The sequence below is a fragment of the Cyprinodon tularosa genome, unplaced genomic scaffold (assembly GCF_016077235.1).
Source record: "Cyprinodon tularosa strain WSP-4 unplaced genomic scaffold, ASM1607723v1 ctg296, whole genome shotgun sequence".
In the NCBI taxonomy this organism is placed as follows: domain Eukaryota; kingdom Metazoa; phylum Chordata; class Actinopteri; order Cyprinodontiformes; family Cyprinodontidae; genus Cyprinodon; species Cyprinodon tularosa.
Window position 1 is genome coordinate 325313 of NW_024039003.1, and position 71542 is coordinate 396854.

General features: G+C 39.0%; 4 protein-coding genes and 1 long non-coding RNA gene across 6 annotated transcripts in view; 2 read left to right on the forward strand and 3 right to left on the reverse strand.

Annotated features, from left to right (window-relative positions):
* Positions 1-993: 993 nt before the first annotated feature.
* Positions 994-16176, reverse strand: parp16 (poly (ADP-ribose) polymerase family, member 16). Its single transcript, XM_038291162.1, has 7 exons — positions 16023-16176; positions 13756-13952; positions 5054-5191; positions 4755-4961; positions 2809-2980; positions 2579-2723; positions 994-1362 (listed from the first exon to the last, which is right to left on the reverse strand). Exons 2-7 carry the CDS (start codon positions 13942-13944, stop codon positions 1227-1229), a joined length of 987 nt encoding a protein of 328 aa, XP_038147090.1. The 5' UTR covers positions 13945-13952; positions 16023-16176; the 3' UTR covers positions 994-1226.
* Positions 16177-18200: 2024 nt separating this feature from the next.
* scamp5a (secretory carrier membrane protein 5a) lies at positions 18201-30810 on the forward strand. Its single transcript, XM_038291201.1, has 7 exons — positions 18201-18410; positions 21787-21870; positions 21975-22094; positions 28730-28886; positions 28973-29074; positions 29218-29335; positions 30583-30810. The coding sequence occupies exons 2-7, from the start codon at positions 21864-21866 to the stop codon at positions 30769-30771; spliced, it is 693 nt and encodes a 230-aa protein (XP_038147129.1). The 5' UTR covers positions 18201-18410; positions 21787-21863; the 3' UTR covers positions 30772-30810.
* Positions 30811-40103: 9293 nt separating this feature from the next.
* Positions 40104-59631, reverse strand: LOC119787367 (ubiquitin-conjugating enzyme E2 Q2-like). Of its 2 annotated transcripts, none has more exons than XM_038291189.1 (13): positions 59388-59631; positions 52137-52241; positions 48366-48488; positions 48219-48275; positions 47982-48131; positions 45948-46032; positions 43240-43300; positions 43081-43171; positions 42914-42972; positions 42704-42752; positions 42518-42613; positions 40369-40435; positions 40104-40294 (listed from the first exon to the last, which is right to left on the reverse strand). In XM_038291189.1, exons 1-13 carry the CDS (start codon positions 59544-59546, stop codon positions 40263-40265), a joined length of 1134 nt encoding a protein of 377 aa, XP_038147117.1. In that variant the 5' UTR covers positions 59547-59631; the 3' UTR covers positions 40104-40262. The 2 variants fall into 2 exon arrangements, with proteins under 2 accessions (XP_038147117.1, XP_038147116.1); XM_038291188.1 differs by having other exon boundaries at positions 47982-48134; positions 59388-59629.
* A 2706-nt stretch (positions 59632-62337) lies between these two features.
* On the forward strand, positions 62338-66455 carry LOC119787365 (UDP-glucuronosyltransferase 2C1-like). Its single transcript, XM_038291187.1, has 2 exons — positions 62338-62469; positions 64808-66455. The coding sequence occupies exon 2, from the start codon at positions 64824-64826 to the stop codon at positions 66423-66425; it is 1602 nt and encodes a 533-aa protein (XP_038147115.1). The 5' UTR covers positions 62338-62469; positions 64808-64823; the 3' UTR covers positions 66426-66455.
* Positions 66456-70229: 3774 nt separating this feature from the next.
* Positions 70230-71542, reverse strand: part of LOC119787355 — a 1841-nt gene continuing 528 nt past the window's right edge. Inside the window, exons 2-3 of the long non-coding RNA XR_005281313.1 lie at positions 70689-71152; positions 70230-70576 (exon numbers count right to left, since the gene is read on the reverse strand). This is a non-coding gene — a long non-coding RNA (uncharacterized LOC119787355). The remainder of the gene's footprint in view (positions 70577-70688; positions 71153-71542) is intronic.

Here is a 71542-nt window from a genome sequence, read left to right on the forward strand (position 1 = left end):
TTAAAAAACAAACATAAAAGATATGAAATTTGCAGACTGAAACTACAATCCAGTTAAATAAAAACTACCAATCTACAGCGTTCCGGCGTCTCTCCTTGATGTAGCGTTCACATTTCTTTTTTTCTGCTGTTTTCTTTCCGTTCAATAACAAGTCCCCTCTACCCTGGCTGCCCCCCTCACAGCCAGTAGTTACTGAATAACAGACGGTTTATGAGGCAGCAATAATGAGGAAAGGGACGGAAGCGTGGACCAACAATGGGTATTTGTTCTCTGGCCTTCAAAAGTGAGCAGCTTCTGTTTATCTTAAGGATTTCGCAAGAAGGAACAAGTTTTAAAGCCAAAAAAAAAAGCCTGCATTTGCTTTCATCTTTTTTTAACTGGGCACTCATCTGCAAACCACTTATGTCGGGATATTCTTTAGTGTTTAATAGGGATAAACAGACATGCTTTAAGAAAAATAAGCTGAGATCATGAAAAGTCTGTCTTTATGGTTCATGCTAATTTAATCAGAGTTTAGAGCAAATATGTTTACATGCAGGTTAAAATGGCTGCATCCAGCTTCTGGTTTTATCAGCAATTAGGACGAGGAGACCCGCCACCAAAGCAGACCGCCTGTTATCAATCCGTCGGACTTTTCCACCAACACCAAACGCCTGATAGCAGAGGACTGTGAATGTGCCAGCAGTAATAAATGTCTCTGTCAGAGGTGAGCCATGAATGCAACACAAAAAGCTGTCCATGTTTTTCACTCTTTAATGTCACTGAAACCCACTTTTGTTTAACAAATTTATGTAGTTTTTAATTAAGTAAAAATAAAATAAAACTTCAATTGAACAAAAATATGATTATCAAATTGCTTTAGAATTTGTCGCCAGTCTTAATGAATCTGGAAGCAAGATCATCTAAACTTTGTCTTTGCAATGTTTTTTTATTGATGTTAAATGCTTTATCAGGCTTTTTAAAGCTTCAAATATCAGCAATAAACCACAGAAATTACACATGGAGGATTACAGATCTTTATTAAAACACAGAGCAGCCTTATCTGAACAGGATTAATACAGAACAGGGTCCTATAACCGCTGTTTAAAGGATCTGTTATCCATAACAGCAAACAAGAGTTTTTACAATATTAGAGCAGAGTTAAAGGTGCATAAAGCATAATCGTGTGTCTGATCAGAAAAGGCACCACAGATGATAACGTCTGGGTCGTCGCTCCTGCTGGCCCGTCACCTGAACAGTCTGTTCCAGAAGGAGACGAACGACGAGGAGTTCAAGGCACCGATGAATATGAGCAGCAGAAGGTAGAGGCTCATCATGATGGCGAAATGGTGTCTAAGAATCCACGACCTGCTGCGGGAATGCCTGATGGAACAAAGGGAATACAGATCATCAACAGCGCTATCTAAATACGTGACTTAATTATAACCAATGCACATTTTAATATTTTACACTGCTCTATATCCTTTGATCCAAACTGGATTACTTCAGATGTGTTACAGGAACTTTCTTTATATAAAGATCATTGCAGAAGAATTCATAAAACCTTGAACTTTCTGCATTAAGCTGGGGACACACACCTTTTTCAGGCGGATTCTCCGGTCATGCCAGAATTTTTTTGGACGTTCTGAGTTTCAGCCTCATAAAAAGGGGTGATTAGCTTCTCACGTTGGAAATTCAGTCGGCTGTGAAAGGTGTTCGTGAGCAAATCGTGGCGTTGAAGCAGAAATACGAGCCGATTTAGCAGAACCTGACGCTCACTGCTCATGTGCAAACAAGGGAGTTCTTCTTCTTCCAGATTGACCAGCGCCATCTCTTGGCGCTCAGTCCGACGTGCGGTTTTTGGGCGTACAGTGTGAGCAGGTAGATCGCATTAGACGAGCAGAGGCAGCAGGAGCAGCTGGTTTACAGAGTCGATGGTTGATGCGCATCAAGGCGCAGCAAAAGGTCCTGCAGCGCGTTTTGAGCAGCTGAAGCAGCGCCTCACGAGGTTCTGAGCAACTGAGGCGTGCAAAGCGCTTCAGAAGCAGCAGCTGCTGGAGTTCTAAAAATTAAACTTTAGCTGCTGGACGCGCCACATCAACCAATCAGAGAAGCTGATCTGGGAGCTGGCAGGGAGTCAGACGCAGCACTGCTGATGCAGAGCGCTATGATCACTCCTCTGAAACAGTTTATTAACGCCTAAATTAACTTCAAATGGGAAAATATGTTCACTTTTATTATTCTGATGCCTGCAATTTGGATTATGTACGCGAAAAACGCTAACATCTACTTCCAGGTGCCGCGAACACTAGCAGCAAACCACAAAGAGGCGAGCGGGCCTGAGGCAGCTGCTGCTGGGGATTCCCAGTGACAGCGCAGCGCCGGTATGTGGGGGTCTGAGCGACTCCCACAGAGAAATAATCTTTGAAGGCAGGATGGTAATCTGGATGAACTGACTGCACAGACCATGTTTTCAGGAGGACTTTCTCACTTCAAACATTAAAACTACTTTTTACCCGCTGATCAAACGTAGCATAAGGCCTGGTCAGAATCCCAGCACCAAAACTTTCTTTTTTCTTGTGCTCCTGTAGACTCTTACCTGCTCAGGTGTTTCCCCTGAGAGTAGACAAACAGGTATTTGACTCGTAAAAGCTGATTGTTGGTAACTATGAAGTATTTCTGCGGAACGTCGCCCCCTTCGCTGTTCTTGGCTCTGGAGCGCTGCCGGTCTATGGTATCAGAATCTGAAACGGCCAACCAACAGCAGCCTTTAACACACAAAAGAAGTTGAGCAGCAGCGCTTCGTGTGCTTCCTGTGGCAGAACACACCTTTTTTCTTCACCTGGCATTTAACGTCTGGATGGTCGATAATTTGACACAGGGCGACACAGCTGAGCTGAGGACCCAGGATGCTTTCTCTCCAGCCACTGCTGTGGGGGCTGTAGAGGACGGCCATGCTGAGGTCACTAGTTAGGTAGGTCCCTTCTCCGAATACAGAGTTCTACACAAACACACATCACACCAGGTTGACAAGGTTCCTACAGCATAAGGCAAGTTTTTAAGACTTTTTAATGCCACTTGAAATAAAAATTTAAGACCAAATTCACAAGAAACACCAGAAAAACCTGATTGCGACAACTTAACCCAAAGGTTTATTTTAACATAAACCGTTGCACTAATGTTTCAAATGTTGAAAAGCTTCCCATACAGGAAGAAAGCTAAAAACACACAAATGACAGATATATTTGAACAATTATTTAACTGAATTCACAAACTTTGTTTTAGCAGGGAACAAAACAAATCAGCTTTAAAGCCCCAACATAACCAGTGCTAAGTCTTTTTTGCAGCTATTTTTCTTTCTATGGTTTTCTTAGTATGTTTGATTTGGTGATAAGTGGAGGCGTTGCAGAGACAAGGGTGGAACTAAACTGAGAAATACCGGCTGTTTCTCTCTAACTCCATTTTGACGCTTTGTGTTTCGTGCTTCGCATGTGCGACTCCACTGCCTTAATTCCCATCGTTCTGAGCTTGAATGACTTCTTGCACTAAATCCACTGAGCCTCATGTATGTTCCCTGGTTTTAGCCATGGAGGAAACTCTTGGCTGGAGACAATTTCGGTTACATTTACACTTGCTCAAATTTTCCAGACAAAAAGTTAATGGTGCATGTCCCAAATGTCCCGGCCGCAACAACGCTTTATTGGTTCCGCTATCGGGACGGAACCAGTAATGGGAGAGCCATTATTTCTTTTAAATACCGGTAAATAAAAAAAGGTCAATTTTAATGTTTTATTTAGATTACAAAAATAAATCATAATAAAAATAACCCTATTTATGATGTTTTAAAAATTAAGACCTACGAAAGACTGATTTAAGTCATTTTAATACAAATTAAGGCCTTAGTTTTATTTTGAAGAATTCAACGCCTGTTAAGACTTTTTAAGGACCCGCGGGAACCCTGAATTGAACAGAAATATGTTTACACATCAGAAAGAAGGTGGATTCTTCTAAATTTTTCTGCCTAAAGCTCCTGTCACACCTTGACGATTTAGACCAGCGTATGCCTGGCCTACGGAAAATCTGGCAAAAACGCTGGCCTACGTTGGATAAGTTAAGGGTACACTGAAGTACGCTGAAAAATAATTGCACACGTCGGCATACGGCCAGTACGACGTATGCCAGCGTATGCCGTACTGATCGTTGACATACGTCAGGGTGACCAGATTTGGAGTTTCTGCTGGGCCGCTGACTGGACCTGACCAGGCTAATCGAAGGGAGCCCGGTCCGGTCCGGAACCTGCTGGGGACGAAGCGACCGAACCCAACGGTATGCTTCCCACCGCACGGTAAGGCAAAAATATACAAAGGCTTGAAATGGAATAAAAATGAGTGTCTTCATCAGGCTAATGTAGTAAAACTAGTTCACATAGTCTCCAGTCCATCGCAGGGAAACACAGAGACAAACAGGACAGACAACCGTTCACACCTAAGGAGAATTTAGAGAAGCCAATTATTTAACAGTTTTTTTAGTCTGTGGGAGGAAGCCAGAGTACCCGGAGAGAACCCACGCATCCTCAGGGAGAACGTGCAGAAAAACCCCGGGCCGGGAATCAAACCCAGAACCTCTTTCTGGAAGGCAGCAGTGCTACACACTGCTCCACTGTGCAGCCCGCAAAGTGCCCGGCATACGCTGGCTAAATCGGCAGGGTGTGACGGGCCCCCCAAGTCAAAACGACTTCATAAGAAACATAGGATTTATTTTTTTATGGCAGAGACCTTGTTGAGGTGGCAGTGGAGCCCGTTGTGAATGATTGAATGAAAGTTCTCCAGGCGGCTCCCGTGGAATGCGTAGAAGACATCTCTTCCTTCCCTCGTCTTCTCAAACCTGGAGTTTAAGTGATCAGAGTACTCCAGCTCAAACAGGAAGTCAGGAACAGGTGCAGAAATCCCTTCATTTTCTGTCAGCTTACAGAGTTTGGCGTACTAGAGAAAACCAAACAAACACACCCACCGTTAATTTAAAGTGCTAATCGGCCGTTATTGTTGCTAATGCATGTGTAAATATCGGTCTGCACCTCATCCTTTGGTAGAGTCTTCACAGCCAAGCTCTTTGAGGAGAGAATCCAGTGAATGAGGGCCAGATGGTGCTCTCCTTCATTTGGACGTAACCTCACCAAATCTCTCACACCAGGAAGGGAGTTTACATCAGCCAACTAAAGATTAAAGCACATTTTATTTGGTCATTAACATAAAAGCTGAATGTAAGCTATGAGCATCTCATTAGATGAAGATCAAACATACTGCAGACAAACTAAGAAATTTGTTGGGGAATTAGGAATTTAAATTAAATATTTAACATAAAAAGCAATCTCTATAACGCCTCCCTCAAGTGTTTCAGACCCCGCCCCCCGTAATTGACATTTATGCCCTATTTTTGCACGCCACGTATCACTTTACTTGGATTGATCACTTTACTTGGATTATCACTTTACTTGGATTATCACTTTACTTGGATTTATCACTTTACTTGGATTATCACTTTACTTGGATTTATCATTTTACTTGGATTATCACTTTACTTGGATTTATCACTTTACTTGGATTATCACTTTACTTGGATTTATCACTTTACTCTTGGATTTAGTTTTACATATGCATATATATACATACATATATATATATATATATATATATATTCAGAAGAGCTATATGTGTATATATTTTATCTTTTTTATTTTTATCTTTATTATCTTGTGTAGTTGGATGTATGTATGTATGTATATATATATATACATATATACATATACATATATATACATATATATATATATATACATATATATATATATACATATATATATATATATACATATACATATACATACACTATATTGCCAAAAGTATTTGCTCACCCATCCAAATTATTGGAATCAGGTGTTCCAATCACTTCCATGGCCACAGGTGTATAAATTCAAGCACCTAGGCATGCAGACTGTTTTTACAAACATTTGTGAAAGAATGGGTCGCTCTCAGGAGCTCAGTGAATTCCAGCGTGGAACTGTGATAGGATGCCACCTGTGCAACAAATCCAGTCGTGAAATTTCCTCGCTCCTAAATATTCCACAGTCAACTGTCAGCTGTATTATAAGAAAATGGAAGTGTTTGAGAACGACAGCAACTCAGCCACGAAGTGGTAGGCCACGTAAACTGACGGAGCGGGGTCAGCGGATGCTGACGCGCATAGTGCGAAGAGGTCGCCAACTTTCTGCAGAGTCAATCACTACAGACCTCCAAACTTCATGTGGCCTTCAGATTAGCTCAAGAACAGTGCGCAGAGAGCTTCATGGAATGGGTTTCCATGGTCGAGCAGCTGCATCCAAGCCATACATCACCAAGTGCAATGCAAAGCGTCGGATGCGGTGGTGTAAAGCACGCCGCCACTGGACTCTAGAGCAGTGGAGACGCGTTCTCTGGAGTGACGAATCGCGCTTCTCCATCTGGCAATCTGATGGACGGGTCTGGGTTTGGCGGTTGCCAGGAGAACGGTACTTGTCTGACTGCATTGTGCCAAGTGTAAAGTTTGGTGGAGGGGGGATTATGGTGTGGGGTTGTTTTTCAGGAGCTGGGCTTGGCCCCTTTGTTCCAGTGAAAGGAACTCTGAATGCTTCAGCATACCAAGACATTTTGGACAATTCCATGCTCCCAACTTTGTGGGAACAGTTTGGAGCTGGCCCCTTCCTCTTCCAACATGACTGTGCACCAGTGCACAAAGCAAGGTCCATAAAGACATGGATGACAGAGTCTGGTGTGGATGAACTTGACTGGCCTGCACAGAGTCCTGACCTCAACCCGATAGAACACCTTTGGGATGAATTAGAGCGGAGACTGAGAGCCAGGCCTTCTCGTCCAACATCAGTGTGCGACCTCACAAATGCGCTTCTGGAAGAATGGTCAAAAATTCCCATAAACACACTCCTAAACCTTGTGGACAGCCTTCCCAGAAGAGTTGAAGCTGTTCTAGCTGCAAAGGGTGGACCGACGTCATATTGAACCCTATGGATTAGGAACGGGATGTCACTTAAGCTCATATGTGAGTCAAGGCAGGTGAGCAAATACTTTTGGAAATATAGTGTATATATATACACTATATTGCCAAAAGTATTTGCTCACCCATCCAAATTATTGGAATCAGGTGTTCCAATCACTTCCATGGCCACAGGTGTATAAATTCAAGCACCTAGGCATGCAGACTGTTTTTACAAACATTTGTGAAAGAATGGGTCGCTCTCAGGAGCTCAGTGAATTCCAGCGTGGAACTGTGATAGGATGCCACCTGTGCAACAAATCCAGTCGTGAAATTTCCTCGCTCCTAAATATTCCACAGTCAACTGTCAGCTGTATTATAAGAAAATGGAAGTGTTTGGGAACGACAGCAACTCAGCCACGAAGAGGTAGGCCACGTAAACTGACGGAGCGGGGTCAGCGGATGCTGACGCGCATAGTGCGAAGAGGTCGCCAACTTTCTGCAGAGTCAATCACTACAGACCTCCAAACTTCATGTGGCCTTCAGATTAGCTCAAGAACAGTGCGCAGAGAGCTTCATGGAATGGGTTTCCATGGTCGAGCAGCTGCATCCAAGCCATACATCACCAAGTGCAATGCAAAGCGTCGGATGCGGTGGTGTAAAGCACGCCGCCACTGGACTCTAGAGCAGTGGAGACGCGTTCTCTGGAGTGACGAATCGCGCTTCTCCATCTGGCAATCTGATGGACGGGTCTGGGTTTGGCGGTTGCCAGGAGAACGGTACTTGTCTGACTGCATTGTGCCAAGTGTAAAGTTTGGTGGAGGGGGGATTATGGTGTGAGGTTGTTTTTCAGGAGCTGGGCTTGGCCCCTTAGTTCCAGTGAAAGGAACTCTGAATGCTTCAGCATACCAAGACATTTTGGACAATTCCATGCTCCCAACTTTGTGGGAACAGTTTGGAGCTGGCCCCTTCCTCTTCCAACATGACTGTGCACCAGTGCACAAAGCAAGGTCCATAAAGACATGGATGACAGAGTCTGGTGTGGATGAACTTGACTGGCCTGCACAGAGTCCTGACCTCAACCCGATAGAACACCTTTGGGATGAATTAGAGCGGAGACTGAGAGCCAGGCCTTCTCGTCCAACATCAGTGTGCGACCTCACAAATGCGCTTCTGGAAGAATGGTCAAAAATTCCCATAAACACACTCCTAAACCTTGTGGACAGCCTTCCCAGAAGAGTTGAAGCTGTTCTAGCTGCAAAGGGTGGACCGACGTCATATTGAACCCTATGGATTAGGAACGGGATGTCACTTAAGCTCATATGTGAGTCAAGGCAGGTGAGCAAATACTTTTGGCAATATAGTGTATATACATATATATATATATATATATATATATACATATACATATATATATATACATATATATATATATATACATATATATATATATATACATATACATATATATATACATATACATATATATATACATATACATATATATATACATATATATATACATATACATATATATACATATACATATATATACATATACATATATATACATATACATATATATACATATACATATATATACATATACATATATATACATATACATATATATACATATATATATATATATATATATATATATATATATATATATATATATATATAAAACTGTAACTGGAGCGTGTAACAAAAGTTATTTCCCTATGGGATTATTAAAGTATTTCTGATTCAGGGTTAAATTTCTGATGGTAACAGTTTGTTTCAAATGGACTTCAACCTAAAATGATCTCATAACTCTGCAGTAATTCTCAGTGACAGTATTTGACCTGTTTTCATCTGAATGTTTATTTAGTGGCACCTGAGGAATGAGTGTTGGGCAGAAAAGGAGGATCCTGAGTTTTCATAAGGGGTCCGATGAAATTTGACACTGCGAATATTAGTAAAATAGATATGACGTATTTACTGATCCTAAGTTATAATGGCTACATTTTTGTGAAATGCATCCTACTAAATCCATGCATGGAATATTAGTAACAGGATTTGTAAGATTTGACAACTTTGAAAAGAGAAGCTAAAAACTAAGCTGAAACAACCTGAGAAAATAGGAAAGAGCATCATCATCGACCTCTTTTAGATCCTCATCTTTTCTGTAATTAGTATACACAAATCAGTTATTAATAAGAGTTGCAACTAACAATTATTTTGCAAATTGATTTATCTGTTGATTATCTTTTTATTAATCGATTGTTAAATCGAATAACCAATGGTTCCTTAAAGAAGATTTTTTTATTAATTTAAACAGGCTGTAACTAAAACTTTTTCACTTGAGGAGTTCTGGATAGAGCAGAATGACAAACAGAAAATTATATTTTTTATTTATTTATTTTTATTTATTTTGATATTATTACTGCTGTAAGTGGGCCAAACTGTCATGCATATTTTAGAGTCTCTATACTCCAGTTAACGATTAATCTATTATTAAATTAGTCAACGATTATTTCAATAATCAATTATTCATGATTAATCTGATTAATTGTTTTAATATTGAGTAAAACTGTACCGTGGGTTAATTAATTTTGTTAAAAAACCATGTAACACGTTAGAAACAGGTATTATGGTTTATTGCCTTTTTATACAGCATCTTTAAACAAACTCTGTGTTCACAATCAGCACAGAACATATGGAAGAGAAGACTTATTACCAACTAGATGTTTTATATGCTTCCAGTTTATTTAGCGACATTTTGTTTAGTCAACATGTAGAAATGGACTGTTGAAACAATGTTCTGATCTGAAGGACCCTGTAAGGTGTTTATCCAATCCAATCCAATCCAATCCACTTTATTTATATAGCACGGTTTAAATAAACACAAGGTTTCCAAAGTGCTGCACAAAAAGATAAAATAACTAAAATAAATAAAAGTAATAAAATAAAATAAAATAAAAGCACTGCCCGCACAGGATAAAAAAATGCATGTGTATACATAAAATCAACATGTGTACATAAAATCAACACTCTACATGGTGTTAAAAGCCAAAGAAAAGAGGTGGGTTTTAAGAAGAGTTTTAAAATGAGACAGAGAGGTGGCCTGTCTAATGTGCAGCGGCAATGCATTCCAGAGTTTTGGAGCTGCAACAGAAAACGCTCGATCCCCTCTGAGCTTAAGCCTTGCTTTAGGCACTGTCAGGAGCAGCTGATCAGCTGACCTGAGAGATCGGCTGGGAGTGTAGGGGTGCAGAAGCTCAGAGAGGTAAATTGGGGCAAGGCCATTCAAGGCTTTAAAAGTAAATAAAAGAATTTTAAAATGAATCCTAAAATGGATGGGCAGCCAGTGGAGTGAAGCTAAAACAGGTGAAATGTGCTCGTACTTGCGTGTGCCAGTTAAAAGACGTGCAGCAGCATTTTGAACAAGTTGAAGACGAGCAATTGAGGACCCAGCAATCCCCACATAAAGTGCATTACAGTAATCCAGCCGAGTGGTCACAAAGGCGTGGATTACTGTCTCAAAGTGCTTTCTCTGAAGGACTGGTTTGATCTTTGCCAGCTGCCTTAGCTGGAAAAAGCTAGATTTCATTACAGCTTTTATCTGGCTGTCAAATTTAAGGTCTGAGTCCACTTTTACCCCGAGGTTTCTTACAGTTGGTTTACTGTATTGCGATAGAGAACCTAGATCAACTAGGGAGGGGGTCACAGATGTGCCACCAAAGACCATGACTTCTGTCTTTTCTTCATTAAAATTCAGAAAATTTAAAGACATCCAAGCTTTAAGGTCATGTAAACACCTTAACAGTGGTTCAACAGAGTAGGAATCAGCCTTTTTGAGGGGGACATAAATCTGGCTGTCATCAGCATAACAGTGAAAGGAAATGCCATGTTTCCTGAGAATGGAGCCAAGTGGGAGTAGATAGAGAGAAAATAAAAGAGGGCCAAGCACGGAGCCCTGTGGGACCCCACATGAGAGAGGAGCAGTGGAGGACACAGAGTCATCAAGGCTGACACAGAAAGTCCGATGTGACAGGTAGGACATGAACCATTCCAGTGCTAAGCCCCTGATGCCCACCCACTGTTCCAAACGAGCAATCAGGATTTCATGGTTCACTGTATCAAATGCTGCAGTCAAATCTAAAAGTACAAGGACAACACAGTGTCCAGAGTCAGTAGCTAAAAAGATGTCATTAAAAACTCTTAAAAGCGCTGATTCTGTGCTGTGCAATGTTTTAAAACTAGATTGGAAAATCTCAAGAACATTTTGTTCATTTAAAAAGTCCACGAGCTGAGAATAAACAATCTTCTCTAAGATTTTTGAGAAGAAAGGCAACTTAGAGATAGGCCTAAAATTCGACAGAACAGTAGGATCCAGCCCAGGTTTTTTTAATAAAGGCTGCACGACTGCATGTTTAAGATTTAAAGGGACTACTCCAGAGGACAGACTGCTATTAATAATTGTGAGACACGATGGCCCGATAGTGGGAAAGACCTCCTTAAAAAATCGGGGTGGGACAGTATCATCTGGAGACCCTGAAGGCTTCAAGTGACCCACAATCTCCTGCACAAAAGGCAGGGTCACAGGTTCAAACATGTCAAACACAGCAGAGCAGGGGACAAACACCGAAGGATCAGAAGCAGGAGGTGAAATAAGTGCTCTGGTAGAAGTGACTTTATCAATAAAGTAGTGAAGAAAGTTCTCACACACAGCAGGGGAGGCCTCAATTACAGTCTGAGGTGCATTCAGAGCAGAGTTGATAACTTTAAACAACACATAAGGGTTACCACAGTTTAAAAGAACAATATCGGAAAAATATCTTCTTTTAGCCTCTTTCACAGTGGATTGGTAATGACGCCAACACTCTCTCAGTAATTGAAAAGATATTTGCAATTTGTCCTTTTTCCACTTTCGCTCAGCTCTTCGACAATTCTGTCTGGCAGTCCTGGTTGTTTCATTCAACCAAGGCTGATTTAGCTTTCTGCTGCCTGATCTTTAATGGAGCTGCAATGTCTATGGCAGTTTGACAGGTGTCGAGAAACCATGAGTTAAGAGCCTCTGTATCCTCATACAAAGACTCAGGAATAACGCAGTTCTGACTGTACACTGCGGAGAAGTGAGCAGCAGTGGAAGGGTTAATCACTCTGCATCTGTGAGCAGCAGCGTGAGATTTAACTATGTGACAGCAAACAGGAGCTTCAAAAAGTACAGGCATATGATCTGAGAAAAAAGCGTCACAGACCTCCAGGTTAAGAACAGGCAAACCATAAGATAAAACAAGATCAAGTGTGTGACCACGTTCATGTGTAGGCCCGAGTACAGACTGAACAAGATTAAAAGAATCAATGATATTTAAAAATTCCCGCACTAAAGGGCTTTCAGGGCAACACACATGAATATTACAATCTCCAACAATAAGGACCCGGTCATATTTGGGCATGATATCAGCCAAGAACACAGAAAAGTCTGTTAAAAAGTCTCTGTTATATTTTGGAGGCCGGTAGACCACAGCACACAGTACCCTGTGAGAATGCCCCAGCTCAAACAAACTGAGTTCAAAGCTGGTAAAGGAGGTTAAGAGCGATATCTGTTTACAATCAAAGTTACTCTTAAAAACAGTCGCAATTCCTCCTCCTCGGCCAGACGTCCGAGGAGAGTTAAAAAAGGCGCACTCATCAGGTAGAAGATCGGTGAAAACACTGGACTCACCAACCTTCAGCCAGGTCTCAGAGATGAAGAGGAAATCCAAATTCCGGGATATGAAGAAATCCTTAAGAATAAATGATTTATTCACAAGCGATCTGGCGTTTACCAGGCCAAATCTAGCATGAGCTGGCGGGTCAGGGCGATCAGCTGACCGGGAGGCCCGACACAGAGGCCGCAGGTTCCCCAGATTTACTCCGCGCCAGCGGGGACGAAGAGAGCATTAGCGTTAGCATTAGCATTAGCGTTTAGCTACATTAAATGTTTTGTGTTTTTTTTCCTTTTAAACTTCCACATATTCCTCTTATATGTTTAGGGCAGTAGGCATGTTTAAAAATAATATATAATTCACATCAACTAAATAGGATTTGGTACCTTTGATTCTGTAATCATGTGTAATAATTATTTTACAGTGTAGTCATCATTTTAATGTAGCACTGAGCTATTCTAATTATTAAATACAGACAGGGGTGCCGATTACAAATTTTTATCCAGTTAGTATATATAAGAACTTTATACACCCAAAAAAAGGTGCATTCATAACCCAGGCATTCTGTGTGATGGAGAAAAAACATCACAACACTGCCACCTAAATTGTTTTTCTTTTCCAATCTTTATCAAAATATTTTAAATAGAGTCCCATAAACTATGTACTTCAACATCTACAGCAAACGTCTGCAACCTTTGGCATCATAAAAGGCATTTAGTCCAGGTAAAGAATATTAATTAAAACCAAAGTTGTTAAATTATATTTATGGTAAAAAGAAAATTGAGAATTATAACTAAATATCTAGTGGCCGCTCCCACTCAGTGATCGCGGTGAAAATAAATTTATTTTTAACAGATTAACGCTAAATTCATTAAATCACCGCAAAAGTATTAGTTTTACGTACAACTAATGATCCATGCATTATTCCTTTCTGACCGGACTTCTTATTTAAAGCTATTAGCTGAGTCTTTATTTTTGTTGCTAAAAATATTAAGAGCCATTGTGGAAGGGCATACCAGCAACAATATAAGTATTTATTTGTCAGTGGAGCTCTTACCAGTTCCTCAAAGTCCTTAATGTCGCCACTGATGTAGCGAGGAGGGAAGGGTCTGAGCAGAGAGTCCCTCTTGTAGCTCTGAGCTGCAGCCACAAACAGGCTGCAGCGTAGATCTGCAGCTGCAGGGTCTCTGTGCAGACAGGAGCTCACCAGCTCTCTGACAGCCTCAGGTGGCAAAGGTGGCTGCATTCCCAGCACTAAACACACACAGGCGATAAGACAGCAAACATCAGAGTTAGAATAACACAAAAAAGGCTGTTTATTTAAAGGCACACTATGCAACATTTTTCAGTTAATTAATGTGTTCCATAACGTTTTGGATGACTAAATGAGTCATTTCAGGTTGAACAAAGGTATTCTCGGCCGCCCTGGTGGTCTGTGGGGGAAATACCGCACTTGCAATTGCAGGAGCACCGACCCGCACCCACAGGCTCAGAAGTCTCGCGAGAGTCGGTCTTGCTTTACGGCGAGAACTGCTACACGCCCCCTGTTAAAAGCATGCTCGTTGTTAGCACAGTGGCGATCTTTGTGCAGTGCTGCTTTTCCACCGGACGCAGCAAAAGCAGCAAAATCGCGTCTGCTGCTTCATTTTTACTGCTTGTACCAGTTAGTTCTGATGCGCGGCTGAATCAGCTTTGCTGCTCTGGCTGCGCGGTGCAAAAGTGTGTCTGACGCGCGTTGGGCGGAGCTTCACTATCCTTTCTCTGCCTTGCAGCTATATTTGCTGTGATCAGTGGGAATAAAGTAGTTTTAATATGTTTTTAAGTGAGAAAATACACCTGAAAACGTAATCAGTGCAGTCAGTTCATCCAGATTACCATCCTGCCTTCCAATGTTATTTCTGTCGGAGACGCTCAGACCCCCACATAGCAGCGGTGCGCCGACAGTAGGAATCCCTTCATCAGCAGCCTCTGGCCGGGTCGCCTCTTCGCGGTTCAACGCGGCAGCTGGTAGGTGTTTTTCATCTAAATAATCCAAACTGCAGGCAGGAGGATAATAAAAGCGAACATATTCTGCCGGCAGATTTCTGCATTTTAAGTTAATTTAGGCGTCAATAAAGGAGTGATCATAGCGCTGTGATCATCAGTGCTGTGTCTCTCTCCCTGCCAGCTCCCAGATCAGCTTCTCTGATTGGTTGACGCGGCGCGTCCAGCAGCAAAAATTCTATTTATCCATCTCGAGCAGCAGCGCGTTTGCGGCGCGTCACGCGCGTCAGATGCTTAATCATTCGTTGCGTTCGCCTGTCTGCTAAGCTCAAAACAACCGCGCCTGGCTTGACGGAGAAACCAGGAGAACAGCTGAGCATATTTACGACAGTGCACTTTTACTTTCGCCCTCTGGAGGGAGCCTCGCTGGAAAATCAACACCGGTTGCATAGTATACCTTTAAAGTAAAACTAATGTACAGCCTCAGTGCGGGGCAAGTTACCGTTAAATGGATCTGTTTTACAGTTTTAATGCATTTTGATGCTGAGTTTTTACACCTTTCCGATTGCCAACGTAAAGAGGGAAGATTCGCCATCGAACTTCTGGCCAGAGAAAAAACACGTAATATGTAGCCAACATTTGGAAGAAGAATGTTTTCAAGATGACTTGGATAATAACGCGTTGTGACAAACACCAGATACAGCACTGGGACTTGATCAACAGCCGATACCGCACCGTGACGTCACAAACCAGTAGGTGGCAGTAGTGTTCTTTGACAAACATGGATGCCTCCAATAAAGCACATTCACATGAAAATTACTCTGAATTAAAAACACTGATCATTTATTGAACAGGATGGAATCATTTCACATTTAAAGTACTTTAAGAAGTTTCAGTTCTGAATATGACCGGACTTTTCCTCTAACCAAACCATGCTATATTTGATGTTTCTATCTTTCGACCTGATTTCAGAATTTAAAGTGGAAGTAATTTTCTACAGAAGATATAAAACTTTATACCATATTTACCTGCTGTTGTTTAACTGCAATCTAAACGACCAAAACACATTTTTAAACATAAATGAAAACTCCAAGCGCTAAACACTAATATTTAAATCCTGCCTTTAGTTTTCTGTTTGTTTTTTAACCAGAGGCTGATAGTTATCAGGAAGCTAGCTGGTTAGCATTAGCTGCGACATAAATAACTTCCTGAATTGAATGATATTAATGAGGCATATAAACACACCGAAATCCTGTTATCTGATTTAAATGCATGGAAAAACATCCGCTTTGTGGTAATTATGTTTAAAGGCGACATGGTTTGTGTAATAACTGGCCTTACCTGGCTTAAGTCTTGCTCAACTCATAACACCACAGTAAAGGGAAAAGCTAACAAACGTTAGCTTGATTACTGCTGCGTTCAAGGGCAGTTTGGATTTTCTGGGACACCAATCCAAATCAGAGTTGAGAAGGGAAAATAACCCACGAAATCAAAATATATCTAATCCAGGAAGTAACATGTTTGTTGAAAATTGCATTAGCTATTCTTTAATGAACTGAAGGTTAATGAAGATATTTGTATATTTAAACTCTCTCCATGTTAAAGCATTAGAAAGTGGCAGATCCGAGGGCGCGCAAAGGCAGCGCGCACAGCAGTAAAACATTCTTCCCTCTTCACCTCCGCCAAGGAAGTTATATTTTTAGGGGAGTTATTCTCTATTTGTCTTCCTGTGATAACTTGAACATTTATAACCGGATTTTTTTTTTTTTTTTACTAAAAGTGCACCTTAATCCAAGAAAAAAAAAAAATACAAACAACAAAAAACAACAAACAAGTGACAAAAAGTATTTATTGCAGAAACAATGAATTAACTTTTGGTGTGTTTACAATATCTTTAATTTGGGAAATGTGTTTAACAAATGATTACACACTTGCTTGAACTGTGTTCCATAAAGAGAGGTCAACTGCGGAAACTAAATCAATGATATATGATATAACAGAAATATTACTTTATACATTAATGTGGAACTATTTTATTCTTTTTTTATTCAAACACTAACACCACTCACCCTGTTATTCCTAAATAAATTTAGGTGTTTAAAGGAGAACTTTGGTCACATTCAGAATTCAGACTCCTGAAAGTACGTTAAATATGAAATTATTACATTCTGTTCAATTAAAGATTCAGTTTTTTAATTCAGAGTAATTTTCATGTGAATGTGCTTTACTGGAGGCATCCATTTTTGTCTAGGAACACTACTGCCATCTACTGGTTTGTGACGTCACGGTGCGGTATCGGCTGTTGATCAAGTCCCAGTGCTGTATCTGGTGTTTGTCACAACGCGCTATTATCCAAGTCATCTTGAAAACATTCTTCAAGGTGAAATAACTTTTTTTTTCACTTTTACCAAGTGTATAAAAACATCCAACTCCCATGCATGTGGGCATTTTCAGTTTCACTATAGCTCTGGTAAATTTCAATGGTGAAGTCCTCACCATTGAAATCTTCAATAATTGTTGTTGATTGCAGATGTGTCTAGTAGTTCCCATTGATTGTTGTGGTGATGGCAATGGTTCAATTTATTGTAAGTATCTATAATAATTGTTCATAAAAGGTGAAGGAAGTTTCATTAAAACTCATTCACAACATTTATCCTGCCAAAGACCTTAAAAATTTTTTTTGAATCTTATATTATTGTGAATTGCACTTCTTGTGACCTTTTTCCAGAATCTGTTACACATTTGTTTGGTTATTTCCAAACTCTAAGACTTTCTGGCAATGCTTTTGTAACTATATGGATTCAAATATTTTAAAACATTTTCACCTTCGTTGGGAAAATGTTCTGTTTGGTTTTCAGCTGCAAACGAAAATGTTCCCCAAACCTTTCCTTATCAATGTGGTAATTATCTTGGCTTAATTTAAATGGCATAAATTTACATTTGTAAAAAAAAAAAAAAAAAAAATGTTATTTTCAAGCATATTTCTCGAAAACAGGCCTAGTGTCCAAGAGCAATATTTTGGTACTATTAAACCCTCTTCTCACCAAAAGGCAAAAAAAACAACTACAAAAAAACAACAACAAAAAACATTTCAATCTGTTCCCAAATAAATATTTTTTTGTCTTTCCTCCTGACTGTACTTAATTATTATGAATATATTAATATACCCCCCTGTAATGTTTATTTGTTTATATATATTGTATACGGTATTGTTGACTTTAAGTGAAATGATAATAAATAAATAAAAATCTGTGTTTTTGCCATTGTAATTTTACAAATGGCGTCTCAGGGCTGATAAGGAAGTAGATCCCAAGAGGCAGCCAATCAGGGCGGACTATTGAAATAAGGGATTTGGATGAAATTTGTAAGAGGGCGGGGTTTGGGCAAACATTCCTGCTTTCTGATTGGTCACTTCGGTCTACAGAAAATCCCGCCTCTTTCCCAGCAGGTCCTGGCGCGGGGTCTGTCCGCCGTGTACCACGCAGGAGAGGGAGGGGGGGAGTAGGGGCGTAAAAAAAAAAAAAAAAAAAAGGACCACTTGTCACGTGACCGCCCCTGACTCCCAGCTCCATCATTTAGAGGAAAAACGACACAAAGATAAATCTGTGTTTCTGAGCAGCTTTATATATAATTTCATCTTTTAATCGGTGGATGTTAGCTGAGCGGAAATCATAGGATGAAATTAAACCGAACAGGATTATAGCATCATTCCCGGATTGCAAACAGGAGGTAAGGCCATTTTCATTCATTAGACGCCCAGATCACAGGAAGGAGGGAAACAGATTGACGAGAAAAGGCGGATTCTGGTTGCAGCTTAAAAAATTGCTGTAAACGTGCAGAGAGTTCAGCCCATGGACGTTTGGATGATGATGATGATGATGGTGCGGTGGTGATAAAGAAGCAGCTAAGAGGCACCGTGACTCACAGGCTGAAGGACGCTCCTCCATCGGCTGTGATCACGATGCACCGCGTCCTCCTCCTGCTGCTGCTGCTGCATCACCGCCACCCGCTGAATCAGACCTACATCTTATGGAGAAAAACGATAAATGACATTTTAAAAATCTATCGGGACGATTTGTGACGGATACAGCTGTTTGTGCTTCTGGAAGAAATGCCCTTCATACTAAAACCAACCGGACTGAAGTTAGTTTTAAGTTGGACATTTGACCAACATTTGCTCTGGTTAAAGCTGTTTATTAGCTCCGTTTAAAAACCTTCTTTGCACCGAATAAAATGCAATCGGAGAGTCGCTCCTGTGCTTCAAGTGCACCCGTATTACAGACTTTACAGTAAATAAAGCGGCGGCCGAAAACGGCTACATCGTGGAACGACTTCCTGTTTTCAAAATAAAAGGGTACTTTTTGAAAACGTGAAGCGACATAAAACGTTAATATTTACCTCGTATTTAGATATTTCAAATACCAAATAATAAAAAGGTGAAGTCATCGGAGTCTCATTATCCCAAAAGTGCCTATTTTTTCCATATAAAAATTAAATAAATCCGAAAATAAAACGCGTAACTATTGAAGCCAGTAATGTATTATAATCTCGAACTAGGCTGATATGGGAAATCCAAATTAAGCTATAAAACTCGATTGCTTCTCAGCTTCAAAAACTACACTTTTATTTTGAAAACAGGAAGTCAGTACGCGGTGTAGGCGTTTTCTACCGCCGCTTTGTTACTGTAAAGTATGTAATACGGGTGCACAGGAGCGCAGTTTACCCGGAGCCAGGAAGAGGTTTAAACGGAGCAAATGTCGAATATCCACCTTAAAACCAACTTTGCTGCGGTCTCTAGCAGGTTATTAACAGTCAACTGAAGTAGACGTTTATGATAAGCTATAAACGATGAAATTAAGTTTAATCAGTCAGCTGATATATATGTAGAGCAGTATTTACAATCTGCTCAGTCTATGCCTGAAGGGCAATTGGGCATTTAAAGCTTCTGCATTTGGCCTGAATGAGCCTTACAATGAGATAAAGTTAGCTGTGATTGCATATAGTTTAATGCATATTCAAACAAATATGCTCATTGATGGGCAGGTGCTGTTTAAACTGCAGTAATATTTCCAGTGATTATCACCAGAGGCCAGTACAGGAGCTGAGGTGATGTTAATGTGACCTTTGGTACAGTTTCTGCTATGAGTGAAGAGCCTTAAATGCTCTTTTTTTATCAGATCACTGATACATTTGTAAGAATAACCAGAGGCACTGTTGCAAATTAAATACAGTTTATTGAATTCACAAGTTCCTATGGGACCATCAGTTTATTTTATTGTATAAAAACCACATTGAAAGCAGGAGTCTATGCTGGCCCTGGAAACCTTATAGCTGGAAGACAAAGTTAAAACCCAACTAATTTAGTCTGTTTAGGGGAGGGAAAAAAACAACAACAAAAAAACACAAACTCAACTAAATACACCCAAGTGTCCCCAAAGTAAACACACTTGCACCACAAGCCCTGGTGAATAATACCACAAAGAAAAGAACAAAACTTCCCTTCCACTAGTCTCAATCTAGATGAAATAAAGCTTAGGACCAAGGGACAGCAGGTCAGAGGACTAGACCAAAAAAACTCCCCATTCCTTCAACCAAACCAGCAAAAAAACAAAAGATGTTTGACCAATTTAATTCAATTCAGTTTATTTCTAAATCTTCATCTCAAGGCACTTTCCAGTTCACCAGATCACCCAGTCTGATTCATTCAAAGTTTTCTATCTAAGGAAAAACCAGCTGATTGCATCGACTCATTGACTCTTCAGCAATCCCTCACTCTAAGCATGCTTGTAGCGACAGTGGAGAGGAAAAACTCCCTTTGAACTGGAAGAAACCTCCAGCAGAACCAGGCTCAGTGTGAGCGGCCATCTGCTGAGGCCCACTGGGGTTCAAGGAGACAGAAGCAGACATAGAAAAAGAAGCATAGATACAAAAGGCAACTGTCAACCAGCTCCACAGGCGGCCCCGTCCAGGAAACACACAGCCAGGCAGACGAGCTCCGAGCCAGCTCCCATGTCAGTTAGCTTAACCCTAGCAGCTCTACTACAGCACAGCAGTTACCAAATGATTTTGGCGACAAACACTGCTGTCCTAAGCAGCCTATTCTTCCAGAATTTCCTTTAAGATTGTTTGAAAAGCTTAAACAAGCCTTTTCATGTAATACTGCAACAAATACTGTTGGCTTGAATACTCGGTTTACTCACTTACTTCTTAGGTAATGCTACGTTCACACTTAAAGCAGCAGAGGCAGCAGGAGCAGCTTGTTTACATGAAAGTCAATGGCTGACAAGGTGTGGCAAAAGGTCCCGCAGCGCGTTTTGAGCAGAAGGAGCAGCGCATTATGAGCGTCTGAATGTCTGACGCGTGGAACGCGCTGCAAGCGAAGCAGCTGCTGGAGTTGGAAAAATTTAACTTTAGCTGCTGGACGCGCCACATCAACCAATCAGAGAAGCTGATCTGGGAGCTGGCAGGGAGTCAGACGCAGCACTGCTGATGCAGAGCGCTATGATCACTTCTCTGAAACAGTTTATTAACGCCTAAATTAACTTAAAATGCTGAAATCTGCCGGTAAAAGCGGTTCACTTTTATTATCCTGCTGCCCGCAGTTTGGATTATGTACATGAAAAATTAACTCTGGTTGAACTGACTGGACTGACCATGTTTTCAGGAGGACTTTTTCCCTTCAAAATAGATTCTAACTACTTTTTACCCGCTAATCACAGCAAAAATAGCCGCCCACCGCGCATCAGACCCACCTTTCCAACGAGCAGCTAGAGCAGCAAAGATGCTTCAGCCACGCGTCAGAACTAAACTTATAAAAGCGTCAAAAATGAAGCAGCACACATGATTTTGCTGCTCCTGCTGCTTGCTGTCTGAACGTAGCATTAGTTTAACTGTTGTACTGTTGAAATGATCTAATCACGTGTGCCATCATGCATAATGCTTTTTATGTGTGTGTGTGTGTGTGCACGCCCATTATAGTCAGAGTGTGTTCGTGTGGGAAAAAAAGCTATTTTTGCCGACCCTCCCCCCCCCTTGATGCAAAAGTGAAACTGCACCTGCTTCTGAGACAAAATGCTCAGCCACATCAATATAACTTCTTCTTCAGTTTTCAGTTTTGAACGCAGCTCCGATTGAAGTTTCTGCACCTGTTTGGAAGGTGGAGGCAAACACTGACCAGTGATCATGGCAGGTAAGCTAACCCACTTCTGGTTTATTAAGATCTATAAAGCTGTACCTGTAAAACAAATGTCTGCATGTGATGATTTTCTTTTTTCTTTTCTCTGTGTGGGCTAGAAAACAACTTCCCTCCCCTGCCTAGATTCATCCCCCTAAAGCCATGTTTTTACCAGGACTTCAATGAAATTCCAGACCATCAGCGCACCATGTGCAAGAGGCTCTACTACCTCTGGATCTGTGAGTGAACCTGCATGGGAAAGGCTTGAACAGTATTATCATTTTATTTTTCTCCATACAGCAACATGAATGTAAAGAAAAGGAGTAGGGCCACTGGAAAAGAAAAAGTTAACGGATTTTTACATTTTATTTCAGTATAATATGAGAAAAAAAGTTTTACTCTTTAATCTCAGAATTCTGATTTTTTTCTCAGAATCGGTCTCCGCCAGTCACGTGACATTTGTTGCCAAGACGCCATTTTAGGTGGAAAAGGCGTAGTGTAAACTAGGGGTGTAAATAATAATGGTTTTGTATCGATGCATCGATCCAAAAGCCGACGATCCGATGCATCGATTCGTCCGCAAGATAATCGATTCATGTTTTTTTTTTCCTCCGGTCTATTTTTATCCATTTGCTCCTGGGCGTAATTCTCCTCCCGTGCTGCGGTGGTGCTAAACCTATTTTGCCCTCCTACCTCGCTTCCTGGTTATGCTCTTACAGCAGTGTGTTGCAGTGAGCTTGACACAGACATTTTAAAATTATGCTCAATATTGAAGCGTGGTCTGTGCTACACGCTGTGGGTCTAGATACGGCCGAGGCGGAGAGGAAGTGGGGGCGAGTTTAGTCTGACGACGGAGGGACATGAGGGCCAAAAAGAGCGGAGATCCAGGTGGAAAAAGGGTCCCAGCGTTCTCGCGCACCTCGCTCTTCTAGCGGGTCAAACTTCACGAGTTGTTTTCCGCAATTTCGGTCATAAAAACAAAACAAGCCGGCCTCCTGTCTGCGGCACTGTCTGCGGTCAGCTACAATCTGGGAGAGGAGCAGCGGAGCGTCTGTGGAGGGGGCGGTGACGTCGTCACTTCTTCTTCTTTTTTTTTAATGGCGGTTGGCAAACAACTTATAGGTGCATTACCGCCACCTTCCAGAATGGAGTATGGACCAGACAAACTATTATATTCTCCCTAAAATACCCGTTCTTCTTAGTAGGGTTGTCACGATACTAAACTTTTCAACTCGATACCGATACTACGGAAAATACTCGATACCATTTTCGATACCACAAGGATAAAAACAAAGACTCCAAAATTCTACAGAAATATTTTCATTAATAAATAAAATACAATAAATAAATACAATAAAGGTTGTATGCTGTGCATAATATAAAGCAAGCTTGATAAAAAAACTTATAAAATTAAAATTAAGTGTTCCTTCCTTTGCACACATAACAATGACAAACCCGTTAAGAAATAAAAATAATTCTCAGCAGCTGCACCTCTTACAAAAAAAAGTCTGAAACTGAAAAGTGCGTAGAATTATTCAATCACACAGTGTTCTGAATGTGCATTGTCCTCTATTCTGCACTTTAGATGAATGACTGCTTAGGTGCCACTGGTGACGGCACTGTATCGATACTTTTGAAAATGAGTATTGTATCCGGATACAACGTTTCAGTATCTATACTTTTTTGAGTTTCGATACTTTTGACAACCCTACTTCTTAGAAAATTAAAAATACTACCAAAAACTACATCCCCAGATGACCTTTGAAACAATTCCCTTATATGTAGTTTATTTTTATTCCTGTCTAACTCTCTACACAACATCTCTCTTTCCTGAGTATATTTATTACATTCTAAAAAAAAATGTTGGACAGTTTCTCTGGAGCCGAGGTATTGCATTGAACTCATTGCACTGATTTTTGCAGTATTTTTTGATGCAACTTTTCTACTTCTGTTATTTGCTGTTGTTTCTAAAGAAAATGCATAATGATATTACAGCTTTCATTGATTTATTTCAAACTTGAAACTTTGTTTAGCCTGTAAGGTGTAAAAAAAACAAAAAAAACAATTAATCGATTAATCGAATCGAATCGAATCGTGGTGTATTCTTGAGTATCGAAAATAATCGAATCGTTGGGTCAGGAAATCGATACTGAATCGAATCGCCATGATGGATGTGATTTACACCCCTAGTGTAAACAACCGCAGCATAGCTAAACGAAGGACTAAAGGCCTGCTTACATAGCAGCCTGTCCAAGATAAGTCATTACAGTTAACATAAGCCTGAAAACAGGGGCAGATTTACGAAAATCGGTCTCCGCCAGTCACGTGACATTTGTTGCTAAGACACCATTTTAGGTGGAAAAGGCGTAGTGTACCGCGCCCGAGGTAAACAATTGACGTCACTTGTCGGAGACCGATTCTGACTTTTCCCTCAGAATTCTGACTTTTTTTTCTCAGAATTTAATCTGACTGACTAATCTAGTAACATTATCAGAAAATGGGTAAAGATCTTACATTTTTAGCAGCATAAAATCTATCAACAAAGATATATTAACATTTGGGTCCCTGTTTCGTAGTTTTGTAAAAATCATTGATGAATTACGATATGAGGTATATATTTATGATTTTTAAAGCAAAATGCTGTACAGCTCCCTTTTTACATTTTATTTAATGGTTATTTGACAGATCAAAACACAGTAAAATCAGTTGTTAAGAAAATGATTCATAGTTTGTTTGAATGTTTGACTAAATCAAACCTAAAAACCTTTTTGTGCCTTTTGTATTCAGGCCCCTTTACTTTGATACTCCTAATTACAACCCTGCTTTATTTAAAGCCACTTTATCAGTCAGCAGAGCTTAAAGTTTGTAATTTAAACGTAAATCTGTCTCTAAAGGTTTCACAGGAAGCTGCAGCAGAAAGAAGACCAAAAGAAATCCTTTTTGTGGCCGGTTATGTGTCATGCAGGGGAAAAACAACCCGCAGGCGGCCTAGATTCAAACGCCTGTGCGATTCTTTTAAATGAGTTAACATTAAAAAATAAAAACAAATTAAGACAGGATTTTTTTTTAAATAGAAATTTCTAACTTTTGGGACAATATCATCTGATAAAGACAACATTTATATACATGTTTAAGCCAGAATGATTTGACATTTAAATATGATTTCCCTACGACTTTAAATAGAACAGAAACAAAATTCATTACCAAATGTTTTTGTTTTACTTTGTTTTGTCTTCCAGATATAACAAGAGTTTAGTAACTGTGAGGAGAATTTCTGCTATATAAAAAAATAATAATATAGCATGAAATGTTTGCAACTACAAAATATCTTGTATCTTGATCCCTTCCTGCTATAGATAGGAATAGCGTTTAGTTCCAGGTTTTATCCAGCAGCCCAACAAAGCCTGGTTTTGGTTTAGAAAACATGCAAATAGAAACAGATGAACGGGTCCCCCCCTTCGGAATGGGGGTCGTTTGGCTTCTTTGTTAGCCTGCAATGCCCCATACCTGTCTATGTCTCTGTTCGAAAACCTAGGACGCATCCTTAGAAGACCGGATTCGAAGGACGATTACGTCATAGCGAGGCGCCGAGGTCTGGTCGGATTCCAAGACTCCTCCTCATGCGGCCTTAAAATGCGTCCTTCTTTTTGCCCGATTTGAAGGACGGGTCCGATGTATCCTCGCTATCCTTGGATATCCCAGGATTCATTGCGAGACCAAGCAAGCTGTGATCAGAGGGAAGGTTACTTGGCGCCGAACAGTGGTGAAAATTGGAAGTTCAGTTTAAAATAATACAACTCTGTGAATAGTTCCATCTGAAATTAATGAAAATAGTTGTTTTAATGGTTATAGAGTCAGATATGTGGCGGTAATGTTTGATTTATCTAAAGGTTTTAATTAGTTACTGTGTAAATCGGTTTGGCTGTAATTTAAGGACAGATTCTAATATATCTGCAGGATGGGGACTATAAATCTGATAGGATTTTTATCTTTTTATTGCTGTTTTGCACAATATGCTTAACTAAGTATTTTTTGTTGTTGAATATTAGAGATTTTGCAGATATATTTTTTATAAATACATTGTTTAGATTTACTTATATCTTTCTACCCCTTTTATAGAATAGAATAGAAAATCCCTTTATTGTCCCACAATGGGAAAATTTACAGCAGCAGAAAGATTATTGAAAATGGTCACACAAATGTGGACCTTAGAAAAATGTATAAGAATAACATAATAGGGAAGAGTTAAAATATAAACAATAAAATACTGTAAAGTGTTTTAACAATATAAAACTGGAGAATTAATAACCAATATGCAGCTATGGACATTTTTACAGTAATTTGAAAATAGCAGCAACATCAGAGATGTGCAGAATGACAGCAGCAGGTTATTTAACTGACTAAGGTTTCTATCATTACATTTGATTTGATTTGTTCCTGCTGCCGGTGGTTGGAACCTTTATTCCACTCTGGATTCTTGTTAATGTAGTCTTTGTTCACTTTACAATAAAAAAAAAAAAATAAACAAACAGTTTTTCCTGCTTTGTTGTCTCAACTTTCACGGTTGCTAAGCAACAGAGCTTACAGCGGTAAAACCCGCCGAAGGGTGGACCTGTTCGAATTCACAGCCTAAACTCTTCCGGTCTCCTTATTTTCACGGACTTCAAAGGATCCAGTCTAGGTAGACCGCGTCCTTGGAGGATGCAGCCCAGGACTTCGAACAGAGCCTGAGTCTCTGAAACGGGGGCATTAAAGGGAATTGTTGGCCTGGCTGAGTTTTGAGGACAAGATACCGCTACCATAAGGTGTAGTGGTAGAGCTACATCTTATGGACAAAGGTTCGTTTGAGGAACCAGAATGTTCACATTTTGGACAAAGAAGACAGCTGGTTTGAGAGGGGAGTGAAGGAAGCCATCTATGTCCATCCATCCATTCTGCTTCCGCTTATCTGGGGTCGGGTCCCACTGGCCTCCCAGTGGGACGTCCCTGGAACACCTCACCAGGGAGGCGTCCAGGAGGCATCCTAACCAGATACCAGAGCCACCTCAACTGGTTCCTCTCGATGTGGAGGAGCAGCGGCTCTACTGAGTCCTCCCCAGATGACTGAGCTCCTCCCCCTATCTCTAAGGGAGAGCCCAGACACACTACCGAGAAAACTCTTTTCAGCCGCTTGGATCCGGGATCTCGTTCTTTCGGTTATGACCCAAAGCTCATGACCATGGATGAGGGGAGGTACGTAGATCGACCGGTAAATCGAGAGCTTTGCTTTTTGGCTCAGCTCTCTCTTCACCACAACAGAGCGGTACAGCGCCCGCTTCACAGCAGATGCTGCAGCAACAGAGTTGATTCCTTCCTGCTATCATCGCAGCCCCAACCCCTTTACAGGAGAAGAGAGGACCTCCCCTATTCAGCCAGACCAACTATTCCCTTTAACGATCCCCCTTTCAGAGACATAGACAGGTATGGGGCATTGCAGGCTAACAAAGCAGCCAAACGACCCCCATTCCAAAGGGGGGGGACCCGTTCATCCGTTTCTATTTGCATGTTTTCTAAACTAAAACCAGGCTTTGTTGAGCTGCTGGATAAAACCTGGAACTAAACGCTATTTCTGACATTTTTAATTGAAAAATCTTCCTGGATGGAAGAGAAACGTCTTCAGACTTGGAAACAAAGTCCAGTGGATTGATTTTTGTTTTTTTACTTTCTTGAAAATATCTTGCGGCTTAGGATCAACACTGTTAGGTCCTTCCCAGCTGTTGGTTATTTATGGATATAGTAGGAAATACAGTAGAAATATACAAGTTAAGCAACCAAGAGCTTTAAACGCTGAAGATAAAAAAAAAAAAATTGTCTAAACGCCTCTGTCCTTAACGTGGTTGCTGTTATGCTGCATTCACACCGGACGCAGCAGAAGCAGCGAGTTTACATGCAAAGTCAATGGTTGACGCGCGTCAAGGCGCAGCAAAAAGTCATGCTACGCGTCTGAGCAGCTGAAGCAGCGTATCGGGCGCGTTTAAGCATCTGACGCGTCGCAAACGCGCTGCTGCTCGAGATGGAAAAATTTAAATTTTGCTGCTCGACGCATCAACCAATCAGAGAAGCTGATCTGTGAGCTGGCAGTGAGACAGACACATCGCTGATGAAACAGAGCGCTGTGATCGCTCCTCTGAAACAGTTTATTAACGCATACATTAACTTAAAATGCAGAAATCTGCCGGCAGAATATGTTCGCTTTTATTATCCTGCTGCCTGCAGTTTAGATTATTTAGATGAAAAACACCTACCAGCCGCCGTGGTGAACTGCGAGGAGGCGACCCGGCCAGAGGCTGCTGATGAAGGGATTCCTACTGTCGGCGCACCGCTGGTATGTGGGGGTTTGAGCGGCTCCGACAGAAATAATATTGGGAGGCAGGATTGTAATCTGAATGAACTGACGGCACTGATTACGTTTTCAGGTGGATTTTCTCAACATATTAAAACTACTTTATTCCCACTGATCACAGCAAATATAGCTGCAAGGCAGAGAAAGGATAGTGAAGCTCCGCCCAACGCACGTCAGACACACTTTTGCACCGCGCAGCCAGAGCAGCAAAGCTGCTTCAGCCGCGCGTCAGAACTAACTGGTACAAGCAGCAAAAATGAAGCAGCAGACGCGATTTTGCTGCTTTTGCTGCGTCCGGTGTGAACGTAGCATCAATCATGCAATACCCCCTTTTTGAATTGATGTTTATCTGTAAAGTTTTCTTTGCATAAATATCAAGTCAACTTGTAAAAGTGAGGAGGGGGCACTAGGACTAGATGAATGTTGCAGAGGAACCTTTGGATCAGCAGAATGAAACCGTCATGCTGCTCTGTCCCTCTGTGATGCTGACAGTGAACACTGCCACACTAGCCGTGAACCTGATTGGCTGCCTGGCCTGGATGTGCGGCGGAGGAGGAGCCACTAACTTTGGCATGGCCTTCCTGTGGCTCATACTCTTCACTCCTTGTTCCTACGTGTGCTGGTTCAGGCCCATCTACAAGGCTTTTAAGTAAGCACCCCCCCCTCCCCCGCAGCATCCACACTGTGAAGCGTTTCCACCTGATTCACCTCCTGTCAATCATCTCCTCTCTGCAGGACCGACAGCTCTTTCAACTTCATGGCTTTCTTTTTCGTCTTCATGGCTCAGGTGGTGATAAGTATCATCCAGTGTGTCGGCATCCCAGGGTGGGGGGTCTGGTAAGAGCTTTCACTCGTTAATGAAATAATATTGATAAAAGCTTTTTTGGATTTAATATCTGAACTAAGATAAGTCATTGGATGTTCAGTGTTTGTTGTGCATACCTCATAAGTGACTCATTTCCTGGTTGTGGTTCCCTCAGTGGCTGGCTGGCAACCATCACCTTCTTCAGCACCAACATCGGCTCAGCTGTAGTCATGCTGATTCCCACCATCATGTTTACTGCCGTGGCGGTGCTCTCCTTCGGCGCCCTCGCTAAGGTGATCATTAGAGATTATTCCTCTCAGTTTATTTGCTTTGTTATTTTTATTTATTTATCTGTTTTTTTTTTAAATAAGAGATATGAGCTTAATTACTCTTTGCACTTATTTTTATTCTTTTATCTTTTTACCAAACTGCTTTAGATCTGTGGTCATTTCTCATCTTTAGCTGCATTTTTTTTATTTTAATATCTGTCAAAGAAGGGAAACGGATTTAATTTGTGGGGCAAAGAGGCAGAAGTAAAAAAAAAAAATCTGTGACATGGAAAAAAAATTGGAAATTCAAACGCAACCCGGAATTTAACCCTAATTTACATTTATTCAGTTAGTTTCTATTTCATCCTAAATTATTCCTTTAATGTATTTTATGAAATGTATTTTCGTATAGATATATATATATATATCTATATATATATATATATATCTATATATATCTATATCTATATCTATATCTATATATATATATATATATATATATATATATATATATATATATATATATATATAGATATAGATATATATATATATAGATATATAGATAGATATATATATATAAATATAGATATATATATATATATAGATATAGATATATATATATATATAGATATATATATATATATATATATATATATATAGATCTATATATAGATCTATATATAGATATATATATATATAGATCTATATAGATATATATAGATATATATAGAGCATAGAGCATTTTTTTTCTAGAATTAAGCAGTTATGTGAGACCTTGGCAATAGAATAAGGCAATTTACATTTAAAATAAGAAAAAAACTGCAGTCTCTTATTTCAAGTGCATAATATCTAATTGTCTTATTTTATACTTGTTTTAAGAGTAAAAATAATCATTCCATTGGCAGATTATCTTATTTACCTGCTCAAATTAAGGATAAATGCAATTAATTTAAGACATTTTTACTAATTTTTTGATAGTTTTTAGAGTGTAGAGCCTGATCGCCCCTCGTTACCCCCTGTGCGCTACGTGACGCACGATCAGGGTGAAACTCGGCCTGATCTAAATCTCGCATGACTGGAGAAGTGGCCAGAAAAGGGCCGGTTGTACAGTCTATGCCCGGCTTAAGTACATTTTTTTTTTTTGCATTTTTCCCACCTCTTCATAGGGGGTCCAGTGCCCCCCATGCTCCTCCCTTTAGCTCCACCCCTGTCTAAAATATCTGTGTCTCTTATTAAAAGCTTAGTAAAGGATCATCTCATTCTCCTTCCAGGTGCATAATTTCTACCGTGGCAGCGGCGGCAGTCTGGGTAAGGCCCAGGAGGAGTGGACCACGGGGGCCTGGAAGAACCCACACGTCCAGCAGGCGGCTCAGCAGGCGGCCATGGGCGCCGCACAGGGAGCGATGCAGCAGAACCAGTACTCAGCGGCTCCCACCTACAATTATGACGACCCGATGTAGGACAGGCGGGCGAGCGGAGAGAGAGAGAGAGCTAAAAAGGGATCAATTAAGAATTAGGTGCCCTTCATTTCAATGCAGGACAAACTCATTTCAGATAGAAAATAAATGAAGGAAAAATGTACTTTTAAACCAGTTAAATACCTTAGAAAGTTCACTTTTGGATTAACGACTTGCTGGTATTGTTTTAGCGATTGAGCCAGTCTTAAAGAAATGCCCCCTCTGCTCAGCAGAACTCACACATTAATATTTCCCAACTTATTTTAAATCTTCTTTGTGTTTCTAGTGGGAGTAAGAGCTAAACCTACTTAAAGGTTGATTAAAGGCACACAAAAACTTTGAATTTATTTCTGTTAATACTCACAGATTAGCCGCCAGGCCATATTAAAACATTAAAAATAAGTTGTTAGAATGAGATAGATGTAAATTTATTCATTATCTAGTCAAAAATGTATCTGATTCTCATTTGATGCAACAAAATCAGACCTAATTCTGTTTGTTGGATCTTTATGAATTCCTTTAGAGGTGATTTTTATTTACCTCCAAGGTTTTAAAGCAGTAGCTTTTCTTTCATGTTGCTATGCTAGCCATAGCATCACATCCTAGCCTGTCATGTAGTATGATAACGATGAAGCTACTCTTCAGCCATAAGAACTTTTTTACGTCAACGACTTAAACGTTCAGATCGTTAAACGTTCGGATAGAAGTCTCTCAGCAATCTTGGTAAAGATGCGTTAAAAAAAAAGGAACAGATGGATCCGTCAGTGCAGCAGCAGAATCTCACAGCAAACATTTGGATCCTGGAAACGAGAACAAGAATTTTTTTGATTAGGATTTGGATTCATTGCATAAATACCCTAATAATCATTTTATGGTGGCATGCAAGAAAATAATTCTGCTTTATGTTTTCAGTAAACAAGCAGCAAGATCTGCTAAATCCGAGCTGAGGAAAGGAGGAGATTATTTGGAGACAGAAACAAGCAAGTTTTACTGAAGCGTATTGGATTCACCAAAGAAAAAATAATCAGACAGATTATCTCATAATAACGAGATATTATGAGATAATCTGTCTGATATTTTTTTCTATGGTGAATGCAAAATGCTTCTGTACAATTTGGAGGGAGAAATTCAAGTTAAAGTCAATAAACGGGGGCTTTGGAAAAAACGAGTAAAGAATATTTTAATCTCAAAAGTAAACCCTAAATTACGGAGCCCCTAAAGGGACATGAAGGGGGAAAAAAGAACTTTTGCGAGATCCCGCAATAGTTTTGCAGGATCCCGCAATAGTTTTGCGAGATCTCGCAACAAATAAACTTTTGCGAGATCCCGCAATAGTTTTGCAGGAACCCGCAATAGTTTTGTGAGATCCCGCAATAGTTTTGTGAGATCCCGCAATAGTTTTGCGAGATCCTGCATTAGTTTTGCAAGATCTCACAAAACTATTGAAGGATCTCGCAAAAGTATTGCGAGATCTTGCATCAAATAAACTTTTGCGAGATCCCGCAATACTTTTGTGAGATCCCGCAATAGTTTTGCGAGATCCTGCAATAGTTTTGCGAGATCTCGCAAAAGTATTGCGGGATCTTGCAAAAGTTTATTTTTTGCGAGATGTTGCAAAAGTATTACGAGATCCCACAATACTTTTGCAGGAACCCGCAATAGTTTTGGGAGATCCCACAATACTTTTGCGAGATCCCGCAATACTTTTGCAGGATTCCGCAATAGTTTTGCGAGATCCTGCATTAGTTTTGCAAGATCTCGCAAAACTATTGAAGGATCTCGCAAAAGTATTGCGAGATCTTGCATCAAATAAACTTTTGCGAGATCCCGCAATACTTTTGTGAGATCCCGCAATAGTTTTGCGAGATCCTGCAATAGTTTTGCGAGATCCTGCAATAGTTTTGCGAGATCTCGCAAAAGTATTGCGGGATCTTGCAAAAGTTTATTTTTCTCGAGATGTTGCAAAAGTATTACGAGATCCCACAATACTTTTGCAGGAACCCGCAATAGTTTTGGGAGATCCCACAATAGTTTTGGGAGATCCCACAATACTTTTGCAGGATTCCGCAATAGTTTTGCGAGATCCCGCAAAAGTTTATTTTTTCCCTCCATGTCCCCTCAGGGGCTCCGTACAAAAGAATTATAATCATGTTGAAGGTTGAATTTTTCCTAAAATGTGAGATTGTGCTTCTCTGATAAATAGATCCTGTATTTAACGACGTCTTTACCAATAATTTAGTCGCTTCTCTTTTTAATTAAAACGATTGTTTTGCTGCCGTTTTGATTTAGTTTAAGTTAAATAATTTCCACATTCTCAGGGCGGGTGCAGGAGCTGTTTTTTAAACACATCAAGTTTTTTTTAGGGGAATTATGTCTTTGTTTTATTGCCCCTGTTAAGCCATTGAGGAACATCTTTTCGTTTTGGTTGATCAGGCTGATTTGCGTTCAGGCGAAGCACACAGCGTTTAGAGTTTCTTATCGGATAAACATTCCTAATCAAAGCTGAACACGAGAAAAGTGAAGGAAAACCAAAACAATCATTGAAAAAAAAGAAAAAGTTATAAATAATGGATATATTTGTTGTCGGTGCTCAGTGATGGATGTCCCCCCCCCCCCATATTCTTCCATTAATCCCTACAAGTGGAATGCTTGTGAACTTCAGGCCTTACATTAGTGTGTCATCTTGTGGTTGTTGGTGTAATTCCATGAATTGATGTAATATAAGGTAGAATATTAAATTAAAGTAAATGATTTCCTAATGAAGTGAAGCATAAAGAAGTGTGTTGCCCGGGTGACGCCATGTTGATCTGCAGCCAGACGTCTGAGAGCTTCCCAGGGATCCAGTTGGAGGCTTTTCCAGTATTAAGCTTGATAAAGCTGTGAACATGTGTAACTTAATGGTCCTTATTTTAAAAATCTGTGGTTCGTCTTGTCCCGTTGTGATGATGTGGTTTTAAATAAGCAGTTTTTTATTTCTTGGTTTTAATTTTGCACCCACCTCTTGTTTGTTTTTTTCCTGTGTTTTTTATTTTTATTGTATTTTTTGGGGTAATTTGTGGACGAGACTGAAGCACACGTTCATTGTGTTCGTTTGATGGCTGTGATGAAATGTTTGCTTTAATTATAATTCTTTTCTCAACACCAGAAGTTGGATTTACAGTCAAGCAATACTTCTATAGACAGAATCTAGTCAGATTGAACATAAACTGGCTTCTTCGGATATTATATTGTCTTAGTTTGAGAGGATTATAAAATAAAAAATAAAAAAAACTGTTTTAAAGGGGATTGATTTTATTATGCGACTGCAGAAAAAATGTTTCACCAGCAGAGGCACATGAAGTAGTTATTGATCTGTAAATTGCACTGCACATCTGCTCATCCTTTGTTTTTAGTTTCCTATACGGTAAATGTAAAACATTGCACTGATGTAAGCAGTTTGTTAGGGAAATTAGCAGTGAATTACTTATGTCTTAGCGACTGCAAACTCCTGAAAGGCGTCACTCTGCATTCGGTGTGGCTGTATCAAAGCTTCTGGAAACCATTTCCCATGTTTCCCACCTTTACTGTACTGTATGTTCTATGAAATGTATTATCATGTATCATAAGTAGTCCTGAATATTTATGGAGGTAAATATTTGCCATGGATAAAGACATGCTGTACTTAGATGAAATAAATGTTTGAGGAGGCCTCGTCTCCTTAAGTGACGTAAATGAGGAACACATTTTTTTGTGTGTATTACTTTTGTATTATTTGGTCCTGATAGAAATTAAATTGTTCTTGTTTCAGCCGGCTTTTTATTTTCTGAGTAAATGCAAGATGGTTATTTATTCCAGTTGACAAAAAAGAAAAACATTAGTAAAGTTTAAACAAATAATTCATTTTGGATAGAAATGGTCGACGTAATGAAACTATTTTTGATTTTTTTTTAATGTCAGAATTATTTCTTTTCTTTATGCTCTCCTGATTTGATGTCTGTTTTTCCACCTGTGCATCACCAACAATGTTTGCATAAACTTGCAAAAGGTTTCAGTAAAAAATTTATATTAATTAAATACAAAATTATATAATCTACTTAAAAGTTCCTATTCACAAAGTTCCTTAAATGTTTATTTTCAGTAAAAAAAAAAAAAAAAAGCTTTAAATCATTAATTAAATACAGTTGATGAGTCAGAGTTAAAGCAGAAGGGAAGCGCGGGTTTAAAACTTGTTTCATCATTTCGTTGCTTTTTAATTTTTTCCACAAAAGACAAGTGATCACAAAGTTTGTTTTTTTGGAAAAATTTGTTTTTTGGTCACTTTTTATTAAAGTGTTTTAAGTGACAAACACTTAAAAAAGTGTTTGTCACCTTTTTACTATTTTCTAAGGATGCCATTTAACATGATTGCATCAACTCTTCAGCAATCGCTGACACTAAGCATGCTTGTAGCGACAGTGGAGAGGAAAAACTCCCTATATAAGTGGGGTAAGCATTTTACTGGGGTAAAATGTTTTGTTTTGGACGATTAAATGATTCCCTCTGAATTTAGTAAGAATATAAACAAAACAAGGTCCAGAGGCGTCCCTGGTGAATCTATATCATTAATGGAAGAGCAGAAGGTGATTAAAACAAAAGAGCTAATCTATAAAACAGACATGGCTACGGCTTGATGCTAACGTGTTTGTTAGCTGGCAGAATTCTGAGAGAAAAGTCAGAATTCTGACTCTTCCCATGTTAAATTGAAAAAAAAATAAAAATCAGTTAACTTTTTTTTTTCCAGTGGCCCTAATGCTCTTCCGTAACATAATGGAACTATTTTTGATTTTTTTTTTTATGTCAGAATTATTTCTTTTCTTTATGCTCTCCTGATTTGATGTCTGTTTTTCCACCTGTGCATCACCAACAATGTTTGCATAAACTTGCAAAAGGTTTCAGTAAAAAGGTTATATTAAATACAAAATTATAAAATCTACTTAAAAGTTCCTATTTACAAAGTTCCTTAAATGTTTATTTTCAGTAAAAAAAAAACAAAAAAAAAAAAAACTAAATCATTAATTAAATACAAAATGTTAAAATCTAGTTGATGAGTCAGAGTTAAAGCAGAAGGGAAGCGCGGGTTTAAAACTTGTTTCATCATTTCGTTGCTTTTTTATTTTTTCCCCAAAAGACAAGTGATCACAAAATTTGTTTTTTGGTCACTTTTTTTTAAGTGTTTTAAGTGACAAACACTTAAAAAAGTGTTTGTCACCTTTTTACTATTTTCTATGGATGCCATTTAACATGATTGCATCGACTCTTCAGCAATCGCTCTTACTAAGCATGCTTGTAGGGACAGTGGAGAGGAAAAACTCCCTATATAAGTGGGGTAAGCATTTTACTGGGGTAAAATGTTTTGTTTTGGACGATTAAATGATTCCCTCTGAATTCATTAAGAATATAAACAAAACAAGGTCCAGTGGGATCCCTGGTGATGCTATATCATTAATGGAAGAGCAGAAGGTGATTAAAACAAGAGAGCTAGTTTAGTCTCTAAAACAGACATGGCTACAGCTTGATGCTAACATGTTTGTTAGCTGTCAGAAAGTCAGAATTCTGAGAAAAAAGTCAGAATTCTGACTTTTTTCCCATGTTAAACTGAAATAAAATTTAAAAATCAGTTAACTTTTTTTTTTTTTCCAGTGGCCCTAATGCGCTTCCGTAATATGAAACTATTTTTGATTTTTTTTTTTATGTCAGAATAATTTTTTTTAATGCTCTCCTGATTTCATGTCTGTTTTTCCACCTGTGCATCACCAACAATGTTTGCATAAACTTGCAAAAGGTTTCAGTAAAAAAATTATATTAATTGAATACAAAATTATAAAATCTACTTAAAAGTTCTCAAGAAGTATTAAAAAGTTCCTTAAATGTTCATTTTCAGTAAAAAAAAAAAAAAAAAAAATCTAAATCAGAGGTCTTTAACGTTTTCTAGGCCAAGGGCCCCCGAACTGATGGCGAGATGGAGCGGGGACCCCCTAATTATATATATCGTATGAAATTATGTTATATTGGGATTATTAGAGTATTCCTGATTCTGATTCCTGGTTGATGGGACAGGTGTTGTGAATGAAACGGTGTCCAGCTTGAAAGAACTCCTGGGTGTCGCTGAATGTGAGCATTGATGACTGAAAGACATCTTCTGCCTCCATTTATCTGTTTACTACAGTATGTTTTGAAGACATTGCAATTAGTGGAAACAATTGCAGGGGGGGAATATAGAAGAAAATCTTAATCAACTAAATCTTTCGCGACCCCCATGCAGTACCTCTGTGGACCCCCTAGGGGTTGCGGCCCCCCTGTTGAAGACCTCTGCTCTAAATCATTAATTAAATACAAAATTATAAAATCTAACATGTTTGTTAGCCGTCAGAATTCTGAGATTAAAGTCAGAAAATTGTGAGAGAAAAAAAGTCAGAATTCTGACTTTTTTCTCATAAACTGAAACTGATACTAAAAATAAAAAAAATCTGTTTTAATTTTTTTCACTGGCCATAATCCTCTTCCGTAAATTCATTTGGACTCTTTAATAGAAATACCTGTTATGAACATAGATTAAAAAAAAACAGCAAATATTTTAAAATTCTTTATTCATAAACTTGATGCAAGTTTACAAATTACTGTACATGGTCAAAATATCTTCAAATGGAAACTGAAACAAAAAAAAAAAACAAATGGGGTGAGCTAAAAGCAATGACTAATTATTTCCTTTGTTGGTAAAAGAATTAAACAACTGAGATAAACGGATGTTTTCCAACAGACAGTCCAAGTGGAGAAGAATGATGATGTCATCACTTCATGGAGGTCAACTTCAGCTCTTCAATATCTGGCCTTTTTTTTTTTAGAGATATTCTTTCTGATTAATAAAGTTCTTACAGCAAATATTGTTAGTAAAGGAGCAAAAGATTTTGGGTGTAAATAGTTAAATATTTGGGCTGCTCAGTGGTGCAGTGGGTTCCATTCCCGGCCGAGGGTCGTTTGCATGTTCTCCCTGCATGTCCAAAAGCCTCCCACAGTCCAAAAACACGACTGTTAGGTTAATTGGCTTCTCTACATCCTCCTTAGTGTCAGTGAATGGATGTTTTTGATGGAGATGGACACCAGCACCCCTTGTGGGATTATAAATGGATAGTTTGTGCCAGAAATGCAAGAAAAGCTTCCAACAAATGTAACAGAGCATGGAGGGAAAAATATGCGTTTCTTTCCTGAACTGAAAATATTAAGTTAACTTGTTCCTAGAGCGCGTCCTCAAAAACATCCTTGCCAGATATGCAAACGATATGGAAACTTTTCATAACTCACTGAAGCTAGGAGTAAATAAAGTCAATATTAAAAAGATAATTCTGCAGAATTCCCACTTCTGTTTGGGTCCTCAGCTTTCATTGCCTAAATCCGACAAAAATAAAGTATTTCTAAAATCCTGGTTGTTTTGAATGACATCTTACTTGATAAGGAGGGCAAACATTAGTCCATTTAAAACCCAGATAACTCAACACAAACACGCATGAACCTCCTTATAGGAATCACTGGTTACCTGAGTTGCCTTGAAGACATACTTTTGCAGACGGTTCGAACAAATAACCTGCAAAAGAACCATCAGATCGACAGATACAGTGTGCGTCCTGTGCTAAGGGGATGGACACCTGTGGCGTGCTGCGGCGCTTTGCATCATTAGGATCAAAATGTTGGAGTTTTAATGTCAGTCTTCCTTCTCCATCACAATAACGCAGTTTCCTTTATGACTCCAAAAACAAACGTCGTAGGCATTTAGCTAGAGACTGGAGAATAAGATCGGCCAAGATCCAGAAAGGCTGTGATTGATTGATTGATCGACAAGGTGTGGCTATTAAACAGAAGCTAAGGATGTTCCTACACAGGCAGTGATTAAGAATCAGACCAGAGAGGCCAAAGATCGGGAAAAAAATCGGTAAAGGAGGAGATATTTGGGCTGCTTTTGTCATTTCAAAGTAGTTTTCTACAATTGTCTATAGTCTACTCAAAGAAATGTAGTTTAATAACTCCAATAACTAGAATGTAGGTGGCTTAGAGGCTCAATTAAGAGTTAAAATTGTATAAAATGTAATAGTATAAACTGAGATCAGAACTAAAATAAAAGTGGATGGACTGCCAGTCTAAATTTAAAGACACAATATGAAATTAAATGACATTAGACATCAGATTGAATCACTTTAATGACCATTTTTAGCTTTAATTCATAAAAATGATGAACCTACAACAAATGATAAAGTCATACACTAAGGTTTGTTTACAGGGGAGGAAAAACGGGATGTAGGTGGGGAGTAAATGGAAATATGTAGGTACAAAAATCCGGCTGCAGAGCGGCTCAAGGGGCACATAGATCTAGAGTCCTTTATTTCTGCTAAAAGTGGTCCGATTGCTATGAAGGTCAGAGCCGAAAGGAGGATAAAAAAAAAAAAAAAAAAAACATCTTGAAAATGTAATTAGTCTGACAGTTGGAGAGAGGGAAGCGAAATGGAAATATTCAGACTGAACCACGTGAACGGACCTGTCTAATAGCCACACTTTGTCTGTTTGTTTATACAGCTCAGAGGAAGGGACCGCTGTCAGATGTGACACATGCTGTTAACTTTGAGCAGAAAGGACTTCGTTTGGGCATCAAACCTTCACAGCAAAAAAAAAAAACAGAAGTCTGCCAGCAACACTAAAAATAAGGCAAAACCAGCCCTTCAGATTTAAAAATAAAACCTGTCAGAACGAAACCTTCTGTTAAAGTATCTTCTCCTCACATCTGAGCTTTCCTTTCACCACTGGCTGATCAGCTGATCTTTATTTCAACAACAGTAAAACCTTTTTGATTCCTTATTTCATGAATTTTGAAGAAAAGAAAAAAGGCTGAGGGACGCAGAGAAGCTTCTCGGGTTTAAGATATGCTTCCAACATTTACCATATAACATCTAGGCTGTTCAAATAACAAAAAAATAAGTCAAATAATGTCTAAAACAATATTGCATTTATGTACCTGTTAATCTCCAGAAGAAGAAAAAAAATAAAAATCAAATCACAGTCAATTTAAAAACTGGTGCAATGAGGTGCGACTTCAAGAGCTTCGGTTTTGATCTTTAAAAAACAAAAAAACGGCATTTAGACAGAGGGTCACTCACTGTGGGGTCCACTTCGCTAAAGCAGCTAAAGAAAATTATTTCCCCCACATCTAAAGGGGAGGAGAAATCTTTGTTTCCTCCTTTTTTCCCCCCCAAAACAAGAGATGGTTTAGAAATGTTCCTCTCAGATTCTCCTCACTGAAACAATTAGGGGAGGAGAATAAAAAAAAAAAGTCTTTTCCAGAGCTTGGCCAGAGAATACTTGTCAGATGAGGCAGCGAGATGGTTTCTATGAGAAAGATGATAAATTCCCAGTAAGTCAGAGCGGGAAAATATTCTGAAGAAAACAAGATGACCCAAAGACGTGTTCCCAGTGCATAGCGGGGGAGCCGCTCCTTATCCATCCTCTTTAGGGGGTGTGTACCAGCCTGCAACCAGAGCAAAATTAGCACGTTTCACAAAAGTTTATCCAAATTTTTACTTCTTTTAAACATCAACATACCGTTCTTTTCGTGAATCTGCACGAGGGATTTGTACGACTGTTGTGCTCTGGCAAGATTGTACTGGTTCTAAAACACAAATGACAATCGCGTTAGAATCAGAAAAATCAATCCACTGGACTTTGTTTCCAAGTTTGAAGACGTTTCTCTTCTCATCCAGGAAGATTTTTCAATTTAAAATGTCAGAAATAGATACCAAACAGGAAATATCTGAGTTAACAGTGACACACACGCAGACGACCGGGTTACTGAGCATAAACCAGGCTTCAAATAGTCACTCAGTCCCCACTGACTCGCTAAACGCCACGACCACGGTGTGTTCTGCCTTAAAGGTGCAGTAGGAGATCTTTTCTGATGCATTTTTTTTACCATGCGGCTTAAAGATCTGCCCACAGCCGCTTAGCAAGCAGTGAATAGAAGGTCTGGAAGTGAAAGTAAATTAAACGCTCCTCGCTACAGTGAGAAATCGATGAATAACACCAACAATAACCCGACAAAAGACGGTCTGTTGTCCGCTATTGGATCCTGACATGTCAATCATGGTCGTCTGCTTGTCCCTCCCCCCTGTGTGCGTACCCTGACACATGAATCGACCCAATGCTCGTGCAGGATGCCATGGCTGGAAGCTAGCCACCGTTATGCTAAGTTCACACCTAAACCAGCAAGAGCAGCAGAAATGCTTGTGCTGCTTCATTTTTTATGCTTGTACCAGTTTAGTTCTGACTTGCGGCTGAAGAATCTTTGCTTTGCATCTAGCTGTATGATGGAAAAAGTGGGTCTGATGCGTGTTGGGCGGAGCTACGCTATCCTTTCTTTGCCTGGAACAATGGCAGCTATATTTGCTGTGATCCGTGGGTAAAAAGTAGTTTGAATCTATTTTGAAGTGAGAAAGTCCTCCTGAAAACTTAATCTGTGCAGTCAGTTCATCCAGATTACCATCCTGCCTTCAAAGATTATTTCTGTCGGAGCCGCTCAGACTCCCGTACACCGGCAGTGCGCTCTCACTAGGAATCCCAACAGCAGCCTCTGGCCGGGTCGCCTCCTCGTGGTTCACCGCGGCGGCTGGAAGGTGTTTTTCATCTAAATAATCCAAACTGCAGGCACCAGTATAATAAAAGCGAACATATTTTGCCGGCAGATTTTGACATTTTAAGTTAATTTAGGCGTTAATAAACAGTTTCAGAGGAGTGATCATAGCGCTCTGCATCAGCAGTACTGTGTCTGTCTCCCTGCCAGCTCCCAGATCAGCTTCTCCGATTGGTTGATGCAGCGCGTCCAGCAGCTAATTTTTCCAACTCCAGCAGCTGCTGCGTTTGCAGCGCGTTCCGTGCATCAAATGCTTAGCAGCTCACGATGCACTGCGGAACATTTTGCTGCGCCTTGATGCGTGTCAACCATTGACTTTCATCTAAACCAGCTGCTCCTGCTGCTTTAGGTGTGAACGTAGCATTACCTAGCGCAGAAGTAAGCGAGTAAACCGAGTATTCAAGCTAACAGTACTTGTTGTAGTGGTACGTGGAAAAGGCTTGTTTAGGCTTTCCAAACAATCTTAAAGGAAAATCTGGAAGAAAAGGCTGCTTAGGACAGCAGTGCTTGTTGCCAAGATCATTTGGTAACTTCTGTGCTGTAGTAGAGCTGCTAGGGTTAAGCTAACTGACCCCGATGACAGCCCCCCAAGATCTAATGTTGAACTAGCTGGGTTTGCCGAGCTGATTCCAGGTGTTTCCAGGTCAGCATTTGTTGCTACTGGCTCTGCTTCGAATGCTTGCCGGGTGTTGGCAGAGGTCATGGGATAATAAACTGTTTCAGAGGAGTGATCATAGCGCTCTGCATCAGCAGTGCTGTGTCTGACTCCCTGCCAGCTCCCAGATCAGCGACGCCCTGCAGACAGCGTGCGCGTTCATGCGTTTTGAAGGCGTGGTTCGAGGCGTGGTCTGAAGGGAGAGGCATGGTTGTTTATGTTCAAAAATAAAGCTTGCTGGATTCGTTTTTCTAAAATCTACAGCACTTTTAACAGCAGTTCTATTAGCAGTTTTCGTAGCACTTTTCTAAACTTTACTAAGCAACCATTGCTTCAAACACCTCAGCTCTTCTGCTTTCCTTGAAATTTGCTCACTTAAGTTCTCTAAAAAACCTCGGAGGACACGATACCTTATTGGCTCCAAACTGGACTCTGGCTTTGCCTTTAACCAGAGTTGCATTTATCTGCATAATGACAGATTCTATTGAGTAGGCACTGCTCCAGCCCTGTAAGCACAACATGGACACAAACTTATCAATCCAGCTTCCTACTACAGATAAATCTCCCAAACACTGAGTGGGACTCGGTATACGTACCTGTTTTGTGAGAAGTTCCATGCACAATGCTCCTCCTCCAAGGACATAACTAGAAAACAAACATCATTGATAATATTCATTAAGATTTTTTTTTAAGAATCTGTAGTTAATAGCATAAATAAAGCAACAGTAAAGGTTTGGGCTTCAGAAGTATGGAAAGCAGTGCTGTTTGATGAGGGATCAAGGAGGTGAAGATCACGGCACACTTACCCCCCAGAGAGCACAGGAGACACAACCCGTACAAAAGGAGGGTCAAAAGGAAAATTATCCTGTTGATGCCATAAAAAAACAAGAAAAACAAACAAAAATGTCAGTTTTGTAAAAAGAAAAAAAAAAGTGAATTTTCCCAAAGAACAAAATATAAAGCTTTGACTCACTTTATAAGAGAAATTGAGCAGAATGAAGTCCATTCCTTCCTTTTCTTTTAAAACCTGCAAGTCGCTATGCAATGGACTATCGGGATCTACCCTGAAAAGAAACCAGAGTTAGATCCAACAGATAAGACTGGACCTTTGGTGGCCAGAAGTAGAACTTACTTCCTTAACTTGACGTGCCATTCATAAAGGCTGTCACTGACTAGTTCGACTGAATAAATACCTAAAGAAAGGAGAAAAAAATGAATGGTTTATTTCATCCGTTGTAAAATTGAAAACCGCAGTAATGGCCCTGTCACACCTTGCTGATTTCTCCAGCCTACGCCTGACGTTCCAGAATCTTCTAAAAAAGCGCTGGCGTACTCTGAACTCTCAATTTTGGGCGTATACATAAAGTATTTATAACGACTCCAGAACTTATATCCAACAACAGCCTTACTTATCCATGACGCACGGCAGCGTAATGCCCATGAAATGATGCTGACGCATCAGTTAAAGTTGCTTAAGCATGATTTGAAACGACGCGCCTGGAGGCATTCTGTCTGCATGAAAAGATTTCTTTAATCGCAATATTAAAGGAATAGTACACCCAAAACATGATTAGCCTTCATTTTCTACTCACCCCCATGCTGAACAACACTCTGGAGTACTTTTTTGATATCTCAAATGCATCTGGAGATCTGGGAGGCTTCTTGCTGTCTGCTTCTTTGCCGAGCTGAATGCGCACTTTCGTCTGGTTTGGTCTGCCGCGGTTTCCGTAGACTTGTGAAGCGCTTTCAGGAAATCCTATACACTACTGTTTATGCTCTAAAAACATTCTAAATGACTTCGTTTCGAGTAAATTCTGGACGCTACCCACTCAGGACACTTGGAATACATTGGACGAGCAGTATGGAGGAATATTGACACGTTTTTTGTGGACTTTTATGGACCTTTCTGCCTCGGGCGCCATAGACCTCCATTATTTGAATGTCAGCAGACAGCAAGAAGCCTCCCAGATCTCCAGATGCATTTGAGATATCAAAAAAGTACACCAGAGTGTTGTTCAGCATGGGGGTGAGTAGAAAATTAAGGCTAATCATGTTTTGGGTGTACTATTCCTTTAACCTAGCTGCTGTTTATCGCACGACACGACCCCCCCCCCCCCCAAAAAAAAGAAGAAACAAAAAGGAAAAGAAAGACAGGTTCGCAGTTGTACCAGATTCAGCATCATGTCTGCCAGGAAGTCTGTCGGTCGTGGGCGTTGTCACTACCCGATCCGTCCTGGAAGCACCATCCGTTCTGCGCCATCAGCTCATTTGCGCATCCACACATACACCCGGGTTGTCCTTGATTTTATTTTGTTAAAAAGACCTAAATAGTTCTAAAATATTATCAATTAAAGGATAATAATGTATTTCCTGAGAAAATAAATGCCTTAAAATTCTTTCTGTCGTATACTACATCCAGTGGCTAACTTTTTGGGCTTTTGTTAGAATAATTGTATATAAATGTATCTGTGTAGTGTTATCATGTATAAAGCTGTGTGCTATGTGCATGTGTTCACAGCCACCTTTTCTGACGTATACTGTGATTTGTGAACTTGCTTTTGGGAAGTTTGTGATTGATTTACGTGCAGCACTCGACCTGCTGAACTTTGGTGAACAGCTTCAACCGCTTAAACTTTGACTGAACCCTGAAATTTATAGGATGTTTACTGAGACTGCAAATCATGTTGTTTCTCATTTCTAGAGCAGCCTCAGCTATTGTAACAAGAGACCCCTGATTTCTAATAAATAGCGAGCAGAATGCTGGGACTGCAGAGTGAGTAAAACTAAATTAATTGTCTCTGTGCTTTCTTTCTTTCCCTGCATGTATGTATGATGTTTTAGGTGCTTAGACCTGACAGCTTCGGATTTAAACATAAATCTAGTCTTTTTAAGTTTTATGGACATGTCATACCTTACGCAATATAGTGCACATTTTAAAGAAAGAAACTAAAATGCAGATAAACATGGTTTAATCATATTTTGCTGGACTGCTTTGGTCGTGTCCCATGATGACGTCAGAGAAGCAGTTTAACGAAGAAAATGTAAATAGCATAAAAATTGTCTCACAAAAGTCATAAAACGTTCTTTGACAATGTGTACTAGCATTCTTTAGTGAGTTAAGGATAGAAATAAGTAATTTCAGTACCGTAGTTAAATTATTCATGGAAACTCTGATGTACATGTTTTGGCGCATGCGCAGGACTGATTTTCCTTCACATTGTGGATATGTAAACCTTAAAACTGGTCTAATATATATTCTTTAAAGGCTTCTGTTTTATGCTATTATTATTTGTGGTCTAAATTTGTATGCAAAATAAATAAGGATGTTTTAATACGCAGGTTCAAAGTTTGAAGTTACAGTTTTATTTACAGTGATGGGGATGAAGTCTGGAGGAGAACTGACGGTGTCCTCCTGTGAACCCCCTTTATACCAAAACGCTGCCAATACGCCATTACACAGTAGCTGGAAGGTAGAAACACGTTCAGCGCTTGTCTGGAGATACTTTGATATGTGTTGGAGAGAAGTTCTGAATAAGTTACGAACAAGTTACTCAGAGGTTTAGGATAAGCTAGACGCCACGACTGATGAGGAACTGACACTGAACCTGGAACTGATGGCAGACGCTGGAATACGGCGGGATATTTTGAGCATGCTCAATATTTCTTGACGTACTCACCTTATGTTGACGTGTGCCAGCGGGCTCATAACTTATACACAACGTACCCATAACTTATCCAACGTATGCCAGCGTTTTTGTCAGACTTTTCGTACGTCAGGCAAGCGATGGTCTAAATAGTCAAGGTGTGACAGGAGCTTAAGAGAATGATCCCCGTCTTTACCCGTCTTGTAACTCTGTGACCTGTAGATCTCCCTGAGTTCCTTCATTAAGCGATCTGAGGCTTGCACCGAGCCAGACACCGCACCCTGCAAAAATATACAGCTGGTAAATTAAAAGTTTCCAGAATATGCCAGTGTCCAGTGTATGGGTGAGAATATACAGGAATATGAAACACAAAAAGAAACTGCCAGCTCTAAAACACTCTATAAACATAAAGAGTATCAGTAAGAGTCACTAAAGCTACGTTCACACTGCAGGGCTTGATGCTCAATTTCGATTTTTTTTTTTGCTTTGCCGTTCACATTTTCAAATTTATGTAACTTGTATGTGATCTCCTGTGTGAACTGCAGTCATACAACACAAGTGGCGTTCAGGTCGGATGAATGCGACCTGGCCGTTCAGACACAGGTCGCATTTAAGATCAGATTCAAATTCGATTCAGGACCACAGAGACTAGTGGCCTGAGTCCCATTGCAAAAAAATCTGATCTGTGTTGTTCAGACTGCCATGAAAATATCAGAACCAGATCGCATATGGGTCAAGAAAAAAAAAAAAAAAAGAAAAAAAATCGGACTTTGGTCCCTGCAGTTCTACGGTCACACTGCAGGCCTTGATGCTCAATTCCGATCTTTTTGTGAAATCCAATTTTTTTGGGTTGCCTTTCATATTCCCAAATATATGCGACTTGAATGTGATCTGTGTGAACTGCAGTCATACAATGAAGTGCCCCACATGCGCAGTAGAGGACGCAATGACATCACAGGCCAGCGTTCTCTGTGTTTATGGAGGTAAACATGCATGGTAGTGTCGGAGCGCATCTAGCGATCTTTCCCATTCATAAAAACACAATCTTTTCAAGATGGTTAAACATAAATACTGCTCTCCGCATCATTGTCTTTCACGGCTGTTGTTTTTCTTGCTGCTTCTGCGTAGCAAGACGCAGAATAGTGACCTTTGTCGGGTATTAATGGCGTTCAGGTCGGATGATGCGGCCTGGCCGTTCAGACACAGGTCACATTTGAAAAGATCAGAATCTAATCGGATTCAGGACCACAGAGCCAAGCGGCTTTAGTCGCAGAGGAAAAAATCGGATCTGTGTTGTTGAGACAGTAGGGGTGGAACGGTTCACAAAATCCACGGTTCGGTTCGATTCACGGTTTCGTGGTCACGGTTTTCGGTTCGATTCGGTATATGTTGATTGTTACACCGAAATCCCATAAAATTGATGAAATTAATGAAAAAAATCACCCAAAAAATAATGGATTGTAATTATTTTAAATGATCCGCGGAAACCCTGGATCATTTCCGTATGTTTTGCTGCTTTGAATTTAATCATCTCACGCATGCTCTCTACGATCTCCAAGGAACTCAGAGCGGAGCGGACGGGAGCCTCAGTGGAGGCTGTAGGCTTTGCTTTGTGCAGCCGGTCTGGAGCGCAGCGGAACGGGGGTTGCTGACGGAGTATGAGGGATTTCGGGGTTAGCATGACATGTTGGTCGTGTTGCTGTTAGCATAAACAAAACGTGTTGCACAATGATTGCACACTGTTTCACTTTTATCCACAACTTTCTTTCCGCCGTCATCGTAGGTCACTCTAAATGCAAAGTGGTCCCATACAGCAGACCTATAAAGTGCTGCTGGCGCGTCTTCCAACTCCTGTTCTTTCCCACTCGCCATACCCACACAATTCTCCACAACAACTGATTTTTTTCTGCTACACCCGGCTAAGCTGCTTCGCTTCTTCTTATTCTTGTTTACTACTGGTGGTTGGCTTTGGTCGCAGTACCGCCACCTTCTGGTCTGGAGTGTAAACGCTTCGCCTATGAGAAAAAGGAGCAGCGCATGAACCGAACGCAACACACGCGAACCGAACCGAGACAGTCGAACCGAACGGTTCGGACGGTTTTCATAAATCGTCCCATCCCTATCAGACAGCCATGAAAAGCTCAGATCCAGGTCGCATATGGGGCGAAAAAAAAAATCGGATTTGGGTCACTTCAGGCTGCGGTGTGAACGTTGCCTAAGAGGCACTCACATTCAAGTGATCTTGTCTCTGGTTTTTACGTATTTTCTCCAAGATGGCAAGATTTTCTTTTTCTATTCCATCATCTTCAGATTTCTTTCCCTCTGGGGGCTCCTCTTCTTTCATGTCATAGAGGTCCTGGTCTTGGTCCAGATCTATGTCCTGCTGCGACACATTAAAAGCAAGTTAGGAAATCGGCCTCAGTAAACAAGCATTTCAAAAGCAGAATTTGATAAAACAGTCAGAAACCTCTCCCATTTCCTCCTCCTCTTCCTCTTCAGAGGTCACCTCATCTGTTGGCCCATGCTGTTGTAGAGTTAAACACCATAAGTTAACAAATAGTGTCTTTATTATGTGGAGGAAAGCAGGCACAGAGCTCTGGGTTTCTGGGCCTACCTTACGCTCTTGTGTGATTGGGCAAGCGGGTAGAGGCTGGTCCAGCATTTCCACATCAGGATGTTGTGGCAGATTGTAAAGCCGACACAGATCACAAATAAGCCGCTTCAACTGCTGAAGCAGCTGGAGAGTTCAGGAAAAGAACACGATATTAAGAAATGGACAATAACCGGTTTATATAATCAGACATACAGGAAAGGTTAGAGGCAGTTATTATGGTGGGAAGATCATTCTGCTTTCCTGCTTTTTGATATTTATCCAAATTTAAAACACTATCTAAACAGAAGTGGTTCAGATCGGAATAATTAATTTGTTGATAAAAACAACATTTTCGATATTTTCCAAGATGTTATTAACACTAGGACTCCCAAAATTCTGATACTAGAACTCCCACTGGCCGTCAATTTGACGGCTGACATTTTTCCCAATGGAACGCATTAGTAGTGATGATGTCATCGACAAATGGTTCTAGTGTGCGATATAAACTCATTGTGGATATGTAAACCTTAAAACAGGCCTATATATATATATTCTTTAAAGGCTGTGTTGTAAGCTATTAGTATTTGTGTTCTAAATTTGTATTCAAAATAAATCAATAAAATAAATAAGAGTGTTTTAATACACAGGTTCAAAGTTTGAAATTACAATTTTATTTACAGAAACTGATTGAGTCCCCCTGAACATTTCCCTCACACCACCTTTTCACATTTATGACAAACATAATATGAGTGTTTTCTTTGCCTCGCTGAAGCTAATCTTCAGCTGCGGAGGGGTTGGTAACTTGCGGAGCACATGTGTTTGGCATGCAACGTTTTACCAGTTCAAGGATAAAATCTCTGCGTGAGACGGTGACGTTCAAACAGCTTCTGAACTAAACAAACGCGTTTAAAGCTGCTGTGTCCAGGAGATCGTAAAATACAGCCAGAGGTCGGCAGAGGTCAGGGATTAGCGGACCGCGGTCCGGATCTGGACCCAACCTTATTTAAAACATTTATAAATTATTACATGTTATCAGACGACAGTGTCTAACTTCTCTAGCGCTGCTTCTCCTGTTAATACAGTAAAGCTCTCCGTAACGTCCGGCTCCAGGCTGCACGTGATCCAAATGAGCCAATGAGCTGTCAGTCTGGGTTGCTGCTGCTGCTACTTTTAGACCCAGCAGGCAAACCTGTGGCAAGCCGGGCGATGGGAAAGAAGGAGAAGACCATGAGAAAAAGAGAGCAGAGAAAGTGTAGACTGCTGGAAGAACTGCGGTGAACTGGTGAAAGAAAAGTGAAATGGCGTGCTCAAAGATGACCCTGCACATTTAGAGGATGTTTGGCTCAACCTGCTGCTGTGAAGCAGGATTCTCCACCATGAACAGAATCAACAATAAATCTGGATCCAGGCTCAAAATGAGCTCCTTGATATGTGCTTGAGAATGGCTTAGTCTGCGGTTAAACCCAGGTTTAAAGTAGGGCTGCAACAACGAATCGATAAAATCGAAAAAATCGACTTTTAAAAGTGTTGGCAACGAATTTTATCATCGATTAGTTGTGTCGCGCGATTAATGTGTCATCCGCCGCCGCCGTCATCACATCCACTTGACTGAAACGGGGGAAGAAGAAAAAATACGGCAGAGCGAGTCAGCGCTGCAGGTGCAGTGTTGCCAACTCAGCGACTTTTCAGACCCCTCCAGCGACTATTTTTCAAAAAAGCGACTAGCGACAAATCTGGCGACTTTTTACGGTGTCACTGGCGGCTTTTGGAGACTCTTACGTGAAAGCATGTATCGTTCCTACTCTGCCGTGGGGCGCCTCCCCCATCCCAACCCCGTTCTCCCGCAGGAGTCCCTCTCAGCGCTGCAGTCAGAGCCACAGGATGTTTACCCTCAGCGTCCAGACTGCAAATGAAGCGCGCATGCGGCGGGATTGACGGCGCAAATTGATCACAATAATTAAAATAGCCTGCGCTTTGTAAAGTGAAAAAGTCGTAACATGCAATTTTTGTAAACCACCATGTTTGTTTGGTTTTAAAGTGGAGAAACGTAACGTTAGTTTCTCAGGTAGCTCATCTGATGCTTTCCTTACCGTGTTAGTAGGTTACAGACAGTGATAAGGTTGGCTACTTATTTTACTTTTAAGTTAATTTGAATTAGCTTAAGCAGAATTTATATTTACTTTATAAATAAATTAACTTGTAAATTATGAGGGCAAGGCTTTTAAAGTTTAAATCTTCTGGCAAAGATAAAGTAAAGAAGATCCTGCAATTTATGGAAGTAAAGCAGAATAAAATCCAGCAAGATCAGTAATATGTCAATTAATTATCTGCCACATTCCCATGTAAATATCTGTCTTTGGAGGATGTGTTTTTTAGCACCCCTAGTTCTCTCATTTTTATTCCAAATACAATTTATAATTTGAATCACAGGGCTATTTTTATCTCTATGGTTCAGTATTTTCTCAAGTAGCAACTTTAACTGCTATACTTTCCTGTCTTAAAAGGCAGAACTCTTCTAGTCTAAAAAAACCTCATTTGTTGAAATGGGGGGGCCTATTGTTTGAACCCCTTAGAGGCTTTTAAAAACAAAAATGTCTTTTTTTGCGCTTTATGAAACAAAGTAGCCTATATTTTGTGGATGTACAGCTACATTTCTCATGTAAGTTTGCGTAGTTTTAACACAAACATTTATTTTTCATATTGCACCAGTACAGTTAATGAGGAACCTGTACTTTTGTGCTTGTTTGTTCTGTCTAAAATGTTTATTTTGGAATAAAGAGTATAAAATATAAAAAATATTTTTTGTCCGATTCATCGATTAATCGAAAAAATAATCGGCCGATTAATCAATTTTTAAAATAATCGTTAGTTGCAGCCCTAGTTTAAAGCCTTGCAGGGCAGCCTAAAGCCCACTGCCAACATTAAGACAGAAAAAAGAAAGAAAAGAACAAATGATCAGTTCAGGTGTTTGAAAATATGGGAATCAGGAAATTGTCTATATACCAAACTGAACGATTGTTGTTCTCTACTTCCAAAAACATTTTAGATTTTAAAATTGAAACATTTTCTTTTTTTTTTATTTATTTAAAAACATTCACTGTAAATCATGGATGCATAAACACCTCATTTTATTCCAGTGTTAAATTCTGTTTAAAGTGAAAGATTATAATAAAAGATGTCTCCGGACCTTCACTGGTTGATGATTTTATTTATTTGGACTCCGCTGATTTTTTTTTATTGGTCACCCCTGTTTTACAGAATACTTTATAACCATCTGATCAGACTGATATGTCTGCGTTTTGCCGGGGGTGGGGGATAATCATGTCAGAATCTGAGCTGCTTCCCACCCAGTGCTCCTCATCGCTCTCCCTCTCCACCCGAATCGCTATCATCAATATTGTGAAGCATTTATAAAGCCTGTTTCGCTGTCAGATTTTTTTCTGAAAGCCATTTTTCCGTATCATTCAAAGAGCTAACGCTGATACAGCTGTCAAGATCAGATCGAGATAAAATAACCATATTTATCATTTTACATTTTTATTTTAATAAAAAACTAGGTGAAAATGAAGGAAATACAGAAAAAGAAAAAGTCAGTGAGTATGAGCAGCATGGGATTAATGTAAATAAAGTTATTTCCCTTTAAAATCTCAGAGCCGTCAAAATGACAGCCTTGGGAGTTCTAGTGTTAAGCTATGAGCTTAGTGGTTCAAAGCAGGTGGCAAATATGTAATGAAAATAAAATAAAAATAGAGATTTTCTCCTCTGAGGAGGATCCTTGGTTAATCGACGTACCAAGGTGCTGCCTTTTCTGACATCCTCCAAGCGCTCCAAAACTTCAGCCAGGCTGGGATCATCGGAGTCAACAAACCATATCGGGGGTGTTGAGGGGTAGGACTCCTGTAAGAGAGGAGATAGGAGACGAGTTCAGTTGCTGCTGGTCATTTTCTCCACAGCACACCATTTCAGTTTTGGTCATTTGGTGGAAACTTTTTCCTGATATGAAAAGGAGGAATCTGCCAATATCTACTTCTAACCCACACAGGGAATAATTTACAACAGTTTTGAAATACTTTGAAACCAAATTCTTATCAGCTACTCACTGCACTATAGGTAAATACTTAAAACAACATCCACGAGCAGGTGGTATATAATTTTTTTTGATTGATTGATCAGGTTATCAATCTTCCCCATTTCCTAAAAACCTCCTGACACAAATTAGAACCACAATTACGGTAAACAGGGCATATGATTAGGGCTGCAACTAGTGATGGGATCATGAAGCCAAACTGATGCTGCATTGATATCGTCTCACAGAATACTGACACCTGCTGGACCTTTAGAGACACTACAGGCGGGCTTATTTGACAGACTAAACTAAATTTATTTACTGACCTGACAAAGACACAATTAAAGTTATTGTAGGTTATATTGTATTATTTCATGTCTAAGTTTAAATTTTAAAAATCCTTGATATTTTAGATGCAGCAAAAAAATAATGTAAACATATAATGTGAAAATTTAGGGGAACATGCGAATGAGGATACTTGTTGACTAGGATTTAAATCATATTTTTAAACCAAAGTACAGTAAAAACAGTAAGTAAACTAAGAGTCGATTTGAAATGAACTTTAATTCAGATAAGTTAGGTGATAACTGAGCGAAACAGGATGACACAACGAGAAAATTAAAATAAAAACGCAACGGCTGAAACGTTTATGTTCCTTTTAGGCTGCTTCAAAATTCTTGATAATTTTAATGATAATACACAGAAAATGAGACACTTCTTTAAGCAGATGCATCATGTTGACAGAAACACAGTTTAATGAGTCAGTCAGTTAGAAACAACTCCTGTATCGGTCACATGACACGCTCACCGATACAGTGTTTTGCTCTATGGGATCCACACATCGGCATTGCTGGACCCATCACTAGCTGCACCTAACAATTATTTTGCTTATTGATTAATCTGTCTATTACTTTTTGAAATAATTGATAAATAACTGGATAGCAAATGGTGCCTTAAAGCAGATTTTATACAGAGCTTAAAACCAGTTAAAGCTTAAACTATGCCACCGTGTCTGCTTCTGTCTCCTTGAACCCCAGTGGGCCTCAGCAGATGGCCGCTCACACTGAGCCTGGTTCTGCTGTAGGTTTCTTCCTGTTCAAAGGGAGTTTTTCCTCTCCACTGTCGCTACAAGCATGCTTAGTGTGAGGGATTGCTGAAGAGTCAATGAGTCGATGCAATCAGCTGGTTTTCCTTAGATAGAAAACTTTGAATCAATCTGACTGGATGATCTGGTGAACTGGAAAGTGACCTGAGATGACATGATGTGAATTGGAGCTATAGAAATAAACTGAATTGAATTACAGGTTTATTACTGCGGAACGTTGATAACCAGAAAATTTGCGTTTTTAGTAATAAACCTGTAATTCAATTCTGCTGAGGCCCAAAGAAGGAGATCACCTGCTTGTATTAAAGTATACATATGAAGGAGTAAGATGCCGTGTTTGGTTATTTTACAAACCTCTGAGACAAAATGCAGATACACAATAGTTTCAGTGAGGCTTTTTTTGTGCTAAAGATGACTGAATATTGTGTTCGTTTTGGGTTTCAGGGCACATAGAGATTTCAAGCCACCAAAATTCTGGGTTGAAGTAAAAATGTCACATTTACATCAACCTAGTGAATGTTTACATCATGGCTGTGAGTAATTTTAAATCCAATATCTCAGCACACAGCCGCCCACTGAAAAAAATGATTCGTCCTCGTCACGCTGCAGAGAAATAACACCTTTGAGCATGAATAACTAGCTCTGACATTTCAATTAGATTTGTAGTTTCAGCAATCCTCTGTTTATTCTGACAAGACAGCACTAACTTGTATATGCTTATATCTGACCACGGATCTACAGTTTTCTAAAGTCAGAGACAGTCTCTAATCTGAAATTTCCCGTTTTTATTCTGACACACTGTTTTAAAGCTCATTTACTTTTAAATAAAGCACCAGAAGGATGTCAAACACGTATATAGCTTTAGTGCAGAGCTGGAAATCTCCATCCGTGAAAGACTGCTGGGTGCATAAAGGAGCGCTATTGCAGATCCTTCCTACCAACCTCTGTAATGACTTATTAATCTTTGCTAATCTGATAAGTGTTTCCGATCACAGTATCTTTATTATCTTATTATTTTTCTCATGCTTAGCCTACTGTCTCTAATCTGCTATTTAAGTGTTTTTGGTAAATCTATGTCATTATCTGGACAGATTTGAACCATTTTTAGTATTTCTAAAATTCTGTTTATTTATAGTTTTTCCAGCCTTCTGTAAACCAGCTGCTGATTATTAGTTTTCTATTTTTAACTCAGACATTTCTCATTTATACGTTAGCATGCCATCCATTAACAGCAGCAAGGTTTTTTTGTTGTTGAGATTTTTCCCCCTCTTATGCTATACAATTTATTTTTAAAGATGGTGGCCATGTTTTAATATATGCTTAAGTTTTATGTATAGCTCTAAGTTTTTTCCCCCCCAGTGTTCTTATTTTGCTACTGTAACACTTAAAGCTTCCCAGAGTTAGACATTAAGAGGAATTTCTGTTCTGTTTGATTCTATCCTGACTTAATTGGACAAAATAAGGGGAAATCTTTGTCACTGAATTCTGCAAACTTTTATCAATCATCTTGGAGAATATTAGAAAGGTTTTATAAATTATTATTCAAGCAGAAAACAATATTCAATAACAACATGCATGAGAATAACTGTTCAATTTATCATTAACCAATAGGTTATATAAACGTTAAACAGGGCCAGATAGAAGCGGAGTGTTTCTATCAGCTTGCTTTTATCAGATATTTTAGATGCATGCCAATATACTCCGATATTCTTTTTATTCCTTTTTTGTGGCTGATTCACAAATGATTTCCAATAATAATATCTGATCAGGACATCTTTAAGATAATAGTGCTCTTTAAACTTTATTTTTACTTCTGAAAGAATAAAATAATAAAGGTCATACTTAATATGAGAGGAACAGATCCTTCCTACAAGGTCTCTTAAATGCTCGAGTTATAGAGATATTTACCTCTTCTGCTTTTCTGTAAAGCATAAAAAAGGAAACATATATGATGTAGTTTAGAGTTGAATATCAAAAATACTCCACTATCATTGCAGCCATATTTAATTTTGCCTTGATGACATACAATTTACTTTCAGTCACCCCATCAGAACCTTAAAAACCAATCTATTGACACAGGAAAATGCCTACAGTCCTCACAATTACCCACACATTGGTGTTACTTCAGAGTGCTTTGTTTGAGGTGCTGATGATGATCAACGGAAAAGGAAAAAATGAGACCGAAGAGTGACTGAGATGGTGGAGGTAGGCTAGCTGGCTGAAGAAATAGGTCACAACATGCCTCCTCTAATGAAGACATGTTTCAGTTAAAATGACAGAGGGGGCGTTTAAATATAAACTGAGTTAATCATTTAGGAGTCTGTTTCCACAGTTTTGGTGACAATTCTCTGTAATAAAACAATAATTACAGCCTTTCTAATGAACTGAATGCAGTAAGTCAGCCTCTCGATTGCAAATACACACACATTTATCAATCTAGAATATTTTGTTAAGCTTTAGGAATAATGACAGCCTCTTCAAAGCCACACAAACAACTTTTACAGAAAATATTAATTACATTTCGGTTATAATATCCTTCCTTACATGGGGGAGTGTTGGCCTAGTGGTTAGAGCAACAGGCTTTACTCTGAGAAGGTTGCAAATATCTGGTCTGATCCACACAGACTCCCACTCTGGGTCCCTGAGCAAGACCCTTAAACCTACACTGCTCCGCAGGCGCTACACGATGGCAGCCCACTGCTCCCCAAGGGGAGGGGCTAAACACAGAGTTAATTTCTCCAACGTCAGATTAATAGTTCTATATTTCTATATTTATTTTTACAATATATTTAAGGAAGAAGAAACATCTTAGCAAAGATTTCACTGGTTGTGTGGAAACAAAAGAAGTCAATAGTTAGACCTAAATGTACGAAGGATTATTAGCACCAGGCTAGAGATTTGTTTTTTCTATTTCAATAATAAAGTTGTAAAATTACTACAAAGTTGTAAAATTAAGAGAATAAAGTCGTAACAAGAATAGTCATAAAATTATGAGAAGAAAGTCTGAACATCAAGAGAATAAAGTAATAAAATTATGATATTAAAGTCATAATATTATGAGAATAAAGTCGTAACATTGCGAGAATAAAGTCGTAAAATTACATGAATAAAGTTCTAACATTATGAGGATAAAGTAATAAAATTATGATATTAAAGTCATAATATTATGAGAATAAAGTCGTAACATTGCGAGAATAAAGTCGTAAAATTACATGAATAAAGTCGTAACATTATGAGAATAAATTAATAAAATTGAGAATAAAGTTGTAACATTTCGTGAATAAAGTTCTAACATTATGAGGATAAAGTAATAAAATTATGAGAATAAAGTCTTAACATTGCGAGAATAAAGTCGTAAAATTAAGAGAATAAAATTGTATTTTATAACAACTCCTCCAAGAATCACTTTCTTCCCTAAAATGAGGAATGTGGAGCATCGTGTGAAGTTATACTTTAGCATCGGTTTGACAAATCAGGAAATCTTTTAGCAGCAGCATCAAACTGGGCAGGATGTCAAAGTGGACTCTGGTTGCTGATTGGTGGAGCTGGTCGGCTGTCATCTGCTGGGCGGAGCTCCAAGCTTTCTTTCTGAAACAGGTTGTGGTTTGATGACTTCATTCTCCTAATATTACAACTTTATTCTCTTAATGTTACCACTTTATTCACAAAATAAAAAAATCTCTAGCCTGGCCCTAATACTACGCCATACTAAATGAGACATCAGTCATATTGATTGTTAAAAATAATGTGTTTACAGCTCTGCCAGATGATCTCTAAATAAGGCCTGAAAACTGAAACCTGGAAATGTGCTTGATTACACAGCAGATTTTACCACTTCTGATCAGCTCTAAAGGTTTGAAGGAGCAAAAATGTCAAATAAAAGAAAACTTGAACATTTTAACATTAAGGAAATGCCATGACAGCCTTGTATTGAGCAAACATAAGGTTTACACAATACATTGCAAATCTATGATCGCAATATCATCCGGTGCAGAATCATCACTGCAATAAAATCAGGTAGTGAAAAAAAAAACAAAAAAAAACTGGTGGGCAGAACTAAGACATAAATGTTACCCAGTGATTAATGCTTGGTTTGCGAATAACAACCAACCTGTTTTAAGGTAAACCTAAAAGCATTAGAAAACATTTTTAAGACACATAAAGAGGTTTGATAGTCACCAAGAAGCCTTTTCTAATATTAAGCAATCTATTTTATTTAAATAGACAGGGATTAGTGTTTTTTTAATAGTCTGTATTATGTTTTTTTTCTTATTTCATAATTCTGTATTTATTTTGCATGGGCATATTGATATGTCTTTGATAATTTTGTTTTTATTTCTATGTGGTTCATTCATTAACATAAAAAACAAGCACATTTCAGACCTCCATGTGAAAGAATTTTAATGCTTATATTCTATAAGCAAATAGTGTTATGACTCCACTTGTTCTTATTAATAAATTCATGCACTATATATAATTTTAGTTCTTTAAACATCCAATTGTTTAACAACTCAATTTCATCTGCTACCATGTATTAAGCAATCTGTTTCTTTTAGATGGACGGAAAGGGTTTGAAACCCATAGTATGTATTATGTTTTTTCTAATTTCACAATTCTTTATTTATTTTACATGAGTATGTTGATATGTCTTTGATCATTTTATGTTTTGTTTTTTTCTATGTGGTTTCAGACCTCTATGTGAAAGAGTTTTAGTGCATATACGGTGTTATGCCTCCACTTGTTTTTATTAATAAATTCGTGCAATATATAGTTTAATAATTCAATTTTATCTGCTACCATGACAACTGTAATAAACAATATCCTAGCTATGCTTTTGTACAAACAATTACCTCTGGGAGCTCCCAGCAAACCTGGTCTAACACAAGCTAAAGCTCCACCTTTTCCTTGCGAAAGTCTCCACCATTGTGCTGTGCTTCAGTGAATAAAAGGAGCTGCATCCACCTTTGATCGGAAAACAAGTCAGTTTGTGTCCCCAAAAAAAACGAGCAAAAGCTGAAGTGCTTGTTTGTGCAGAGAGAGAAGGATGTGGTCAGGATGTCAAAGAGCTTCATCTGTGCTACCTGAAGCCCACAAAAAAAAACAACAACTGTCGTCGTGACAACGGGTACATGAAGTCCCTGCATCTGTCATCTTTGCTTCTAGGATTTAAGGAGCATTTACTGTGAAAGTCACTCAATAAAACAATAACCTAGGAAAATAATTAAGTGATTTAATAATTGGTGACGCGCTGTGAGTCTCTTCCTTTGTGTCAAATAAGCACATAAAAAACCTGTCCCGTATCATCGTGAGATTGCACGCCAAATCGTTTCCGATTAAGTTAAAGTGTCGGATTAACATACCCGCTTTATTACGTGCCAAAAAGTTGGCTAATAATGGGATCAGTCTATTTGCTGGAAAGGTAGAAAACAACATTCCATTAAACCGCCTGTGTAGCCTACGTTACATCTGGTTACAACGACATTAAAATGTTCTCTAAAATCATTTATAGTTTGATTTATTAATCCCACAAAATCCATTTCATTAAAAAAAGTTGTAAAACTGTGAGCAGTGTTTTTAAGTGGTAACGCAGTTATTTTGGCTAACAGTGGAGCTAACTACTTTCAGTTATGCTAGCAGAAGCTACCGCAGCGCAGGTTTTAGTAGCACTATCTGTATTTAAAAAAAGTGAATTAAACACTTTTACGGAATTATCTGTTTAAATCACAGTGTATATTTTAATTAAACACCTTTCTGGTTAGAAAACAAACAATATCGAGCAGTTAGTGCTTAGCTGCGCTTGTAAACACGGGCTGGTTGGATGGTTTCAGATGTTAGTCGCTAGCTTGTAACGCAGAGCTGGCCTCAAACTCACCGTGATGTTGCAGTGGATGATCAGCAGCTTTTCTCTCGTTACATTGAACTGGCAGCTTAGCTCATCGGGTTTCCAGTCTATGATTCGGAACCGCTCGTGATTTGGGTCAAAAATCGACTCCAGAAACTTCAACTCGGCCTTTAGCCCCGAAACCGACATCTTCTGTTCATCTCAAAGCAGCAGGCCGCTGGCGGAGGGGAAGTCAGGGCGGAATGAGAGCGCGCGGGCGGCGGACGCAGCTCCGCGGATCTCGCATGTTAGCGTGAGAACAACAACAAAGAGCCGCCAGGAGACCAAAACCATCAATAAGATGCGCATTTTTACAGCATAACAAGTCAGACCTTAAGCTTTGCTCATCATTTTTGGTCATTAAAAAAAAAGTCTGTTAAAAATATATAATTTTACGGAAGAGGATTAGGGCAAATGAAAAAAAAAAAAGAAGTTAACTGATTTTTACATTTTACTTCAGTATAGTATGAGAAAAAAGTCAGAATTCTGACTTTAATCTCAGAAATCTGACGTTATTCTCTGAATTCTGAATTTAATCTAATAATTCCGACTTTTTTCTCATAATTCTGACTTTAATTTCCGAATTCTGACTTCAATCTCAGAATTCTGACTTCTTTTCCCCCCCCCCAGAATTCTGACTTTAATCTCAGAATTCTGCCCTTTCTTAGAATTCTGACTTTTTTCTAAATTCTGACTTTAATCTAAGAAATCTGACTTTTTTTTCTCAGAATTTTGACTTTAATCTCAGAAATCTGACTTCTTTTTTTTTCCAGAATTCTGATTTTAATCTCAGAATTCTGACTTTAATCTCAGAATTCTGACTTTAATTTTAGAATTCTAACTTTTTTCTCAGAATTCTGACTTTAATTTCAGAATTCTGATTTAATTCTGACAGCTAACAAACATGTTAGCATCAAGCCATAGCCATAGCCATAGCCATGTCTGTTTTAGAGACTAAACTAGATCTCTTGTTTTAATTACCTTCTGCTCTTCCATTAATGAAATAGCATCACCAGGGATCCCTCAGGGACATAAAAAGTCGCCTAATTCCATCATTTCCACCAATGTGTTCCTGTTCCTCCCAAAGAGCTCACATCTTTGTCAGTTAAACTAAATGCTGCCACATCTCTTCCTTCATGGTGCCCATCTACATTAAGATCCAGAATTCTGAGATTAAAGTCAGAATTCTGAGAAAAATGTCAGAATTTTGACTTTCTTCCCATATTAAACTGAAATAATATTTAAAAATCAGTTAACTTTTTTCATTTTTTCAGTGGCCCTAATCCTCTTCCGTATTATTTGAAAATTTTAATGAATGTAGACAAATGAATAAATAAAATCCTAAAAATGGGTAAAAAACTGTGGGGTGTCATTACGTCACCGGTGAATAAATTACAGAATTTAATCTTATTTGTCCACAATTACTTTTTGTATTAAATCAGCTGAAAAGGTAGATGTATCCTTTAATCAGGTACATTTATGTAATTACAGCAAAACTACCATCTTCAATTAAACTAAATGTTCATGTTTGAAGATTATTAGAAAAAAAAGGAAATTAATTAATCAATTAAACTGTAGATGTCAGTACAGATTAGCCTACATAACGAAAATATGAACAAGACTGTAAATCCATCCATCCATCCATCCATCCATCCATCCATCCATCCATCCATCCATCCATCCATCCATCCATCCATCCATCCATCCATCCATCCATCCATCCATCCATCCATCCATCCATCCATCCATCCATCTTATTGAACCACTTTACCTTGTTAATTGTGCTTTACCATTTTTTTCTGATTGCTTAAGCTAATTTTTTGTTACTAATGGCTGTTTTTGAAAAACTCTACACGCAAAAGAGAAAACCTTTCACCAAACCAGCAAAACATTGTAGTTACCTTTAAAAAAGCTAATAAACCTAGCTTAGCTCTTCAAACCTTCGTAATAATTCTATTTTAGTATCAAACAGTTAACACAGCCCATCTTATTACAGTTTTTTTTTTCTGAATCTTAAACTCTTATCCATGCTCACTGAGAAAATGGGGTCTCTGGGTCCGGCCCCAAGACTTCATCCACATCACATGCAGTGTCCTCTTGGCCAAAGCACCATGGAATACGGTATCCTGGCCTGACATGATGATGGGTCAATAATCCCCCATGCATCCTTCGTTGCTGTGAAAGTGCTGTGTGTTGATGGGGGTGACGGTCATAGACCTTCCAGCGCCACGCAGAGAAAAAGTCTTCAATTGGATTCCAGAATGGAGAGTACGGAGTTTGAGTGGGTGATGTAATGAATGTAATTAAGTAAATGGCATTTACTTAATTACATTTAGTTACTTTAACACATTTTTTCTTGTTAGAATGGTAGGACATAAAACAATTGTGTTAAAGTAATTACAAATTATTAAATAAATGCCAAAAACAGACACATTTTTTTGAGTGTGTGCTCCACACAGACGGCTCACCTGTGGCTTATTTTTAATTCTTGGGCTTATTGGAAAGTTAACTAATTATCTAAAATAGTTTTAACATGTGATAGTGAGCCAGAGAATAGTGTAAATAATAACCATATATGTGTAGTTTTACTAGGAGTGTGTTGATCATTTGGAAAGTTGCTGTAAAGCAATGAGTTGAATTTACGGTTCTGTAAACCTACAGTTTTGAAGTGTGTATTACACAAAAAGCAACACTGGGTGCAAATCAGTGTTTGTGATTTTTAATTTTGCAAATTTAATAAGTGGTTTATATAAATAGTATCAGTAGGTTTTAGAAATTGTGCTATAAAAATCACAGTTTGGGTTTAAGCATTCAGAAAAAAACTAATAATTCAGTGCTGACCTTTAGATCAGTTCACCTCAGGAAGCTGTTCTGTGTTGCCCTGATGTGACACTAGGTGGCGCCGTAGATCAGTGTCTTCCCCCTGTTAACAGCTATTGTTGCTTATGAGTGGGAGGTTTGACGACATGCAACACAAACAGCCACTAAATGGACAGACAAGGAGGAGCACACAACAGAGAACAGGGTGTTTTCCAATAAGCTTTGGATTATAAAACTAAGGAACAACATTCAGGTAAGAATATTTAAAGAAACTAAGCAAATGCATGAAAAATATTATTGTTTTAGAATTATTATTTATGTTATTGTGTTATGTAAGAGTCAAAGTCCAGTCCAGCATAAAAACATGTTTGTAGAAATCAATTTTTAATATTTGCATTTAAATGGGACTATTCTTGTTTACTGCATTTGATGTGTATTTGCTTTTAAATTATTTATCATTCTTTTAGTATGTTTGTGAAAAAGTTTCCACTACTTAGAAAAGAACAAGGATACAGTAAGGCTGCACTGAGAAAAAAAATTGAACTCTAGATAAGTCATTTCTTTCTTCAAATATGTGCATTTTTTCTTGAAATGAGACATTTTGCCAATGGAACAAGACAACTTACGCTTAAAATAAGAAAACACTGTTGCATTGTCTTATTTAAGTTGGATATTATCTAAATATCTTATTTTAAGAGTAAAAATACTCATTCCATTGGCAAAATATCTAATTAACCTGCTCAAATTAAGGGTAAATACACTTAAGTCAGGAAATTTTAACTTGTTTAGATTGTTTTTCCAGTGTTAACAGAAATATGTTAGTAGAATTTAAACACTAAATTAGCGGTCTCAAGGACAATAATTGTTTTAAGGACAGTTTATAAAACATGAAACGAAAAATTCACGTTAAATGAAGCCCAAGCCAGGATATCCTAAAGCAAACTAGACGAACTGATAAAAAAAAGGGAACAATCTAAGGAAACCCAGCTGACCTTTAAACTTCCTTTAACCAGTTCTTTCCTGAAAAGTGATTATTGGACATAAAAAAAACACTTTAAATAACACTTTCTGATGCATATGTATACTAAATAACTCTAAAACATGAGGACAGGTTTAACAGAATTCAACTATTATGGCTTTAGTTACATACTGTAGACTTATAAGGATTGCATCATCAGAAGGAGTGTCATGAATAACAGTTAAAATAATCTTTTTTTCTAGATCTGTAGAGTTACACCCTCTAAAATTATAACAATACACATCATTAGGTCATATACATGCATCAAGTTATTGACTTGGCAAAAGTCATTCCTCCTAGGCGAGCCTGTTTCTGCAGCAGGCAGCTGCTTGCTTTCTGTTATTAACTAGAATGCAAGTAGTAACAAGCATGTTTAACATGTCAAAGAGAGGAAAACTGCTTTAACAGGAAGAAACCTGCCTTAGAAGCAGGTTCATTGTAAAAGTCTATTTGCGGCTATGGCAAGCCATTTTAACATAAATTCGGTTTTAACACCTTTAAATATCTCAAATTGTTTTATGACTAGATGTTTTAGCGATTTAAGATATCTCTAATTACATTCTAACTAGTCGAAATGACATCAGATTTACCATTAACTTGTATGGAGACGTCAATTTAAGATATATAGAATGAATTACTGACTATCTGAAATACACATTTCAGATATCTACGATTAAATTACGACTATTCATAAAGTTATTTCAAGATATCTCGATTTTAGTTTTGACTAGTCATAATTCTAATTAAGGATATCTCAAATACCACCATAATTCATGATATCTTAAATGTATTTTAGGATAGGAGATATTATGGCAAGCCATTTTAACATAAATTCGGTTTTAACACCTTTAAATTCAAGTTATCTCAAATTGTTTTATGACTAGACGTTTTAGCGATTTAAAATATCTCTAATTATATTTTGACTAGTCAAAATATAATAGATATCTCTAATTACATTCTGACTAGTCGAAATGACGTCAGATTTACCATTAACTTGTATGGAGACGTCAATTTAAGATATCTAGAAGGAATTTCTGACTATCTGAAATACATATTTAAATTACTACATTTAAATTACGACTAGTCATAAAGTAATTTCAAGATACTGTATCTCTATTTTAGGAGGCTACATATTTTTCATTTTTTTCTTTGTTTAATCACCCATAAATCAGAAATGGTGAAATTAAAATAGTGGTTCCACCTGATAAATATTCCTCAAAGCCTTTCTGTTATACAAATACAAACTATTTATAGTTTGGGAGTTGTACTTTCTTTAATTCACATATTTAATTTCGGGCGGAATTTGCTCTTCAGACCCTCTGGGCGTAAAACATTAAAAGCATCATTTTTTTAAGGTCAAAGCAAAGATGTCAAGAAAGTGAAAAAGGTTTTAAAGAGGTTTTTCTACAAACTACATATGATACATGCAGAAGCTCAAAATCACAGATATTTCCTTTTTTATTTTTCCTACCAAGGTGAATCAAGGTAATAATTAATAATAATAAAAAAGGGGGGATGAGGTTAATTTTTCTCAGGATGTCAATTCACTGACTGGATTTTCTGTATTTTGCAGGTATCCTACGATCAACATGAAGATGCCTGATTCCTGTTTTTTCATCTTTACTCTGCTTTTAGGGCAACTGTCGATCACATTAGGGGGGAAGATTCTGGTGTTCCCGTTGGATGGAAGCCACTGGGTAAACATGAAAGTAATCATAGAGCAACTTCACGCCAGGGGCCACGAGATCACTGTGCTCCGGCCCTCTGATAGCTGGTACATTAAAGAAAAGTCCCCCCTCTACTCCTCAGTGACTCTTTCCTGCCGCGGTGGGTTTGAAGAGAACTTTGAGACATTTTTAATTCGACAGCTGGAGGTCCGCCTTCAGATAAAACCCGGAAATTTTTGGTCCAACATTTGGAAACGCATGGAAATGCAACAGGTGATTCTGGATCAGTTCTCCCAGTTTCATAAGAAAGTGGGTGATTTAATCACCTACATGTTTGAAAATGAAGACCTGATGCAGTCTTTGAATGCTTCCAAGTATGACATGGTCCTGACAGACCCTGGCATCGGTGGCGGTGCCTTACTGGCACGCAGACTCAAACTTCCTCTGGTTTTTAACGTCAGATGGACCATTCAGGGTGAAGCACACCTCCTCATTGCTCCTTCACCTCTTTCATACATCCCCTTTACTGCCACCGAGCTCACGGATAGAATGACTTTCCCTCAGAGATTAAAGAACGTCCTGAGTTACTTTATGGGCATGTTCACACTATCATACATCTCAGAACCTACTTACAAACCCATTGTCCGGCGCTTCTTTGGCCCTGATGTGGATTACTCAACCGTCTTCCTTGATGCTGACATCTGGCTAATGAGAAATGATTTTGTGTTTGAATTCCCTCGTCCAACTGTGCCAAATATCGTCTACATAGGGGGGTTTCAGTGCAAGCCCTCAAAATCTCTCCCGACTGATCTGGAGGAGTTTGTCCAAAGCTCAGGAGATCATGGGATTATCGTAATGACTTTAGGAACGCTAGTGGGCGACCTGCCCCAGGACATCTCAGAAGAGATAGCTGCAGCTTTTGCTCAGCTGCCTCAGAAGGTTATTTGGAGATATACGGGACAAAGACCAAACAGCCTGGGCAATAACACGCTTCTCGTCCAGTGGCTGCCACAAAATGACCTCTTAGGTCATCCTAGAACCCGAGTATTCATCACCCATGGAGGCACCAATGGTGTTCAGGAGGCAATTTACCATGGCGTTCCAGTAGTCGGGCTTCCCCTGTTCTTCGATCAACCTGATAATCTATCCAGGGTTAAGGCAAAGGGAGCGGCCGTGATTGTAGATATTGCCACAGTTGACAGGAATATCTTCAAAGAAGCTCTGATGACAGTTATCTATAACTCCACCTATAGGGAGAACATGCAGACCCTCTCAAAGCTGCACAGAGATCAGCCGATGAAACCTCTGGACCAGGCTGTGTTTTGGATAGAGTATGTCATAAGACACAAAGGAGCCCGGCATCTGAAGACACAGGGCCACAAAATGTCCTGGTTTGTTTACAGCTCTGTTGATGTTTTTGCTGCGTTGTCAGCAGCTGTTCTGCTTGTAATTTGCATTTGGGTTTCAGTTGTTAGGTTGATGTGGAGAAAGATTTTTACCCAAACAAAGATAAAGCATCAATGATATAAAAATAAAAACAATGATTGAGTGACATTTTGACCCGTTTGTGATTTTCTTTGTAAAAAATATCATAGGTGGAAAATTAAAGCAGATCTGAAAAACTCACACAGAGAGAAAAGACAATTATAAGAAATGTATTGATACAGTTACTTTAGTCTTTGGCGCTCAGACCTCGGCAGGAAACATAGCGCTGAATTTTGATTGATATGCATGAACAGCACTGGAAACAATATTATGCAACCGTTTTTGGCATTTACTTAATCATATTTAGTTACTTTAACACAATTGTTTCATGTTAGCGGGGTAGGACATAAAACAATTGTGTAAAAGTGACTAAATATGTTAAAGTAAATGCCAAAAGCATTTGCATTTTTTTTCCAGTGAGCAATAAAGAAGTGGAGATAGATGGAGTTGGTCAGTCTGTAGACTGCTGGTTAGATAGACGGTCTGCTGAGCTTTATGGGGAGATCCAGTGAACTGCGTGAGCTGATACTAGAGCTGGGACCTGGAAGATGGAAGTCCAGTTGGATAACACAGGTTGAGAGAACCTGTCTATGATAAGCAAGCATGAAGCGACAGTGGAGAGGAAAAACTCTCCGTTGGGAAGAAACCTCTGGCAGAACCAGGCTCAACATGGCGGTCTCCTGCCGGACCGGAGATGAGACGCGGAATGCAGTAAGAGCCCAGGAGGAATGACGCTCTGATGAAGCTTTAGAAAGGATGGTGGAGGAGGGGCTGGAGGGGGGTTGAAACCGGGTCATCTGAATGAAGTCACAGCGCACCCACCGCCTGCGCACAGGAGCAGACAAGTTGTGGATCGGAGGCCTTTTAAGATGAACTTCTAATTTAACACTAATTCCGAGTTGGACCAATTTCGCTTTTAAAGTGTTACCTCAACACTGCAAAATTTACTGTATATATTGTCCCAAAATTTAGAAAATTTCTATAAAAAAAAAAAAATCCTTTCTTAAAATCTGGTGGGTTTTTTCGTCAACTTCTGCAGGCCAGTTAGTTCTACGTCACCCTGAACACCTAAATTTGGCCAATCATATATCAACGGTTATCTGTCAATCAAATTTTTTTGGTCATAGCATCTTGATTCATATGTCGCAGCTAATATACGCAACGGTTGAAATCAGAATCCTTTCCTTTCCCATTGAGTTGCGTCCCAGTGTTCACGGGGATGGACGTCTGTGTCTTCTGCAGGCGTAGAGCTAACAGAACTGGCAGCGTTGCGAGGCAAGGGCTCAAACATGGACGGCTGGAAGCCTTCTACACCAAACCAAGCTTCTGCCGCCCTGGCGTCCTCTTCCACAACATCTTCGTCCCCGCTTTCCTCCTCTAAATAAAAAATGGATGACGAAGGAGACTCATCCACAACCTCCGACACTAAACTCTCCTCCTCTTGCATGTTTCCGCTGTCCATAGCGTTCCTTGACAGCGTCATTTCTAAGTCACCAATGTAGTGCTAGTTGGTCCCAATGGAATTTCCCATTGGGAACCTACTAGCACTAAGTTGCTAACTGGTTAGCAGGATGCTGCAGACAAACCGGCCACAACTAAACTTGCTTGCAAACCTTACGCCACAACAATCCCGCCCCCTTGATAAACGACCAATCGCATTCACTTTATTCACTCGTGTAAAGTCGTGCACCGCTTGGGAGAATTCGGAAATGCAACGATTGGAACAGCCGCTTCCCTACGACTTTAAAGGAGAAGGAACAGGAGGTAGTAGAGAAAATCTAAGGTATTCAGAAGAAGCACAAGTCTATGTAGGCCAGGTCTGATGAAAGATACAGCGCCTGTAACGATCTTGGTTCTGTGGATTTTTCTCTAAGTTTTCAGTTTCAAGTTCATCCAGGTTTTTCCTTGTTTTCTAGCTTTATTGGTGTGTTCTAGATTCATTTAAGTTTCTTAGGTTTTTTTTGTCTGTCCTCTGTTGCCCCCTTGTGTTTTCTTTTCCCTTGGCTTCCTCATCAGCTCTAGTCACACCTGCTCCTTATCAGCTCATCAGCCCTACCTTTATTCAGTCAGCCATAAATACACTCCCTCTGCAGTCCCTCTGTGCTGGTTCCTCGTCTTACTTTTTCTTACCCTGGCTCCTTGATGGTTTTCCCCTGATGTCTCTGTGGGTCTGGTTTGGGTTTGATTTTTATGTTGGATTTTTGGATACCTGTTTTTGCTGCCTTATCTTTCATTAAATCTTTTAAGAACTCACCCCTGCCTGTCAGCCTCTGCATTTGGGTCCTCACAAAAACCTAGAATGTCATAATCCTGGCACTGATGGTTGGGTTTTTTCCTCTGCTCCTGCTCACCTGCCTAATTGGCCCTGTGGCTGATTACTGCCAATCTGATTCACCTGGTCCCTGCAGCTATTTAGGCTGTTTGCTTTCCTGCCATCAGTGTCAGATTATTCAACCTGTCTCTGTGTGAGTTACTCAGCTATCAAGTAAGTGTTTTGTTCAGTGGAAGTTTTTTGCCCATATGTTTTTGGTTTTTGCCTTTCTCCCTGTCTGCCCTGCTTAGTTTGGTTTTTGGCCTGACTGCCTGGATTTAGCCTGTAATCGAACTTGGACTGTTTTTCTGACCTCGGCTTGGATTTTCCCTGGATACCTCTTCGGCTCTCGGATCTCAAGGTTTCTGACACTGCTCTGGACTGGATATTGGCTTCGCATAATCCCTCACGGACACTTCAGCTCGCTTGCCAGTGGCTGCCGCCGGCTCCCCCACGCACTGTTCTTTGAAGCGGTAACGACCGCAAGCGGTGGACTGTCTCCCCCTGGGTTACTCCTCTCTGAGCTTCGAACTGAACTCTCAACCAGCAGAGAATCAGAGAACCCGCTCTGAGGAGTTTCCATCATCCTCTTTCAGTTATTTTTGAAATAAACCTGTGTTGAAACATTCTGTTGTCTGCTGAATATTGGGTCCAACTTTCAGTTCCCGTTACATAGAAACCAAATCTTGACAGAAAATGAATCTAGAACACACCAATAAAGCTAGAAAACAAGAAAAAACCTGGATGAACTTGAAACTGAAAACTTAGAGAAAAACCAACAGAACCAAGATCATTACAGCGCCTTAATGTGGAATAGTTTGCAGCATCTGGCATAAACTTCCACTTTTGCTTTTAGTTAAGTTAGACTTAAACAACTTTAATTGTCATTTTGTATGCACAGAAAACTTTTTTTTTTTTTTTTTAAGATGAGTTATTTTTGGTTTGGTATTATCAGTATGACACAGATTATATGACTTGATTTAGAGTTTTCTTTATTTTTTCAACAGTTACGTAATCTGACGGCAGTGGGGAAAAAGCTGTTAGAAGCGTTATGGCTTACCTCACCTTTCATGTTGAAGTGACTCGTTCACGCTGAGCATGTGAAGTAAAATGTTCCGTCCTTACATTACTCTTTTGTAAAACTGAGGAAAATTTATACTCTTTTTATAATTTCAAAAGCTTCTACTTAAGACTCAACCAGTTAAACTAAATCACCTCAATCACAATGCTTTGAAAGTAATTAAAGTACAAAATATTTAATCTCTAATATGAGGTGAAAGCAACAATGAAACTTATTCATTTTCATTTCTTTATTGTAATTAAAATATAACAAACTTTACAAAACATTGAGGATGATTTTAACTATACATCATTTTAATGTTTATACAGTTTTTGGTATTTAAATGCTTCTTTACAACATGTTTCAGTTCTTTAGTTACTAATATGTCTGATGAATAAAGAATGATTATGTATTTTGGGGGGAATAAGATATCTATAGAGATATATCTATATCTCTCTCTCTCCATATATACAAAATACAGTTGATCCTAAAATGGCTAGATATCAAATATAATGCTTGTGAAAATAGCAAATTTTTATTTATAGCATTTTTTATGTATAACATCTTTAGAATATAACTAAAATAAGACTTTATAACCAAACATGCCCTAACATCCATTATTTTAATGCATAAACCAATATGTACAATTATTTTTCTCATTTTGTCACAGATCGTTGGTTCAGTCTAGAGAACAGCATTGACCTGCCTATACTCTTCATTTCTTGAAGTTTCATTTTCTTCTTCAGCACATTTCAAGGCGATGAGATAACATATGAGATAAAAAACAACCAACCCCAACGCTGTCAAGAGTCCAATGTACTAAAGAAAAAAGGAGCAGCGGAAAGAAGGAATCTCATTAGAACATCAAAAGCTATTCATCATTTGAATTATTGTTTATTGCAAGTCTTTACAGATTGTGAATGTTTCTTACTTGCGATTGGGAATACCATAACTGGGTTTTGTTCAGTAACACCTGAGATGAGTTGGCTGGTTTACACCATTTCTGAGGTGCAGCATTATCAATCATTTCATACTTTCCTGACCAATTTGTCTTGAGACATGCCCAGTAACGACCATCAATGAACACTATAACTGCCCATATTGTAGCCGAAACGACGACGCTACTCAGGGCCTCAAAGAAGGATTTGCATTGAAGATCACATGGAAATTTAGCGACACACATTAGCAAGAAGACTATTAATGAGGGCACAATAAAGAAGGGTGACGTATACACCCAGTTGTATTTAGGATCGCAAGGACATGCAAACTCTAGTTCTATTAATTTCTCCAATATTAACTGAATTAATCCAAAACCCACAGTAGCTGCCAGTGGGCTGGTTTTTAGGATGTTTTTCACCTCAGACAGCCATTTTTTCTTGAAATCCATGATCAAATCTATAATTGAGGAAACACAGAAAGAAAAAAGTGAAATCAAAAAGGCAATGATATCTTTGTATTTAGATGTTTAAGTCACGGCTGTCTTCTTTTCATCAGAATCGCAGAAATTGCAAAAAATTGTTACAGTGAGTTTCAGGTAATGACTTAGAGAAAAAACGCCTAAAATTTTAACATCCTACTGCCTTCAGAGGAACCATATTCTAAAACATGTCTTAAAAAGTGATACGATTGCTTTTATTGCACTGCTGCAGTGTCCATAAAATAATGACATTAAGACTTAGATAATTTTTATTGTGTTAATTTCTTTTTGTGTAAACAAAAAGAAACTTTGTTTTCAGACAAAACATAAAGTCCAGCATAAAGAGCTGAAGTTTTACTTTAAGCTGG

Excerpts from the sequence above, each read along its gene's own strand:
- LOC119787367 (XM_038291188.1), bottom strand. The coding sequence starts at position 59,546 with ATGTCGGTTTCGGGGCTAAAGGCCGAGTTGAAGTTTCTGGAGTCGATT. Across the intron at positions 52,242-59,387 it reads TCATCCACTGCAACATCACG|GAGTCCTACCCCTCAACACC; the intron begins GTGAGTTTGAGG and ends CCTCTCTTACAG. Across the intron at positions 42,753-42,913 it reads TCTCCTGTGCTCTCTGGGGG|TTATGTCCTTGGAGGAGGAG; the intron begins GTAAGTGTGCCG and ends TTTGTTTTCTAG.
- parp16 (XM_038291162.1), bottom strand. The coding sequence starts at position 13,944 with ATGCAGCCACCTTTGCCACCTGAGGCTGTCAGAGAGCTGGTGAGCTCC. Across the intron at positions 5,192-13,755 it reads TTAAGGACTTTGAGGAACTG|TTGGCTGATGTAAACTCCCT; the intron begins GTAAGAGCTCCA and ends TTTAATCTTTAG. Across the intron at positions 2,981-4,754 it reads TCCACTGCCACCTCAACAAG|AACTCTGTATTCGGAGAAGG; the intron begins GTCTCTGCCATA and ends GTGTTTGTGTAG.
- LOC119787365 (XM_038291187.1), top strand. The coding sequence starts at position 64,824 with ATGAAGATGCCTGATTCCTGTTTTTTCATCTTTACTCTGCTTTTAGGG.
- scamp5a (XM_038291201.1), top strand. Across the intron at positions 22,095-28,729 it reads GCTCTACTACCTCTGGATCT|TGAACACTGCCACACTAGCC; the intron begins GTGAGTGAACCT and ends TGATGCTGACAG. Across the intron at positions 29,075-29,217 it reads ATCCCAGGGTGGGGGGTCTG|TGGCTGGCTGGCAACCATCA; the intron begins GTAAGAGCTTTC and ends TGGTTCCCTCAG.